The sequence below is a fragment of the Miscanthus floridulus genome, chromosome 11 (genome assembly GCF_019320115.1).
Source record: "Miscanthus floridulus cultivar M001 chromosome 11, ASM1932011v1, whole genome shotgun sequence".
Taxonomy (NCBI): Eukaryota; Viridiplantae; Streptophyta; class Magnoliopsida; order Poales; family Poaceae; genus Miscanthus; species Miscanthus floridulus.
In genome coordinates, this window is record NC_089590.1 from 88934997 (window position 1) to 89007085 (window position 72089).

A 72089-nucleotide genomic window follows, 5' to 3' on the forward strand; every position below is an offset into this window, starting at 1 on the left:
ATATATAAGTAATCACGTGACCAAAACACACACACACACATATATATATATATATATATATATATATATATATATTAATATTTTTTCTTTAACTTTTATTGAAGACTCTATGGTTGAATGAAAAAGTCATACGACGTGACCAACGGAAAGCAATTCAAGAGATCATAGCAGGATTTCTTAATGACCAGGTCCTAAACCCCGCCGGCGGCGAGTTCTACAATGACGTGAATGAAACATGGAAGCCAAACCAGATGGGGTGAACTTGTTATCCCAAGGATATGATAGAATATACAATGCAAGATTTATTTGTAATATATATATATATATATATATATATATATACATATTATATGTACATAAAATAACGTACAATATATGTATATGCATGTAATATATACGTTAGTTTCATACTTTAGTTTGTACAAAATGTTCGAACATTATAAACATATAGAATACGTATATTATTAGCAGCGTAGAATGCGTATTCGAAAACCTATTCGAAAACTAAAACGATTCATCAATTAAAAATAGAAACAAAAAAAGAAAAAAAAAGAAAAAATACTAACCGGGACTAAAGAACCGATCCATGTGGCCAGGCCGGGAGGCCTCTTTAGCTCCGGTTGGTATTACCAACCGGGACTAAAGGTGGACCTTTGGTCCCGGGCGTAAAACCAGGATTAAAGGAGGGCCCTTTAGTCCTGGATTCGTGCTCCCGGTTCCAAAACCGGGACTGAAGGGGTTGAGAACCAGGAGTACAGCCCGTTTCTGTACTAGTGACTTGTCAGTATTGGATCTAGTTAGCACTGCAGGGTCAATATATAACTATTGGTGTATATGTCAGTGAAAATTTGACAAGACCCAGAGAAGGGATGTGGACAAGATTTTAATACACTTCTGGTGAAATATATAAAAAGAGAGAAATAGAAGGATCTTCCAACAGAAACATCTCAACCTAAGACAAGTGGCTTTTATTTGCAAAGATGAGATCATGCAGTATCGACTTGCAATGGCACCGATGCATCAAGGGTCTCAAGCTATTTAAAGGTCTAGGTGCCCTAGGTAGTATTGCTTCAGTGGTCGTCGTGGTCAGATATAGGCCTTCCCACTTGGGTGGTAGGCTTTTGTTCTCAAAATTATCGGTGTTAAGTTCAGTCGTTTCTCTGTTGTTAGTTGCTTGGGGGAGGAGCTGTCAGGCAGGCAATTGCACGTCTGCATTCTTGTAATTTCATGTACAGTTTTTTTCCTCTTTATCATCTAATAAAATTAACGGCAAAACTTTTTCCATTCTTTCAAAAAAAAAATGTTGCATGCATGGATTGGCAGTTGGAGAGGTCAAGCTTCTTCCGAGACTTGGTCATCTCGCAGTAATATATGGGAGCTGTTAGATTTTATGTGCTGAGTTTTCAAGTAATAATTTTATACAACCAACCAACAACTAATGCAATTAAAAGGATAACTAACGATAGATAATTTACAATTTTTCTATAACTAAACAATTACAAAATTACATGTTGAACAGTAAAAAAATTAGTCACCTCACATATAGAAGTGGTAATATAATTATAGCAGAAGGGATCCACAGCTAAGTCTGCAACAGGCCAACAACAACAATGTTCGACGCCAATTGTGTACGCAGAGCTGGTGAGCTACTGGTAGTCAAGTACTGTCTAATCATTGGCACTTACCCCATTTGTTGACCCGAACAGGCTAACAGCCAATCTGAACAGTTATATCCTAGAACTTCTTGTCGCCACTGTAGCCTGAGTAGGATTTTTTTCCCACGATCGGGCCATTCACCCGTATTTCATTAGGGACAATTGTCTGTTAGATATCCAAAATGATGGTCATTTGTTGATGGACACCTATTTTGGAGCATTTTGCCAGAAGACACTATGGTTCGGTGAAATTAGGCCATAGGACACCGCGGACCGGTTGCAGCCGGTTGAGGAGAGAGAAAATTTCGTTTTGACATCCGGCGCCCCTGAGCCACAGTTGGGTCCACCCTCTCCCTCTCACTGACGCACGGGCCCCACCTGTCATCTTCTTCCTCCTTTTCTCCTCTTGTCGGGTTCATAAACCCAGGGTCCGCAATGAGCCTGCTTCCCAGCAAAAAGCCCAGCCCAGCAGACGACATTGCGACAATGCGCGACTCCTGGGTCGGCCCAGATACCTAACGACAGGCCAGAAGAGCGATCTAGTCTCCGACCGGAAAGCCTAGCCAAGGAGGGGACGACGCTCGCTTCCGACTCTGACCCGCTTTTCCGACCAGGAATACGCCGAATCTCAGCTTATGGCTTCCGACTCCGATCGACACGGTCAGAGCCGACTGGGAACGACCGACCGAGGATGCCCGCTCGGTGAGAACCCAAGAATCAGGCGGAGCAGATAAGGCAAGGCGCTCAAGTCAACCGCAATACCGAGGACCGTACCCTGCACGCCTGCAGGACAGTACCGCCAGGACATGTCAGAAGGATGCTCTGCAACCTTCTAGGTATGTCAGAACCCAAACAGTATTGTGAGCACCGACATTTGCCCTACAGTGTTGTGGGCGTCGTCATTTTTCATACCAGGCGAACACAGTAAAGCCTATCACATGCGTCTGACATAAACAATATTGTGGGCGCTGACGACTGGCTTGTACCTGACAGCGTGGGCAACAAGACTTAGTATCACACGTGCACACACACACTCTCTCTCTTTTACTTGTAAGGCCATCCCCTTCACCTATAAAAGAGGATGCGCTATCTTCCAGAGGACAACGATTCATTCCAACTCTCTCTCTCTGCTAGGCTTTAGAACTCTAAAGCTACACAGAGCATACGTTCTAATATTTAGCGCACGTTGGAGCTCCTGTCACTCTTGGCCCTTCGGTCCAGAGCCCGACCGGACCTTTAACACTCCCCTTTTTATTCCCACTCGTTTGTAACCCCACAGCAAACTTCGAGCACCTAGGCTCAGGAATAAAATCACCGACCAACTAGAATTGGATGTAGGGCATATTGCCTGAACCAGTATAAACCATGTGTCATTGAGTGTTAGGCCACATCCGATCACAACGCACGACAAAACTACAAATATTTACTTGTTGGTCACTTTTCGCACCAACAGTTGGCGCCGTCCATGGGGAGGACGCCGTGCGTTCACGCTTTTTGGTCATCGGATAGCCCACCTTTCCACCATCTTTGGCATGACGAGCTCAAGTGATACGATTCGCTTCGGCTCCCTGGAGTTTCCCATGTTCCCACCTATTGGGATGTGGGTTCCTCCCGTCTTTGAGCCGTTCCAGACCTTCCTCTTCGGAAGCCTAGACTTCATCGCCAACTAGCTCGGCGTGCTTCGCCTCCACGAGGAGGCACTTGACCCGGCGCCCATTGGAGGAGGAGCGCCCTCTGTCGACTCCGGACCACCCGACAACCTCAACGACGAGACGCCTGCGCTTCGCTCCGAGCCCACGCTGGGCTCAAACCCCACTGTGAGTAACGTACATATTATCCTTTACTCACTATTTATTATCTTCCGCCAACTCTCTAGAGGGACCCCATCGTCCCCACCGCAACCGCCATGCGACCGGTTCCCCTATGGCCTCGCGTCCCCTGTGGACGCGGACGCGTGGGGGCTCCGAAAGATGCTGACGCCGCCCCCTCTCACATCTGAATTCATGGGGATGGAGGGCTACGCTCCCGCCTCCTTCCACGACCTTGTGGATGACGACGTTGAAAGCGATGACTCTAGCATCGGTGACGTTGTGGCACCTAGCCACCCTCTATCCTAGGAGTGCACTATGGCGGATGCTCCAGGACAGTCGTAGGTGGTAGTGGAGTCTCTACAGACTCACACCCCTCCGGACCCTCGTGCGGAGGCCCTCGATCGTGCATAGGAGCACGGCGAAGAGTTGCGGCAAAGGTGGCAGAGCCAACTGCCACCTACGCTGGCATGCTCGGCGCAACACGCTGAGCCTACACAGGCAAGCGGCGCCCAAGGTTGCGCCTATCAGGTCCAGCGCAACATCCTGGATGGAGGAAATGATCCCCCATAGTTTGCTCGGGCTGGCCAAAACATCGCTGCTGCGGCGATGCTTCTGCGTGGCCTTTTCAAGCCTATCAACCCCTAGGAGCAGGCGGTCCACCGGAAGCTCTAGGCGCTGGTGGAAACCACCACCGTTCAATAGGCGGAGAGCTCCGCGTCACGACACCAGCTCGTGGCCACTTTCCCCACCAGGGGAATGGGGGTGCACTAGTCGAATCGCTCCATCCGTTCACCACTATAGTCGTCGGCGCGTGGAACTGGAGGCCACAACTGCATCACGTCCTAACCTGGCGCCCGCTCCACACCGACCACCTGTGCGCGAATGGCTCGGACCAAACCGTGACGCTCACAGCGTCATCAACAATCGGCATCAAGTCCGACATGATGATGACATCCCCTAGGCATGGCGCCACGGGCCCTGGCCGGACCATCGAGGGGAGCGGGGACACGCACCCCAGGCATGGTCGCTGACCAAACGACCAGAGTCCCAGCCTAGACAGCCCAGGACCATGGGCCTTTGGCTATTGCATCTAGAAAGCGTCGTTCCCATAGCGCTTCCGACCACCCACCAACATCACCAAATACACCGAGGAAATGAATCCCGGTATATGGCTTGAAGACTTCCGGCTCGCCTACCGAGCCAGAGGAGTGGATGATGACCACTTCATCATTCAATACCTCCCCATTTGCGCGGGGGAGCATGTTCGAGCATGGCTCGAATTCCTCCCGCCTGACAGCATCCGTGACTAGGCGGATCTCAAGAGGATCTTCATCAGAAATTTCCAGGGGATGTATGTCTATCCTAGGAATTCCTAGGACCTCAAGAGCTGCCAGTAGGAGCCCAATGAGTCCCTGCAGTATTACATCCATAGGTTCTCAAAATGATGCAACTCCCTTCCTGATGTCATTGATGCAGACGTCATCAGCGCATTCCTCTCTGGGACAACCTGTGAGTCCTTGATCCACAAGCTTGGCTGTCTGAAGCCCCGTACCACACGTGACCTACTTGACATCGCCATAAACCACGCCTCTGGCGAGGAGGCGATCAGAGCGGTCTTTAATGGAGGCCGGGACAAGGGCAAGGCCAAGCGCAAGGACCAAGGTGAGGGCCCCTCCACACAATGTGGCAAAAAGAACAAGAAGGATCGCCGCCGACCGGCCAACTCCGCTTTGGTCGTCGTGGCCAATCGTGCGGGCAAACAGCCCTAGCAGGGCCAGCCCGACCACTTCGACAAGCTCATGGAGAGCCCATGCATCAACCACGCCTACCCCATCAAGCACCTCTACAAGGACTACGAACTCCTCAAGCGCTTTCTACGATAGGCCGGTGGGCCAAAGGAAGGAAAGGGCAAGGAGGCAGCAGCCAAGAAAGGAGGCACGGTAGGCAAGGATGATGATGGCTTTCCTAACCCCAAGGAATGCCTCATGATCTTTGGGGGATCTGATGCCATCTACTCCAAGCGCCAGCACAAGGTGCGCTACAGAGAGGCATGTGTCGCTGAAATAGCTGTCCCCTCTTTTCTTAGCTTGTCAGAATCTCCGGTCACTTTTGATCAGAGGGACCATCCGTCCCACGTCGCTAGACCGAGTCGCTACCCGATCATCGTCGACCCCATTGTCCGCAAGAAGCACCTCACCAAGGTGCTAATGGACGATGGAGGCAGCAGCCTCAACATTCTCTACGTCGACACCCTCGACGCCATGTGCATCCCCCAGTCGAAGCTCCACCTAGGGAGCTCTCCCTTCCACGATGTGATCCCGGGGACGTAGGCATACCCGCTCGGGCATATCGACCTACCCGTCATGTTTGGAAACCGAACCAACCTCCTCTCGGAGGTCCTCACCTTCGAGGTGGTGGACTTCCCAGGGTCCTACCATGCCATCTTGGAGCGGCCATGTTATGCCAAGTTCATGGCAATCCCCAACTACACCTACCTCAAGTTGAAGATGCCAGGACCGAACGGCGTCATCACTGTGGGTAGCACCTTTTCGAACACCTACATGTGCAACCACGAGCATTTTGAGCTCGCCACTGCCATCATCAACTCAGCCAAGCTCCCTCAGCTCGAAAACTCATTGACTCCAGTAGTCTCGGACTGCAGCAAACTAACCTCCTCGACTGCCTTCCACCCAATTGAGGAAACTAAGGTGGTGGGAATCGACCCAACCAAGATGGTGCGGATCGGGACCAAGCTCTCGACCAAATAGGAATGCAAGCTCGCCGACTTTCTATGCGCCAATCGTGATGTCTTCGTATGGAAACCTTCTAACATGCCGGGCATACCGCAGGAGGTCACCGAGCATGCATTACGCCTCGTCCCAGACTCAAAGACTGCCAAGCAACGCCTGCATCGCTTTGACGATGAGAGGCGTAGGGCCATAGGCGAGGAGATCGCCAAACTCCTGACAGCTGGATTCATCAAGGAGGTATATCACTCTGACTGGCTATCCAATCCCGTTCTTGTTAAAAAGAAAACCGGGAAATGGAGAATGTGCGTTGATTATACTGGCCTCAACAAGGCATGTCCAAAGGACCATTTTCCTTTGCCACGCATAGACCAGATAGTCGACTCCACCTTAAGATGCGAAATCCTTTCCTTTCTGGATGCCTACTCAGGCTACCACTAGATTGCGATGAAAGAGTCCAACTAGCTCGTGACTTCATTCATCACCCCATATGGTTCGTACTGCTATATAACCATGCCTTTCGGTCTGAAGAACGCTGGCACCACCTATCAACGGTGCATGCAGCAATGCTTCGCCAACCAAATTGACCCGCTCGACCAGCCTGATCAAGTCAAGCAGCCAAAACCAATAATCATCGTCTATGTGGATGACATAGTGGTCAAAATAGCTCAAGCTTGCGACCTGATCGTGAACTTAGCTGCAACATTCACAAACCTTCGAAGGTTCAACATCAAATTGAATCCCGAAAAATATGTTTTCGGGGTTCCGAAGGGGAAGCTGCTTGAATACATTGTGTCCGAACATGGCATCGAGGCCAACCCCGAAAAAATCATGGCCATCTCCAATATGGGCCCTATACGCAACGTCAAGGGCATACAGAGGCTCACCGGCTGTTTGGTCGCCCTGAGCCGGTTCATCTCCCGGCTAGGCGAGCGGGGGATGCCTCTCTACAAACTTCTCAAAAAGACAGACGTGTTTCTCTGGACTATGGAGGCACAGCAGGCTCTGGAAAGCCTCAAAACATCACTGACATCGGCCCCAATCCTCATCGCTCTCGAACAGGGAGAACCCCTCCTCCTCTATATCGTGGCAAGCAACCACACGGTGAGCGCCGCCCTAGTCATCAAAAGGGAGGAGCCAGGACAACCCCTGAAGGTCCAACGACCCGTATACTTCGTCGGTGAGGTACTTCCAATGCCAAGGTTCAGTACCCACAGGTGTAGAAACTTCTATACGTCATGCTGATGGTGACCTAGAAGCTCCTGCACTACTTCACCGACCACGAAGTCATGGTCGTCACTTCATACTCGCTGGGAGACATCATCCGCAACCGCGATGCCACGGGGCGAATCTCCAAGTAGGCACTCGAGCTAATGGGCCACGACATCAGGTATATCCCCCGCACTGCTATTAAATCTCAGGCTCTCACGGACTTTATCGCTGAATGGATGGAAATCTAGCTCCCGACACCAGACGTCACCCACGAGTATTGGACGATGTACTTCGACGGGTCGGTGATGGCGCCCGGCTCAGAGGCTGGAGTGGTCCTGATCTCCCTAGATGGGAGCAGCCTTCGCTACGTGATCCACCTCCATTTCTCGACCTCAAACAACATCGTGGAATACGAGGCCCTCATCAACAGACTGTGCATCGCCATCGAGCTCGGCGCTATGCGGCTATATGTCCGTAGCAACTCGGAGTTGGTCGTCGACCAAGTCATAAAGGAATCGTCTTGAAAAAGCCCCCTCATGGCAGCATACTGCCTAGAGGTATGCAAGCTTGAGGACAAATTCTAGAGGATCGAACTACATTATGTCCCCCAAAAGGACAATGATGCCGTCGATTTTCTCACAAAATTGGCTGCCAGACGGATTCCGTCTCTAGATGGGGTCTTCATCAACGACCTTCATGAGCCGTTTGCCTGCATCCTAGAAGGTCCGATCCAGACACACTCCGACACCAATCCAGCACTCGGGGGCTCTGACTTTGGTGCCTCCATGATGATGTCGCCCACCGACGTCGCTGTGGTGGCACTCGATCACGCTGACTGGATAGCACCGCTACTCACCTACCTCCTCGAGGAGATTCTCCCACCAGAAAGGACCAAAGCATGATGAATCGCTCAACGCGCCAAGACGTGCATCACATTCGGTGATGAACTTTACAAGCAAAGTCCGTTGGGAGTACTCATGAAGTGCATCCCTACTGACCAAGGGAAACAACTCCTCCTCGAGGTCCATGCCAGAATCTATGGACATCACATGGCCCCGAGGTCGCTAGTTGGAAAAGCCTTTCGCCAAGGTTTTTACTGGCCCATTGCGCTGCGAGATGCAGAGGAGGTCGTCCGCAGGTGTGAGGGATGCCAGTTCTATGCTCGGGAAACTCATTTGCCGGCGTAGGAGCTTCAACCATCCTCATCACCTAGCCATTTGCGGTCTGGGGCCTCGACATGGTCGGACCCCTCAAAAAGGGCTCGGGTGGCTTCACTCACCTACTCATAGAGATGGACAAATTCACCAAGTGGATAGAGGCAAAGCCCATCACCAACATTCGCTCAGAAGAGGAGGTCAAGTTCTTCCTTGACATCATCTATCATTTTGGTGTTCCTAACTATATCATCACTGACCATGGAACTAACTTCACTAGAAAGAAGTTCCTAGACTTCTGTGATGGATATGGTATCAGGATTGATTGAGCCTTGGTTGGATATCCGCATACTAATGGTCAGGTCAAGCGGACCAATGGCATGGTCCTCCAAGGACTCAAGCCGCATATCTTCGACTGACTCAATAAGTATGCTGGGCGATGGGTTGTAGAGGTCCTAGCGATCCTCTAGAGCATGAGAATGACCCTGAACCAATCCATAGGGTTTACACCTTTCTTCTTGGCCTATGAAGCTAAAACAGTGTTGCCCTCCGACCTCAACCACAGCGCCCCAAGAGTGAAGGCCTTCGACCGAGACTGAGCCGCGGAGGCTCAGCAGGACACGGTTGACCTACTCAAGGAGGCCCGTGAGACAACTGTCATCTGCTCCGCTCGCTATCAGCAAACTCTCCGCAGGTATCACGAAAGAAAAATCAGGGGGAGGATCCTCGAGGTCAGAGATCTTGTGCTCCGAAGAATCCAATCAACCAAGGAGAAACATAAACTCTCTCCACCATGGGAAGGACCCTATACGGTGACCGAGGAGATCTGACCGGGCACCTACCGACTGAAGGATGACAACGGTGACATTCTCACCAACACATGGAACATCGAACAGTTACGTCGTTTCTTCCCCTAAAGCTCGGTCTTACTATTTTCTTTCATTCAACGTTTGCTCCTACAAGCACCCCAGCCCGAGCACTATCGGTCTAGGTCGCTCGGGGGCTCCACGAGGGTGCGATACCACATCTCTTTTTTTACTATCATATAGTAATACTTTTCATCCAAACGAAAGGGCATCGCCTGAGTGAAAGGGTATTCCGTTCCTTTGATTACCCTACGTGACTTATGTTTTAAAGTCCCAACTGATCACACCCCTCCATGACCTACGGTTATGAGTAGCTGAGCCTCGCGGGCCATGCCCGGGTTCTTAAGGTTGCAGCCTATGGGTCAAACAGGCAGCTACGAAAAAGAAAGGATAAAAAACAAAGCTATGCTAGGGTAAAAACAAGAACGGGTGGGACAAGCTTCCCCTTACGAGTGATTCCATCACAAAAAATAAATTGTAGTATTCACGAATGTAAACAACTGTTCACACGGGACTCCCCCATGAACTTATATTTTATATATACTGACTGTTTCTACTCTAAATTCTATTGTGGTCGCCCGGCGGCATCGGCTGACGGCACGGTCGATGAGGATAAGGGCTGCTCGCTTTCTGACAGGACAACGTTTGGCTCGGTCAGAGGTGGGACGACGCTCGCTTCCGACCCGGTCTCCACTCCGTCTGTAGGCTGGATGACATCTTCTTGGCGCAGGCCTTCAGCCATGCTCGAACGGCGAGCCTCCATCACCCACCGCGCGGAGACTTGCTCGGCAACCATCTGTGCGTATGGCACCAAGCTCTCCCCAAGCGCATGGATTGCATCAGCGCTCCACCCATCGACGTACCCTCTACAAATGGCGGCAAAGTCTAGATTTGGGTGGTGCGTCGCCACTGAGGTCAGCACCCCCGACGTCCCATAGAACATGCCGTCGGAGATGAACGCCCGAACTTTATTCTGGACCTCCGCCAGCTGAACGGCGGGGATACTAGTGCTTGTCCCTGACCCGAACACCTTGGAAACAACCACCTGGGCGACGTTGCAAATCTAGTCGAGCTCCCCCTCGAGAGCACGTCGCTCTTTAGGGGACTTGGCTAGCGCCTCCGCGCTCTGATCGATTGCCGCCTTGGCTATCTCCAACTCTCGCTCCAGATAGCCAATTTTTCCACCCAGTTCTAAAAAAGGACGACAAGTTCAAAAGCAAAGGAAAGGAAAACCAAGGCATCAACCGAAGGTGGAACAGATACATACCAAGGCGGGTGCCTTAGAGGATGGAGAGTCCTTCCTCTTGCTAGGTCACCTTCTCAAGCAGACGAGAGTTTGACTCCACCACACCAAGTACTTGCCCCTGGAGCGTGACCACCTCCTTTTTAGCCTCTGACCGGGCCTTTTGCTCTGTCTCTAGAGCCTCCAAGGACTTCTGAAGTGCCGCCTTGGTCCCCGCCAAGTGGACCTTCACCGCGTCAAGCTCCCGCTCAGCAGCAGTCACCCGTTCTACCGCAAGCAGTTCCGCAGCCCGCGCTCCCGACGCCTCAGCTGCCCGGTCTTGGGACTCACGGCGGGTGGATTCCAGCTGGCACTGAAGCTCGTCAACCCGCTGTGACATTACGGCTTCCCACCCCATCCGACCATGTTTCTCCCAGAGGAAACGGGACTTTTGGATCGACATCACCTCCAAATCCTGTAAAATGAGAAGCAAACATGCTGAAACAATTAGTGAAAGACCAAGGAGTCAAGGACAAACGCTAAAGACACAGAGAACTTACCTCTGCGACACGTGGCAGGTCGACTGTAACCGCCTGGTGGACAAGCTCCAACCGCTCCAAGGCCTCCTTGAGCCTCTCCTTGGTTTAGGCGAGGTCGGACTCCATCGACAGTCCTCTCTCCCCAAGCAAGTGCTAGAGCCCCACCTCCTCCTCATCGCGAAGGATGAACCGAGTCTTCCTTAGGTCACCGAGGCAGGGCCACACCAGCTTGCAGGACACCCCCGACCCGCTGGAGGATCCAGCCATCACAGTATCATGCGACAGCTGGATCATCACCAACTCCTGCGACGGCGGGATGGCCGGCGGCTCCACCCCAGTGCCTGCCTCGTCGGACCAGGGGATCTCCACTATCTAGACTCCATGGCCTACCGGCAGATGTTCTAACTCTAGCCTGGCCACGTCTCCTCCCGACCCCTCCAGCTCTGACTAGGAGGGTGACCAGGCAGGGAACCCAGATTCCCTCCTATCTTTGGCCACAGTTGTTGGGGGAGGGACCACAAGGGTCACCTCCGACCCAACCCCCACCAGCACCATGGGGATCGCCGCCATCACCATCGCCACTGCTGCCGTCATACTCACGACTGGCCGAGAGGACGCAACCCCTAGAAGGGAAGGTCGCACCGCCGCCAATATGCTTTCCTCACCTCTCGTCGCAACTCGCTGCAAGCTGGGTCTCCACTCCTCCCACACAGGAGGAGGGGCGATGCCCAGTCCCGTCAGCCCCTGGCCGCTATCAACAAAGTACAGGTCAGTCGCGCTCAAAGAACTCAGCCGTGAGATCGAAAAGAAACATAGACACATACCTAGATGAAAGCGGCAGAGCCCTGAAGCCCCGACCCGCTGGCGACGAGCCCACCGGATGAGGACCACTCATAGGTCATGAACCATGCCCCCTCGTATCGACCGAGGGAGGAGCCAACCTGGCCGGTTCCCGATCGGCCCACGAATGGACGTGACTACCGGCGCATGGCGCACCCACCGGAGTAACTGACGGGGCATCCCTCCATTATGGGTCGCACACACGTGTTGACCCCAAAGATGCGGGGTACGAGCATGCTCCTCCTACCGGCCGATGTGCCCCACCATGCTTGGAGCAGGGGGTGCGAAGCCAACGATGCCTCCGAAGAGCGCGGCGACCGCGCCCGCTTCGCCTCTCGCTCGATGGCGACGTCTTCGCTCGTGGCGCACTTCCTCGACTGGGGAACATCGCCGTGCCTCTCCGCATCCTGCCCACCACTGACGGACGCGGCCGTAGGCTCACGACGCTCTACCAAGGTCACAATGACGCCCTGATCTTCTTCATCCTCGGAGGTGCTCGCATCACCACCCATCTCTGTGGGCTCCTCTGACTCGAGCTCTGCCTCCTCGTCGCTCTGGCTTTCACCTGCCCGGACCCGCTGGGCGATCTCCTTCTCCTTCTCATGCCTCCTCCGGGCCTTCTTAGCTCTCTTCTTCTTGGCAACTGCTGCCTCCTTTAGGGAAGCTTGCCGAGCTACGCCCTCTGCCCTCCTCGAAAGATACGGCCGAGATCTGTAACCCATAAGTCCCTACGAAACGGACAACTCGAAGTCAAAATATAGGAGAGCAAGAGAAAAAAGACCACAGAATAAGAAGAGGAGAGCATACCAGATTGGATAGCAACGCGCCGTGAAGAGGTCCGAGCGTTCCTTCAAGGGAGTCTTTGTCCCTCAGTTGTAGCACCCGGTCGAGTCGACTCTAGACCTCGTCCTTCGCTAACTCCTCCGGCGACGCACGGTCGGGATCCGTTGGGCTGGAGTACGCCCACATCGGCCACCTCCTCTCCGCCAGCGGGGCGACTCGACGGTGGAAGGTGTGGAACACCCACAGCCCATCAAGGCCATGCTACACCAGCTTCTGAAGCTCCGCCTCGATGACCTCCAGCTTGTTCTGCCGACTGATGGGACCCCACGACCAGTTCTCCTGCCTCTTCGACCTTCTTCCGGTGAACGGTGGGAAAGGCGCCTCCGCTGGGTTCCTAATGTAGAACCACTCACCATGCCACCCCTGATTGGAGTCACAGGGGGAGTACGCGGGGTAGGAGCCCGACGGCCTCGGCTTCTTCTATAGGGTGAAACCCCCAACCCGCACGGTTCTGGGTGGCTTCCCCTCAGACAAGGCTTGCCCAGTGAAGATTCATCGGAAGAGGTCCACATGTGGCTCCATCCCGAGGAAGGCCTCGTAGACGGTTACGAAACCGGCGATGTGCAGCACCCCAGTCGGATTGAGGTGCTGCAGCTCCAGGCCCCACTCATTGAGGAGCCTGCGTAGTTACCAGTGCACGGGATATCTAAGCCCGTACTCGTGGAAGGCGAGAAAGGTGACAACCCCGTCAGCCTGTGGACGCGGAATGGCTTCCCCGATGCAGGAGCCCTCCAATGCGCCACCTCCTTCGACGGGAGCAGCCCCATCTTGGTGAAGGCAGCCAGCACCTCCTCGTCCACGTTGGATGGTCTTCAGCTCGACATCCCACCCCGGATTCACGAATGAATCTATGAGTTCTCCTCTACCTCGCTCTACCCTCTCTCCTAGAAACCGCCATGGCGCACGAACGAGCTTGGCGAAAAGGAAGAAGGAGAAGAGGCAGCAGTTGGAGAAAGGTGAAAGAATGGGAGGAAAACCCTCTCCCTTCTCCTATTTAATGCGGACAGGCGTGCGGTGGGATGCATCCTGACTGATGGGACTCGCTCTGCCCAACGAAATGACAGCTGGTTAAACGGGACGTGGCCTGGGCATGGCCCACCACTACCACAACCCGGGCGTAGGAAACAAGGCACAACCACATGCAAACGGCCCTCCGCCTTCCCAGGCAGAGCTTGGAAGGGCCCAACAATGGGATCTCCATTAAGGAGAGACCAACGGACTACCTGAGTCGATCGGATGGCTTAGGCGATTGCTGAGAGATAGGTAAGGAGCAGAGGGATGCCCCACCCAGGCTGTGCCGTCTCCCTCATGAACGATGGACATGGACCCCGCTCGGACATATCCGATAGGAACTCCCCAAACCCGTCACTCTAGTTATCAAGGTAACTTTACCAAACCTTTTATTTTATTTATTTGCAAGAGCATTCATTCATCCTTGTCTCGCTTCTCTCTCCCTCTCTCCCTTCTCTCTCTCCCTCTCGCTTCCCCTCTGTCTCGCTTCTCTTTGTGCCGCGGCGGCGAAGGCCAGGGACAGGAAGGGTTGTGGCGCGTCGGCGAGCGGGCCGAAGAAGGGCGCGACGGGGAGGCGCTCGTGGCGGGCCGAGTTGATGTCATCATCATAGGCAAAGCAGAGCGTGGCGGCGTCGGCACGGCAGCTGATGGTGGTAGGGGCGTGGCAGCCGGGGCACAGGAATGCGCCATCCTCGCGACAGTGCAGCCGCGTCGGCTCCGCGGCGCATGCGTTGCAGGGGCGCGCGCCCATCACGCTCTAGTACCCCACCACTGGCTTCTGCTCCAACTCCACCGTGGTGTCCATGCCTCTGTTGTCTGCTCCGGGCGTCACGAGAGAGATGCTCCATGCCTCTGCTGTCTGCTCCAGATGAGCGCTCTCAGCAGGAAAGCGGCGGCGGTGGTGGCGCGAGCAACCAAGCTAGGTTGGCGGCGGCATGTGGTAGCGGTCTACAGCGGCGCACGCGTAGCAGCAGCAGCACCGCCCAGAGAAAGGGAGAGAGGAAGAAGAAAGCGGCAGGGGCAAGGATATCATTTCACCGCTATTCTCTCTCCTCAACCGGCTGCAACCGATCCACGGTGCCCTGTGGCCTAATTTCAACGAACCAGAGTGTCTTCTGGCAAAATGCTCCAAAGTGGGTGCCCGTCAGTAAAGGACCATCACTTTGGATGTCCAATAGACAATTGTCCCATTTCATTAAGAGAGAAAGTTTCAGACAACAACTTGAGACAGGTTCGATGGCGAGTGGCCATCAAGGCTGACCAAGGAACCACTTCCCTAGCTACTGGATACACACAAAGTGATTACATGACGACAGAGTTTTGTGACCAAAATGGACAGACTACGGAGAGCGTCTTGAACCCTGCCTGCACCCAACTAGGCGGCGCGAACGGACCCCAAGGCCCGCTGCTTCCTACCTGGGAACAAAACCTGCATCGCCTCCCTAGTGGACTCAGACAGAGGTTTGCTGAAGGCTATTTGGAACTCATCAAACGAGGCCTCGTCGGGGAGCTCCGTGTCAACATGGACGCCGCTTCATCATCACCTTGCGGGCCTGAGCTTCCGGCTTGGGTTCCCTGTGTTTGCTGTTCGCCGCAAGTCTTGCGGTCCTCTTTGGGATCTGCTGCTCATCGCTTGGTTCCTGAGCCGCCGCCCTGGTCGATCTAGTCTGCCGTAGTTGCGGTGTCAACAACATGACCGGCGGCTCCAGCGGCTTCTTGAAGGAGGAGACGAAGTCATCAGTCGTCATGGGCCGCGGTGTAGCAACATCACCACGGGTGGTAGCATCGACACACAACCAGAGGTGGTCGACGGCCAGGAGTGGTTCCCCGGAGAGGGTCACGCTCGGCCCCACAGTGAGCTCCTGGTACAACAACGGTGTAGGCGACATCGCAGGGCCGTGAACAGCCGCAACGTCGTCGAACGACGTCGGCTAAGTAGGCCCTGGCCTGGCCGGTCTGCCCTGGCCCAGGCGAGGAAGGGCCAGGCGCACCGTCTTCCGGGCCCAAGAGGCAGATATCCACCTCCAGCTCCTCCAGCGAAAGCGGCTAGGCCGTTGGCCCAATATCACAGGTGCCACCGAACAACAGGTCAGGCCCATCATCCGACCAGGACGGCCCGCGAAGCATGCGAGTGTTGAGTAGATCCCCATCGGCCACTAGGGCGGACCCCATGATGCCACGGTGTGGGGCGCAGGAAGAGCGTGCACGACGCGGGCAAATGTCGATGGAGTCGCGTGCGTCACTGTCGCAGTCCTTGACGAGCTGCCGCGGCGTGCAAAACGTGACTTCATCCACCATTGGGTCAACCGCTGCGACCCTGACAGCAGAAGGTGAGCCCGGGCACATGGCAGCGAAGTCCACCTCCCATCCAGGGGCTCCTTGACACGCGTCGTAGGCGTGGCGGGAACCGCGCCGCCAGCCCCGCAGCAGGGCATGGCGCCGCGCAGCGACTTGACAGGGCAGCTGACACCACCAATTAAGACAGCATCCCTCATTTCCCGTGCCCACAAAGCTGGCCCGGAGCCCCGCCTGAGACGCGGCTCGTCCGGACCGGCGAACCGAGTCGTCCACGGCCGCGCACCGCCGCCGTCGCCACCACCGCCGAAGCCCGAATGGAAGCCATTGTAGTTGCTGTCGTCGCTATCTTCATCCTCGCCGGCGCCGTAGAACTCATCGTCCGAAGAAGGCGGCGGCGTATGCAAGTTCGAAACTCCACAATCCCCTGGTCGGAAGTGAGGTACGTACATGTTGAATTCTTGACTTCTCACAACTGACATCAGCCTAAATTATTTAGATTGGAGATACAGTTGGCTAGCACAATCATCTTAAGAGCTAAGACTCACAGCACATATTTTTACTGGTTCAAATCCGGGAAAACTGCATCAGAAAATCTAAACAATAGCTCATGCAACGTATGATTGGTGGGTTCTTAAACATCTGAATTGGACTCCGCATATATATAAGTTAAACATTCAAACTCTGTCTTCTGATTTTTTATAGGAGGCATACAAGTTAATATATCTAGCTATATCTATATCTAATATAAAAAAAAATCTCTGTTTTTCATCCGCCAACCCATCCTACTGTACCTCACACTTCTCGCCATATCTGACCCCTACCGTACCATCCATATGTTTTCAATCCAAATTCAACCAGAGAATGTTTTCAATCCAAAGACAGCACAATCCAATCCAACACAGAACCATGTTTCAAACAACCTGCATCTAGCCATTGTATGGAGTTGGATTCCAAGAGGTGGTACTAAGATAGATGACGCGATAGTTGCATAAACGGAAGGGCTAGCGCTCGTATGTCTAGCCGCAGGACGTGTCCAGACGCTGCTCCTGCGCCCGTGCCCGCATCGCATCCCACGCCATCGCGCCCTGTGTCCCGTCCTGTGACAGTACCTGCGTCCGGACGCATCACCCTCGACAATCCCCACCCCAACACCAATGCCAACGCCGCAGGGATGACCAACGGCCGGCGCCGGAAGTAGCACGAAGCAGACAACTACGGAGCAGCTGAGAAAGAGGAGGATGGTCCATCAAGAAGCTGCTCACCTCGCTGGCGGCACTGGAGGCGGAGGAGCACGCCAACCGCGCGGGCGCCGCAAACACGTCCAAGCGGGAGCTCGCATTGCTGGAGTCCAACGCCAACACCAGGTCGTAGGCCATGATGGACTACTACGCCAACATGGAGAACAGCTTCGACGCCACCGCGCAGTCCGAGGCTGTCGCCAGATCCAAGCGCTCCAGGCTCCCGTCTTATCTCATCTGCTCTGCAACATCGCTCCACCCTTGCAACATATAGAGTATACATTTGAAACATAACAGTATAGTCATTGGATTGCAACTTATGCAACATCCAGATGAAACACTTACAACATTTGGATAAAACACTTACAACATGCATCTGAAACTGCTAAAACATTTAGAAAACATACATTTGCAGCATACGTCTGAGAACTGCTGAAACATTTAGAACATAGACTTGCAACATACGTGTATAGCCATGGCAACATGTGCAACATCCCGATCTACTTTTGCAACATCCAGATGAAACACATGCAATATCCAAATGAAACATCTAAAACACTTCAAACATACACTTGCGACATTCGCTTTCAGCGCAATGTCACCTTGTAGCTTGGAGGAATGGAGGCTCGTCGTTGCGGAGCTCGACGCCGGCGCAGAGGTCGGCAGCGGCGCATGGAGCTCACTGGTGTAGCAGCGACGCGGAAAACTCAAGCTCCTCCATCGTCCGGCTCGATCGAGGCGGCCGCTTCGAGAGAGCAGCGTGGTGGAGGCGGCCGCTGCGAGTGAGTAGCTCGGTGGAGGCGGCCATGGCAAGCGGATGACACGGTGCAGGCGAGCGGCACGATGGAGCGCGGAGTAGGGAAGGCGGACAGCGCGGTGGAGGCGGAGCGCATTAGAGAGATTTTTTTTTGAAAGGGACGCCAGGAGCAAGCGACGGCACGGTAGCGAGTGAGGAAGTTGCGTCCGTTCGTCCGGACGTCCTCATGAGAGCATTACCGTTGCATAAATCTCCAAGTTACAAATCATGGTTCAACAAATTACAACGTTTAGGCATGTTTGTTAGTTAGGGAAAGTATTAAACTAGAGATGAAACTTCCAAGGATTAGTGTATGTATGTTTGTTTATCTCCATTGGAAATGACGCAAGTGGATACGATTGGAATACACACCAGGAATCATAAGCTTATAAAATTTGATTGAGAAGGAAGACTTCTGGAGTCAAGTCAACTAAGAAAACCGGGTTGACAGGTGACACCGAATTGGTGTCAATTGAGAAAGTGTGCCGAACCTATATTATAGCGTGACAAAAAACAAGTTTGTGAAGATCCTGATTGAGGTTGGTATAGTAGTTGCTTTGCAATTGTGGTTCAAATCAATCTAATATTTATGTCTTATCTCAAAAAGAATAAAACTCCTTGTTGAAGTCCTTCATGGTAGGCTTTTCTAAATCTGAGAAGTTTCTCTTTTCATGGCATAGATAGTTTGATCGCTTCCTTAATCACTACTTGTGGCTGTGCACCTAAAGGATACAAACACAAATTCATAAACAAAAAAGAAAATCCATAGATACTTGTTCTTATCACATAAAAAAGGCCTTTACGCGATACCAATAGAGGTTGGGTACCTACTCTAGTTTTCTATCTGAACCTCGTTATACAAACTCTATACTACTGTTAAGCATATAATGTTGTCAACAGAGAATTTTCTTGGTTTAGCCGCCTTCTCCGAGAACTACTCAGACTGAAATCTTGTTTGGCTTTTCTATCTTTGTAGTCTCATTCCTAAGGTTGACGTTGTGATCTTGGCGAGAGACAAAATAGAGGCTCAGTTTAACTATTAGGATGTAGTCTATATGTATCACTCGTCTGTTTGATGAGAAAAGAAAATAAGATTTCGATTCACCCCTAATCGCATTTTTGGTCCTTCAATTTCATATTCATAAGAGTAAGTCTAATTTTCTCCCTTGAACTTGTTCTTAATTTTAAAATATCCTTGTCCTTAAATACGAGACAACCTACCATCTTAACTTCAAAAACTGGATAAACTAAATGTCAACATCCAATGTCGTTTGACAAAAAAAATAAAAAAAAACAAATTTCAAAATCTGATAACTTAAAAATAAATATGTGGGCCTCTAAATAATCTTAGATAAAAAAAATGTCAACAACAGAGTTACATATCATATTAAGAGCTACAACTTTGGTATATACTATCTCAATATCCTACGTCATTTGAAAATTTCAAATTTTGAATTTTAAATTCTAATAATTTAGAACAAATATTTGATCCTATAAAAGATCTCAAATAAAAATGTTTTTAACTATAAAGTTGTAGATTGCATCAAGCTCTACAATGTTTACATAAAATTTGTATTCATCTGGCTTAATACACAAAAACAACTTGAAATTAGCTATATGGACCCCACTGCCACGCCAGCAAAACTACCAAGGAAATCACTTTAAAATGGTCAAGGGAGGTATTTTACTCGATTTTAAAAGTTAAAGGGATAAGTGGTCTGATATTTAATTTTGAGGAAAATTTTAAAATTCTACGATAAGTTTATGGAGACAACAGGACATTACTCTAGTAATAATCACCGGTGATGGTGAGCTTCTTCGTGGATAGGTCACCACGTCTCTCAAAAACAACTAGAAAATATGAAAAATAAGAAATACCAACCACGGAAGTTGACTTTCATCCAATTCATCCTATTTATCTCAATCACTGATCTAGTTTATGTTATTTTGAACGGGCGTATAGCATACAAATGCAGAATATAAACAAACAGGTTACCTACAAAGAACTGCAAGTAGGCCGGCAGCGAAAATGTAAGTGTCATTTATAAATTGTAATATAAAAAAATGCAGGGTCTTCTTCTCTTACGCAATATGCTAGAAATCAAACATGACAAAGTCAAACTTTGACCTAGCTGATGTCTTCCGGATTGAGTAAAGTGCGTACTTACTTTCTGTAATTCTGTTCGTACAAACATTAACAAAATTGAAAAAAAAATTGAAAACATGCATGCATGTTTCGAGGTCTCCTCCCTTATCAACGCTGGACGCGCAAGGGCTAAACCCAAATCCCCAATCATGGTCATGGATACAATATTCATCCACCTTCTCCTCCTCTCGTTTATGCTACTTTGTCCCATAGCCATCGCCGCCGCCGTGTCTGACACGCTCGGCAAGGGCCGCAACATCACCGACGGCGAGACGCTCGTCTCAGCCGACGGGACATTCACCTTGGGATTCTTCTCTCCCGGGCCGGGGCGTCAACCAAGAGATACCTCGGCATCTGGTTCTTGGCGTCCAGTGTCGCCGTCTGCTGGGTGGCAAACGGCGACCGCCCTGTGAACGACAACTCCGGCGTTCTGGTCGTCAGAGACACGGGAAGCCTTGTGCTGCTAGATGGCTCTGGCCAGGTCACATGGTCGTCGAACTCCACCAGCTCATCGTCATCGGCCGAGGCGCAGCTCCTCAACTCCGGCAACCTCGTCGTCCGCGACGGAGGCAGCAGCAGCAGCAGCGCCATCCTGTGGCAGTCGTTCGATCACCCGTCGAACACCTTGCTGTCCGGCATGAAGCTGGGCAAGAACAAGTGGACCGGCGCCGAGTGGTACCTCACGTCGTGGCGCTCAGCCGACGACCCGTCGCCGGGTGCCTACCGCCGCGCGCTAGACACCAGCGGGCTGCCCGAGCTTGTCGTGTGGCAGGGCAACGTCAGGACCTACCGCACTGGCCCGTGGAACGGCCGTTGGTTCAGCGGCGTCCCGGAGGCGTCGGCGTACAGGAATTTGATCTGGTACCAGGTGACGACAAGCCCGGCGGAGATATCCTACGGCTACACCTCCAACCCCGGCGCCGCATTGACTCGTGTCGTGCTCACCGACACCGGCATGGCCAAGCGCCTGGTGTGGGACGCGGGCGCCCGGACGTGGCAGACCTTCCAGGGGCCAAGAGACCCAACTTTTTTTTTATTTTTTTAGTTCTTTTTTTGAAAAAATTTCACAAGTATGCCCCTGAAGGTATGATTTTAAAATATGTACCTTTATCTCGACGCCATCGTTGCTGGCGCCGAGCTTATACTTCTCGACGCCATCATTGCTGACGTCGAGATCTTGGGCTCGACGCAGACGTGGCGGTGACTTGATAGGCAGCTCGGCGCCGTAGATCCTGGCGCCGAGCTTAGCGTCAATATCTATGGCGCCGATGTGGTGTTTTAACCCAGCCCCCAACCTTCCTGCCCAAGTCTTCTTCCTCTTCTTTCTCCTCCCTCTCGGGTTTTTTCTCTTCCTACTTCACCCTACCTCACAAATCGGCACGTTGGACCTTGGAAACTTTGATTTGGTCCGTAGATCTTCGAGAGCAAGGTATCCTCGCTCCCCTCCTAGTTTTTTTTTTCGCATCGATTTGGTATATATTAGTCGAATTTTTCAACCTAAGAATCGTCATTACTTAGGGTTTCATGCAATTTTTAATATTTGTATTATACAACTGTAGGATGCCAAGACGTGGAAAAGCTAGCAAACCAAGGTAACCTCAGTGTATGTTGTTATGTTATGGGTTCATTGTTGTGCATCAAATGAGAAACCCTAGGTTTATGGTTTAATGTTAATTGCTTTCGGTTTTTAGGACGAAATTGGTTGAATTGTAGTTATGGCCGGATGACTGGAAATACCTTCGACCCATTGCCTCTGCCTAGTGGTGTTCCAGTGCCCATGTGCTTTTGCGGCGATCCTTGCAAGGTAGCCAAGTCCGATGAAGAGAACACATATAGGCAGAGGTATTGGATGTGTTCCAATTTTGCGTTTGAGCCTACACTTCGTCAGCGCCGCATTAACAAGATGGTGAGGAATTGATATTTGTGTCATATGACATCTTGCATGATTTTTTTGTTTTGTAATAATTGCATTTTTTGCAGACCCCTCTACCGCTCTGATTTTGAGCAGTGGATCGACACTGAGATCAAGCCTGAAGACAAGGAATTGATGCAGAAGTTGTTGTGGTGAAAGGTAGAGGACAAGGAGATGATGGAGAAGAGACGCGGAGAAAAGGCTGCAAAAAAGGAGCACAAGGAAGAGGAGGAAAGGAGGTGTGTTGCTGCGTACTGGGAGGAGAGGGAGAAGAAGCTTGAGCGTGGACGCCGAGCGAAAGCAGTGATAGAGGAGAATCCCGATGCCCCGAGGAAGGAAAAGTGGCCTCGTTGCACTCAGTAGTCTCGATGACTTGCTAGTTCTATGGTTTATTCATGAACAATGTTGTCTACTGTCGGCACGTACTTCTAGTATTATTGTATTGTTTAATATGACATAGTATTGGACTTTTCATTATGTGGTTGTTTTCATTATTTGTGGTCATAATATTCAGCTTAATATTGTGGACGTAGTAAAATATGATCACGTGCTGCAAACACAACCTAACGAAGTAGGACATTATATAATTCAACACACAAAACACATGAAATGGCATATGAGAACATATATCGAACTAGGGTACAGAGTTCCTTAGACTAAACCTAACATGCCTTGGGTAATTAAACCAAACAACAAATACATGGATATGCCAAGTGAATAAGATAGGGTCGTTCTAGTAGTGTGGCCACATAGCAAATTATGTTGCACCTTCTCCATAGTAGCCTTCCATTGTTGGTGGTGGTGGTGGCGGGGGTGACGGCGGAGGCCCTTGTTCTTGTGGTTAGGGTAGGTGCAATATGGATCATTGCAGAGTGCCTCCTGTGAATCGGCACCATTGTTGTTGTCGTCATGTTCGTCGTCCTTGTAACCGCTGCTAACTTCCCTTTCTAGATCGAAGATACGGTCCTACAGGTAGTAGATGTACTCCGCATGCAGATAAATAGATCGAGGATCGATCCACCTAGTGAACCCACAATTTTCTTCGACCAAGAAAGACTGCAATAAGTATGTCATGTAAGTTGTATAGAAGAGGAATATATTGAAGAAACAAATAGTAATAGCAATTATCATGCTCGCAGGCATTTGAAGAAACGACGACCTCCATCTATTCCCTCGGTGAACATCTGCACTAGGCAGTCCTCACTATGCATGCATTTTGGCCACTCTTCTTTCCATTCGTCGTATCCTCTCAGTGGTGTCTCTTTGGTGAAATCACTTTTGCTCTCAACTGAAAACCTCTCATAAAGAGCTTCCTCAAAGAAATCGGGACCAAGAGAACCCTCCCACACAATGGTAGTTTCCTTCCCCTTTCCTCTTTCTCTGGACGACCCTCCAGACATTGGTACTGCAACGAAAGAAAATACTAAGGAGTGCTCTTCTTCCTTGTTGTGTGTGTGAATGAGAGAGAGTGAGGGGTTATTTATAGGTTGAGAGTAGGAATGGAGGCCTCTCAATGTGCCATGTCAGTGATCCGTGTGCCTCTTCACCTCAGCCCTTGGATCAAACAGTCATAAGATGGATGGTGGAGATGGAGTGGAGTTGTGCTTCCTTGCATGCCTTCCTATCTTGAGCAAACCGCCATTCCTCTGTACAATTCTTCCAGAATACACATGCCACGGAGGTTGGAGAGGCGGTAAGAAGCACCTAGTCAAGGTTGGGCCCAAGGCGAGCCTGTATGGGGGTGAGCGACCCCAGGGGTCGGTCGACCCTAGAGACACCATCCTATAGGTGTACTATGTAAGTGAAGTGATATATCACTGCTGTCATCGTACTCCTCGTCCTTATAACTAAAAAGTTTATTTTCATTGTCTGAAAAGCCTAGATTCGTTCGCTGTTACTGAAAAGCCTAGATACTATAGGTGTACTATGTAAGTGAAGTGATAAATCACTGTTGTCATTGTACTCCTCGTCGTTGTAACTGAAAAGTCTATTTTCATTGTCTGAAAAGCCTAGATTCGTTCACTGCTACTGAAAAGCCTAGATTCATCTACAAAGCATCAGTACAATACGATTGGACTATACACATTCTAATGAATTTACATTTAATCTGTGTACTACATTTGTGCCTTTTTAGCAGTGCAGTATAATTAATGATTCACGGAAAAAATTCGCAAGAGTTTCCCTTATTTTAGGAGCGTCCTAGAGCTGAGAGGGGCCAAGCTCCTCGTGCCATTGGTCCACGTCGACGTCGTCCTCGTCCTCGTCCTCGTCCTCATTCCCCTGTAGCTGCTTGGCTAGAGGAACCTAATCCTCCTCTGTCTATGGAAGGAACGTACACATCTTGTGTCGTGTCTGTCCTGTAACCACAACGAGCAGCCGCACGGTGTAGCCGACGTGACAGCCTATGTTGTATAAAATTATGTTAACTGAAAGAATTTAACATATTAATAATATGTTTGAAAGAATATTTTGAATCTTACGTCTAGGAAGCTACGCATGTCGTCGTCCCTGACTCTCGGACGAAAGCACTCAATGTCTTCAATGGAGCATTTGAGGGTATTTTTGTGCAACAAAGTTCTCAGTAATAATACTTTTGAACAAATAGGAACATGTTTTGTTTTCTTTTGTACAAGAATCTAACATATTATAAGGATGCTACGGCTCGAAGGTGGCACTAACTAAAATAGATATCTCTAACACATAATGTATTGGTATGCAACTTAACGTAGAAAATAAGGCAATTGACTTACCACTCTGTCCAAGATTGGTCCTGCCTCCACCTGCCTTCCTGCACGAGTAGATTGCTCGTACGCCGTGTCTTCATCGTCGGAGGACTCGATGTCGACGTAGTCATCTTCTGTCCATTGTAGCCTTAGCCTACAACATGTCGCACGTTGGTACCAAGCTTGGTACCGCCTGAACTCACGGTTCGTGTGCGGCTCGTTGTTCTCATCCACGTTGTCGTGCATCTCCTCCCATTGCTCAATGTAGTACTGGTGGTGCTTCTCCTAGTCAAAAATCTTTCTGTTTTTCTGACGATCCAACTTGCACGTATGTCATCGTTACTTGAATCCATGTACATGTCATCATATTAATGGAAATAGACCATCACGAGACATTTGAAATAGCAAAACACTTACTTGTGTAAGTCAACGCCAGTCGAGAACGGAGCCATTGGCCAAAGCTGTCTCACTCCAAATTGGTGTGCAACTCTATCTGGCAGGTGGAACTCGACAGCATAGAAATATATTATAGGGCACCTCATCCTATAGAAGTCATCGTCGAACCCACACATGTTGCTCAAATGAAAAGGAAGTGCCCCCTCTCCATCGTATGGCTCCCACGACACCTGCAACATGTTCAAACAAGATGTTAGATGGTATACTAAACCATTTTAAACCAGCATGGGAAATAAAATTTACTTACACTAGACGCCGTGAGCCTGTCTAGCTCATTCATGTACTCAATGTACGCCCGTTGTAACCTTGCGTGCGGAACCCTAACCTGGTCCCAAAGGTACGCCCACGTCAGCTACCGACGTGGAGGCTGACCTAGGAACCACTCACGAGGAGCCAGAACCTCGGGACGGCCAACTGGTAGACGAGCCCACATCCGCAACTGAAGCAGGTACACGCATCCACCAAGTGACGCTGTGGACGAAGTCCGATGACACCCCTCGCACAACTACCGGTAAAGAAAACCCAAGACTATAGAGCCCCGGCTGTACTGACCCGCCTGGTCCCAGTCACTGAGGCAGTGGACCCACATCCACGACGCAGTGTCACCCGGGGCGTCGAGGAAGAGAACGTAGGCAAACAGGTGTAGGATCCACATCCTACAGTAGTACCCAACTGTCTCCTCATCTGCCTCCTCGGGGCACTATGCGAACTCTTGCTGAAGCCAGGAGATTAGAACTCTAGAAGTGCGAGCCCCTTGCTCGCCAACCTCATGCCCAAGGAAGGCCTCTACTCGTGCTCTCCAGTCTTCAGACCTGCACTGCTCGGTGACTGCGTTGCCGTGAATCATTAGGCCTAGCATCTTCTGACAGTCCTGGAGCGTGACTATCATCTCTCCGAAAGGTAGGTGGAAGCTGTGAGTCTCTGGCCGCCACCTACATTTTAGACAAAGCAAGATTACATGTCAAAAAGGAAAGCGCATGAACAAATGGCCATGAATGGAGGCAATGATTGAAGATAATACATGTCAACCAACACAATTATGGCCGCTAGGTTGAACTTGGGCAACCCACGATGAACCTGAAAAGAGATGACATCCAGGCCAGCTCTTTGTAGGAAAGGTGTGTACCTATCATCATACTGCATGTCCAAGAACCCATTATGGGTTCTAGGACGAAGGAGCGAAAGGTCCTGCATGGAATAAAGCATAGTCTCCTGTTACTTCATGGACACATGTACGCTCACAAAAATTTGAACAAAACATATAGATTATTACCTGCCCCTCCGCCATGAGACGTCCTTGGTGGGTCGCCTCGTACGTCGGGTCGAGCAGGTGGAATTGCGCCATCCTACAAAAAAGTCAATGAATTAGAAATTCAATATACAATGAAATATGAACTTAGAAATGTACAAGTAATTGACACAATTACATGCATAAATTGAGACATGCATAATTAATTAAATGAATACGATAAATATGAAATAATGAAAACAACCAATAGTCGCACCTCACTAATCTGACAATGGCAACTGCGTGAATTGTGGCCAAGTCTACCACACTTGCCGCACTCGTACTTCTCGGGGTCAGTAAGAAATGGGGTTCCTCTCCCACGCCTCGTTCTTCCGGGTATCTGATCCATAACCATCATGTGCCTCGTCTTCTTCCTTGATCCACGCTTGTTCCAACGGTAAGCTGGATCCGCAATGTACTTTGGCCCATCATATGGAGGCCACTCTCCAGGGTCCCGAAAAGGCACGAAGCGGGGGCTCCATGTGTGCACAAGCATGTCAACACTAAACTCGTGAGGTATCCTGCTCTCGATATTATAGTTGTGATGCCTAGCTGCTGCCACCAAATAAGAACATAGAAAGTCGTACTGCCTTGGTTTACCATAAGTGCATTTGAAATTTTGGAGGATAACCACATGCATCCTCGACTCTCGGACCTCACCGTCGGACGTTGTACCGCCCCTATGCTCGACCTAATAAGTCCCTATGGCGTGGTCAAAGCATGTAACCTCATGTGTGCCAGCCCTTTCATTTGCCTTCTCTAGGTGTGCCTTTGGTTTCAGAGCCCATATCTCTCCATCACTCTGCAACTTCAATGCATGGGCGTGTCTATCGTTGAACTAGGCAACAAGCTTGTAGAAGGTGAATTGAACGATTGCATTCATGGGCATACCACGTATCCCCAATAGCAACTTATTGAATGACTCCACCATGTTGCTGCACTAAAACTCGTACCTCCATCCACCGGCGTTGTGAGCTCTTGTCCATTTCTCCAAATCCCTCATCAAACAAGTGAGCCATTGTCTACCTTCTACATTTGATGCGATACTGACCTGCTCCAACTTTTTCTAAAAGTACTTGTCCTCAAGCTATTGAGCAGCCTCCTGGAACAGATCAAAGTTATCCTTCACACCATCCTTCCAGAGTAGATTCTCGGTAAGGTGCCGAGTACACCAACAATGGTGCAAAAGTGCATACCCCTCTATCTGCTCTCCTATGGCATTAAGTATGCCCTGGTGCCTATTAGATATGATGCCAACCTCCCTGCCAGACCCAACCACATGTATCCAGACTAGCCTCAAGAACCATCCCAAACTATCATTGTTCTCCTTCTCAACCAAAGCAAATGCCAGAGGAACCAACTTGTTGTTCGCGTCATAGGATATGGCTATAAGAAGTGTGCCTTAGTATTTGCCAATCAAGAATGTACCATCAATGGAGAAGACGGGATGACAGTGCCTAAAGGCCTCGACACACTGAGGGAAGCACCAGAAAGCACGGAAGAATATCTGCCTCCTATCCTTCCATGCATTTGGTTTTGGGATATACTCATAATGCGTGTCTGGATTCACCGCTTTGATTGCATTGAAAAGTACTGGCAGCTGCTCATACCCATCATCTCAGTCCCCATATATCATCTTCCACGCTCGCTGCTTAGCCCTCCAAGCTTTACCATAAGTTATCACATAACCTCCATACAACGCCTCAACGGTCCTGATAATTGTCCTAACCTTCATGTTAGGTTCTCCCTGTAATATTCCCATCAACCGCTTGGCAATAAGGGTAGATGTCAACTGCTAATGCTTCAGTGTCATCTCATGGTTAGCATAATTGTGTGGCCCGACAACTTTTGTGATCTTCCACTTTCCGGTGACCTTTTGCTTCCTTGCACAAACACTCCATGGGCAGCGTTCCTTGTCACACACAACTGTGTAGCGGCGCTCCGCATATGAATGCAAGACCTTGTAAGGTCTCTTTCGTATCACTACAAATGCCTGCGACCACCTCTTCAATGTAGGGAGGTCCTTGAATACCCTCCCATTCTCAATTACCATGTTAGGGCCGGTCTCAGGAGCTTCTAGGAGCTCATCATCATGTCCTTCTACACACGCCTGATCGGAATGAGCAAGATTGCTGAACTCGTGAACTCTTAGATCACGGCGATCGGGAAAGATACGCCTCAGCATCTCAACATCACTCTATGTCAGCTCTCCAACAGGGCGATCATCATCAGAATCAAGAGCCCTTGCCATTTCATATGGCTCCGAATCATTCATAATTTCAACACTATTGGAGTCACGGAATCCATCTCCACAGTGCACTTGCGCAGCAACAGGGGGCACATCCACATTTTTAGAAATGTCTCCTGCAACATAAGTAGAGAAATGAGGAAAGAATGAAAAAATGAATGTAAGAAAGGGGATAAGCTTCCAATAACCATGCGGTTAAGACACTTACTCGGATGATTCTGTGTCAAAGGGATCTCAGGAGGAGGATCTACCACAACAACATGAGTCTGACAAGCATCTCCAACTACCTCATTGGGGGTAGATTGAGCATCGGGAACCGTAGGTGCAACCTCCACATCTATATCAGGTTCCGGGACAGGAGGGTCAAAGTGTGCCTGCTAACCCGTTGGCGGGGAAAACCCACGAGGGATGGGATCAACTAACACACAACGCACAACCACGTCCAAACATTGCAGCTGACTCTTCATAGCCGATCTCACATAGTTCTCCCACTGATCCGCACACCCAATTGGGATCATTCGCCTGAGGATGTTGGGAGGAGAACCTAGGTGCTGTACACCCTCAACTGCAATGCCATCATCATCTCCAAGGCAATGCAGCTCCTCCTGAGCCCTTGCAACCATCTCACTAAATGAAGGCCTATCATTGAATAGCACAGGCACACTTTGCATGTCAACAAACTCAACATATCCATAGCGATCGTATTCAACGGTGCCTCCATGATATATGGTCACTAGGTTGTCCATCTAGTTCAAACACATAACGAAACACATGTCCTTTAGTCCAAATTAGATGATAGATAGTACCTAACAAGTACTTTCTAACTACAAACTAAGTAAATAAGATAATAACTACATATATAGATACAGTGTACTCACTAAATTGCTAGATCCTATTTAGTTAACTAAATATATAACTATCTATCTAAGTAGCTATCTAACTATATGTATATACCTATGTATCTATGTTTCTATTCATCTACATATCTATCTCACAAGATCACTAACTAAATCAACTAGCTGAGTCATTACATTAACTAGTAAATAACAAATGTCAAAACTACTACACTACAATCAAAGCTAACTAAGTACGTACATTGCAAATTCACAATTTTTACCAGTCCGATGACGGAGTCGCGGACGTCGACGGAGTCGCAGCGGACGTCGGGCGTGGGTGAGGCCGACGAGCCGGGCCGACGGTGGCGCGCGGCGGGCGCAGGCGGCACGTCTGGCGAGGCGAGGGCGCGGCGTGGAGACCGGCACGTCACGGGCGCGGGCGCGGTGTCCGCCGCGGCCGCGGCCGAGGGCACGGGGAAGGGCGCGGCCGCGGCCAAGGGCGCGGGGAAGGGCGCAGGCGGCCGGGGACGGGAGAGGGCGCGGGCGGCGGCGACCGTGCGCTGCTCGGGCGGGAGCTGACGGTGCGAGAGAAAGGGACAGGAAAAGAGAAAGGATTGGGGCCATACGTAAGTTAGGCTTGGCGCCAGTAACCACGACGCCGAGCTCTCCGCCAAGATCTACGGCGTCGAGCTGCCTGCCAAATCACCGCCATGTCAGCGTCGAGCCCAAGAGCTTGGCGCCAGGGACGCTGGCGCCGAGACGTGTAAGCCGAGCTAAGGATTCAGATTTTGAAATTTTACCTCTAGGGACATATTTGTGAAAAAAATCAAAAAATGGCTAAAAAATAAAAAATCAGGGGATGGCGCTCCGCGCAACGAGCCCGGCACAGCGGGCGAGGCCGGGCGCGGGCGCGGGCGCGGGCGCGGGCGCGGTGGCCGCCGAGGGCGCGGGCAGCCGGGGGCGGGCGGGCGAGGGCACGGGCGGCGGCGGCGCGCTGATTCGGGGGGCGAGAGAGAGAGGAAGAGGGAAAGAAAGGGAGGGCCCCGAAGATAGGCTTGGCGCCAATAACCACAGCGCCAAGTTCGGCGCCAAGATCTACGGCGCCGAGCTGCCTGTCAAGTCACCGTCATGTCTGCGTCGAGCCCAAGACCTCGGCGCCAGCAACGATGACGCCGAGCTAAGGGTCTAGATTTTGAAATCATACCTCCAGAGGCATATTTGTGAAATTTTTTAAAAAAAGGGCTAAAATATAAAAAAATCAGCCAAGAGACGTGTGCGACGCCTACGGCAATTGGCAAGTGCGGGGCGTTCGGGCTGTGCGACGCCGGCGCGGCGTCGACGTCGTTCTGCAGCTGCCTCACGGGGCTCAGCCCCGCGTCGCCGCCGGCGTGGTCCTTGAGGGATACCTCGGGCGGATGCAAGCGGAACGTGAAGCTGGACTGTACCAGTAATGGGAGTGGCACGACGACGACGACGACGGACGGTTTCCTGTTGGTGCACGGAGTGAAGCTACCAGACACGCACAACGCGACGGTGGACATGAGCATCACGGTGGAGGATTGCATGGCGAGGTGCCTCGCCAACTGCTCGTGCTTGGCCTACGCCGCCGCAGATATCCGCGATGGCGACGTCCTCAGCGGCTGCGTGATGTGGACGGATGATATCATCGACCTTCGATACGTGGACAAAGGGCAAGATCTCTACCTGAGGCTGGCCAAGTCTGAGCTCCCGCCGGCGCCCTCGCCACGGCGGCGGCCATTTCCTACTGCACCAGTTGTCGGTGCATCCGCAGCCGCCGTCCCTGCCGTGATTCTTACTGTTTTGTTGGTCTTAACTGTGCTTAGGAGGCGCCGGCAACCTATAATCCCAGGTAAAATTACTGACCCAATTGTTTGTTTTAACTTTGAACATTTTAAAATTACCAAAAGAGGGCGACACACCATGCTAACATATGTGTTGACTGTTGAGTTTTCCAGCTGTTCAGAGTGTCCCTTCTACTGAACTACGCAGACCTCCGTCAGTCGCTTCCGCTGGACAGCCTAGTCCTGTTCTCAACGTGTCTTCTGCTGAATTGTCTGCTTTGAGGAGGGCTACAAATGATTTCTCTGTAGACAATGTCATTGGCCGTGGAGGATTCAGCGCCGTATTTGAGGTCCGTGTTAGTATATGTTATCAAGCGCTATAATGACATATAGTAGAATACTTAGTAGTATGTAGTATATAGTTATATACTAGTATCGTTACTGAAGTGATAAATTAAGATAAATAATCGAAGCATAGGCATAGTTACGGTTTTCATCTTGAAGGAACTCTAAAAAGGTTTTCATCTTGACTGCATGTAGGTGTATTTCATAGTCACATCTCATTTGGACTAGAATTAGTATATTTTACCGTTCAACGTGCACAGCTAACATAATTGTGCAATTGCCAGGGGATTTTAACTGATGGTAGAAAGGTTGCAGTAAAGAGCCTCACACGATCTTATCTTACCGATGAAGGTGGTGAGACTTTCATGAGACAAGTGGAAGTGATGTCAAAGCTCAAGCATGACAATCTTGCTCGTCTCCTTGCTTATTGCAAGGATGGAAATGAGCGGATACTAGTCTATGAGTACATGGAGAACAGGAGCTTGAACATATACATATTCGGTACTTGCATGATTTATAATGCACAGATTATTGATATCTGTATAAATGCATGATCACAATGTTCTGATACTTCAAAGTGCTGATCTGCTCTCTGCATCACTGACAGCAAGAGATCCCAAGCACCGTGCTTTGTTGAATTGGAAGCGAAGGCTGGAGATAATTGTAGGGGTCGCCAAAGGCGTTGCTTATCTGCATGGACAGGAAGTGATACACAGGGATCTGAAACCATCCAATATACTTTTGGATGAAAGTTGGAGAGCTAAGATTGCAGATTTTGACACCGCAAAAGTGTTCGTCGACGACCAGACAAATCCGACACTAGTACAGACAGAGTATGACGACGGAAACTTGACCCCCTCGTCTACCTGTTTCAATTCAAGTGCAGTAGAATCAATAGGTAACATAACATGCATATAACATCAGTTAACTTGCTAGAATCAGTAGTTGCTTCCTAAGCATTTCGTTTTTTTTTCAAGTAGTTCAAATTTTCATACTAAACTGCAAGATAGGATTGATCCTAGCATAGTAAACGGAGACACGGCGTCCTGGAACCAGGCTACCTTGGCCAACGCCTCCATCCATCTCACGTAGACGACGAAGCAAGCCCAGGTGGGACCTGGCGCAGAAAGCGCGCCAAACAGCAACCCCTGCACGCGGTTGCCAATTTCTGATCTCAGACTTGGATCCCATCACCGTATTGGTTAGTCATTACTGCTACACGATTGGTAGCATTGCACAGTTGCAGTTGCAGTTAGAAAACGATAGGCAATATAAATGACGAAAAACACTTGATTAAACACATGGGACATAAGATTTTAACATGAAAAACCCATCAGCCAGCAAATCTTTACTATATCGGGTGAGGTTACAAACGTCGGAGATTTAAAACTTTTCTTATCCCAAGACGACGACTTACAGGAAGTATATATAGAGATGGAAAAACCCTAATAGGCGACGGATTCTACGTGCACGCGTCGCCAGCTACGCCAGGGACTCCTCGGTGCTCGCATTCTACGTGCACGCGTCGCCAGCTACGCCGGGGACTCCTCGGTGCTCGGATTCTACTTCGCTTCGGCCCAAGCCTCCCGGCGACGGGCCTCGCTTCGCTCGGAGCTCAACAGTTGCAACAGCAAATCAGCGGTTCTTTTCCGTTTACATGCATGTCAGTCAATCATCGACTTGTTTGCAAGTCTGCAGCGATTTCAAAAAAAAACGTTCCATTTGCACTCTCTTGTGTCAGTGTGATGGATGGAAGTCAAGAAAGCAAATCAGTGACTGACTTATGGCCACATGCAAATAAGCCCAAAAGAAGTGTCGGCTATACGTGCCAAGGCACGGTCGGTCATGAAAAACAAAAGAAGTGTTGGCCGGGCCACGGTTTACCCACCACTCCACCAGCATCCATTTTTACTACCGGACAAGAGTAGCCGCAATGTTACGGTCCATCGACATCCATTTAAGTTTGCTCAAAACAAAAACTACCGTACAAGTGCATCCGAAGTGTGGTAAAAATGTTGCTGGATATTAAAGAGAAATTTACAGCACCGATTTTGCCACTACTACACTCCAACAAATGTTCATATTACATGGATGTTCAAGGTATAAAATATTATTCAACCTAGCTAAGTTAGATAACGCCATACGCCACTGAATATATGTTCCGTTTAAACTAAGTCACGCTTTAATATTCTTCTAAATATTCTCCGATCTTCATATATCACCATGATGTTTCTCCGAGCTGTTTTCTCCATGTTTGTTCTCCAAACGATTTTCTTTCATGTATACCATCTTAAAAGATGGCATACGACTAAGTCTAAGGCAAATCCTCGAACAGTCATGTTGACGCTCGGATGTCACCAGAGACGGCCCTGTCTCCGGCTTCTCCCTACATGTGCACGAGCGTCTGCCCTCTGTGTTACGGGTGGTCGGCAGCGGCTCCTTGACGACACTTTGTTCTTCCTACACGCAAACGGGCCCCACGCTCCACGTTATGGTTAACATGCTAGTTATGACTGGAGACTCAGCTACACAATAATTGGTCGGACGATTTATATTAAATATAAACACATCTTCAGAATAACACTAATTATTCACACCAACTGATCGCCGAGGTGCATACGCTATTTCGTCACCATTGCTGATTCGTCTCCGGAGTTCATATATTTTATTTTACATCATGTAATACTCGTTCTACATATTTGTATTGTAGGATCATCGTTCAGGTGGTCAGACCACCTGGTGCTCGGACTTCTCCGCCGATCAACTGGTCGGACCGCTAGGTTTATGGACTTCGTCGCCGACCAGTTGATCAAACTATTCGCCGGTCACTTCTACTCAATGCTCACTTTGCCGCCGACCAGTTGGTTGGACTGCTCATCGCATGGGCTTCATCGCCAGCTACGCCGGAGACTCCTCGGTGCTCGGATTCTACGTGCATGCGTCGCCAGCTACGCCGGGGACTCCTTGGTGCTCGGATTCTACTTCGCTTCGGCCCAAGCCTCCCGGCGACGGGTCTCGCTTCGCTCCGTCAAAAGTTAGCCTTTATCTTGTACATAACTGAATTTTAATCACAACTCAACAGTTGCAACAGCAAATCAGCCGTTCTTTTCCCGTTTACATGCATGTCAGTCAATCATCGACTTGTTTGCAAGTCTGCAGCGATGTCAATACAAAAAAAAAAAAAAAACGTTCCATTTGCACTCTCTTGTGTCAGTGTGATGGATGGAAGTCAAGAAAGCAAATCAGTGACTGACTTATGGCCACATGCAAATAAGCCCAAAAGATGTGTCGGCTATACGTGCCAAGGCACGGTCGGTCATGAAAAACAAAAGAAGTGTTGGCCAGGCCACGGTTTACCCACCCACTCCACCAGCATCCATTTTTACTACCGGACAAGAGTAGCCGCAATGTTACGGTCCATCGACATCCATTTAAGTTTGCTCAAAACAAAAACTACCGTACAAGTGCATCCGAAGTGTGGTAAAAATGTTGCTGGATATTAAAGAGAAATTTACAGCACCGATTTTGCCACTACTACACTCCAACAAATGTTCATATTACAAGAATGTTCAAGGTATAAAATATTATTCAACCTAGCTAAGTTAGATAACGCCATACGCCACTGAATATATGTTCCGTTTAAAGCTAAGTCACGCTTTAATATTCTTCTAAATATTCTTCAATCTTCATATATTGCCATGATGTTTCTCCGAGCTGTTTTCTCCATGTTTGTTCTCCAAACAATTTTCTTTCATGTATACCATCTTAAAGATGGCATACAACTAAGTTTAAGGCAAATCCCCAAACAGTTATGTTGACGCTCGGATGTCCCCAGAGACGGGCCTGTCTCCGGCTTCTCCCTACACGTGCACGAACGTCTGCCCTCTGCGTTACGGGTGGTCGGCAGCGGCTCCTTGGCGATGCTTTGTTCTTCCTACACGCAAACGGGCCCCACGCTCCGCGTTATGGTTAACAGGCTATTTAGGGCTTGAGACTCAGCTACACACTAACTGGTCGGGCGATTTATATTAAATATAAACACATCTTCATAATAACACTAAGTGTTCACACCAACTGATCGTCGAGCTGTATACGCTATTTCGTCACCATTGTTGATTCGTCTCCGGAGTTCATATATTTTATTTTACATCATGTACTACATGTTCTACATATTTGTATTGTAGGATTATTTGTCCAGGTGGTCGTACCACCTGGTGCTCGGACTTCTTCGCCGATCAACTGGTCGGACCGCTAGGTTTATGACTTCGTCGCCGACCAGTTGATCGAACTATTCGCCGGTCACTTCTACTCAATGCTCACTTCGCCGCCGACCAGTTGGTTGGACTGCTCATGCATGGGCTTCATCGCCAGCTACGTCGGGGACTCCTCGGTGCTCGGATTCTACGTGCACGCGTCGCCAGCTACGCCGGGGACTCCTCGGTGCTCGGATTCTACTTCGCTTCGGCCCAAGCCTCCCGGCGACGAGCCTCGCTTCGCTCCGTCAGAAGTTAGCCTTTATCTTGTACATAACTGAATTTGGATCACAGCTCAACAGATGCAAACAGCAAATCGGCGGTTCTTTTCCCGTTTACATGCATGTCAGTCAATCATCGACTTGTTTGCAAGTCTGCAGCGATGTCAATACAAAAAAACGTTCCATTTGCACTCTCTTGTGTCAGTGTGATGGATGGAAGTCAAGAAAGCAAATCAGTGACTGACTTGTGGCCACATGCAAATAAGCCCAAAAGATGTGTCGGCTATACGTGCCAAGGCACGGTCGGTCATGAAAAACAAAAGAAGTGTTGGCCGGGCCACGGTTTACCCACCACTCCACCAGCATCCATTTTTACTACCGGACAAGAGTAGCCGCAATGTTACGGTCCATCGACATCCATTTAGGTTTGCTCAAAACAAAAACTACCGTACAAGTGCATCCGAAGTGTGGTAAAAATGTTGCTTGGATATTAAAGAGAAATTTACAGCACCGATTTTGCCACTACTACACTCCAACAAATGTTCATATTACATGGATGTTCAAGGTATAAAATATTATTCAACCTAGCTAAGTTAGATAACCATAGGGGTAATTTGTGGCATCCGGTTCAACTAAGTTGCTGCATTTTAATGTCTTGCCTTTGAATTTTGCCATCCGTCGTGTCCCCTTACCTCTAACCGCTTTCCAAACATATGTAACCTAAAGTTGCTTTCTAGAAGCAGTTGTTTTTACATAGTACTCCCTCCATCCATTAAAAAAAAGTCGATATGTGAATCGTGCTGGTCAAACTTTCTTAATTTTGACTAAATTTATAAAAAATATGTGCAATATTTATATCTCCAAATAAGTTTATTATGGAAGTATATTCAACGATATATCTATTGGTACTAATTATGTACCATAAGTATTAATATTTTGTTAAATATATTTGATCAAAGTTAAAAGCTGTTGATTTTTTTGGGAAGCGAGAATGACTCTTTTTTAAGGTACATAGGGAGTAGTTACAATTTTCGCAACGCCTTAGATCCAAATTTTGTCTTTTTGCTTTCTGCTTTTGAAATAGATGGAACTTAAGAGATGCTTCATAGTTATTTTAAGACTTTTTACATGTAGCGATGTATCTGCCCTGAGATGCAGCCCTTTGTTCATGCACCAGATATCCACAAGGCACGCACAAACAATTGCTTCACTGAGGCGCCTTGCCCGGCCTGTGCACTCCTCTCCTCTAGCCCAATGCCCCGCACCACCAGGAACCACGTCCGTCGTCGTTCCCTTACCCGCTGACCGCATTCCAACAGCAACGCATGTGTCAGCAGCTCTGCATCGTCATCACACCGTGGCGCAAGTGTGAACGACGTCGCCCAAGGTGGTGTGCACGACGTCAGCCCACGGCGCGGCTCGCGGGAGCGAAGGCCCAGCTCAAGAGTCCAGGGCCCAGAGTGGGATTGACCCATTCCAGCTGGAGAAACGTGGTGTGTACGAGAGCTATATGTAGCCCTAAGAGAAGGAGATGAGGATTATCATGAGCAACCAGTTGTAAGCACTCCTTTGTTCTAAAGCTATTCTTCCGAACTATCCTATCCTGCATTCTTCTCGTTCTTCTGCATCTATCTGACTATCTATTGCTTGTGCTTACAGTTACAGCATGACGCATCCCTCATGCGCCAGCCCCGACGGCGACGCCCCTTGCTTGGCGCAGCGCCGCAGCTGCAGAACAACGTGGACGCCGAGTTGACGTTGCACACGCGTCGTGCACGTCCCCTGGGCGCGCCCTAGAACGTCTTCCACGCCCGGCTGCTGGATCTGGTCCCAGACCAGGCGCGGCATCGATCGATCGCGCCGTTCTCGGTCACCACGACACGCGACAATCTAAGGACGCCCCGGCCTTGGCAATTGGCATGGTTGCTTGCCATAACCCATATGTGATCTCGCCTGCCGGGGTTAACCGCCAGCTGAGCCTGAGCGCCTGAGCTGGTACGCGAGCATGTCCGCGTACGAGACATCTCCGGGACGCCGTTGAACTAGTGGCCGTTCCACGGCCCCGTGCGATACATTTTCAGGTCGCCGTGCCACACCCACAGTTCTCTGGCAGAATCGCTCGTCTCTATCTCTGCGTCGAGACTCGATAGGGCCCGGTGGCCGGGCCGCCGCCGGCCGATCGCCACTACGTGAGGTACCGCCGTCCACAGGTTCTTGCCGGCCTTCATGTCCGGTAGCAAGGCGTTCGACAGATGGTAAAATTCAAAGGCAAGACATCGCCTGCCATGCTACTTGATTCGAGAAAGATGAGGACGAGCAGTTCTTAGCAGGACCAGGGCCCGAGCATCACATTTGATCCGCGATCCACACAACAGCAGGATACCAATTTTCACAAGAATCTCATATGTCATAGTGTACACATATACACACATGCACTCAGGATTCTCAAATACGAATACAGTTCACGAGATACAACTTACAAGTAAATCTATACCCAAATACAGTACTATATTTTGAACTAAGGATTCCGTACAAACTTTTTTTTGAGGGATCAGCTGGAGTTGCCCCCTGCTGCTTATAAATATACTCTCTGTACATACTTGGTAATAGGAAGACGATAATGCAGTGTGAAACTTGGGCAGCCTGAGACAGTGAGACTATCTGCCCTGAAGATCCGTGTACGTTAATTGATTCCCTGATTCGGTATTGTTGTCATCCGCAGGAACACGAGGAGACCTTCCAACAAAAAATGCAGCTTGCTTCGGAGACGGAATCGTAACGTCACCACTCAACATCCTGAGCACCAGGGACATGGTTGGCCTCTCAGCTGGTAACTCCTGCACGCACAGGAGACCCACCTGAATGCATCTGCAGACTTCATCGTAAGTGTATGTTGTTCCCATAAGCGGATCGATAAGCTCTGAGACACTGCCTTCCTTCCACAGGGTCCATGCCTGGAACATACGTTGTGAATTAGATAAGGCAATTGGCAAGCAAAAAGTTCATGGATATTCTCTAGTTTTGATTTGACAACAAGTATGGTGAGTGGGGGAGACAGCGTTATCTTACATAGCCCAAGAGGTTCATTGACCATTCATCGACAAAAGAGCTGTTCCTGCGTCCACTCACAATCTCTAGGACCAGAACACCGAAACTGAAGACGTCAGATTTATCAGAGAATTTACCCTCCATTGCATACTCCGGGGAGATGTAGCCACTGCGTTCCACAGATTTTATCAGATTAGCTTGTTGCCAGGTGATGCTATGTAGAATTGGAATTAATTTGTCTATTATCCGAATAAAGCAGTAAGATTAGAAAGGTTACTTTAAAGAAGATGCAATTACTGAGCAGCACTAAAACAACCATTACAGAAGCAGATGAATGCAATGGAATGGAACTCCCTGTTCAGCCATATGCTGTAGCGAGAAAAAGAGAAAAGCAGCCTTACTAGGTGCCGACAATTCGACGAGTAAGGTCTTGAAGCTGGTGTTCACCGAAAATTCTAGCCATGCCAAAGTCTGATATCTTGGGGTTGAAATCATCATCTAGTAAAATATTGCTTGCTTTGAGATCCCTATGGATAATTTTCAGCCTGGAATCCTGATGAAGGTACAGTAACCCTCTTTCAATTCCCTGAATAATCTTGTATCGCAATTTCCAGCCTAATACAAGTCTCTTACTTTCATCTGAAAATTTTATAGTAAGTATTAAAGGTCAATACAAAAATTCATTTACTGTATAAAGTATTCGTATAAAATCAGAAATGCGAGTAACTGAAACTTACTGAAAATAAATGAGTCAAGACTCTTGTTGGGCATGTATTCATACAACATCATCTTCTCTTCTCCATGAATACAACAACCAAAAAGCCTCACTAAGTTCCTGTGTTGCAGCTTGGATAGAACCGTCACCTCATTCTTGAACTCTTCCAATCCCTGCCCGGAGCTTTTAGATAGCCTCTTAATAGCAATCTCTTGGCCATCTGGTAGTATCCCCTGGAGATAACATCAAGTATCCACTATGCTTATCCAGATGAAAAGAATTAATTAAACAAACTCAACCATATCATAACAGTTGGAGGAAGTATATGAAGTTTCCAATACTCCACCTTGAAAACTGGACCAAATCCACCTTCACCAAGCTTTTCACTGAAATTGTTCGTTGCTGAATAAACAGTGCTGAATTCAACTAATGGTGAGCTCAAAATTGATCTTTTCACCGAATCATCTTCGTATATGTTATCATCTGCAGCTGATGTTGATCTATCTTCTCTAGCAATCTGAAATAATGGTTTCCGTGTTCTCCGTGCGCCTGCAATTTAGTGAAAAGTTAACAAAGTCACAAACATACTCCTTTTTGTTTGGAGCATTCAACAAACCTACATAACAATCCATGTAAATAAAACAATGACAGTTACTTCTAAAATGTGCTGCCATGGAAATTACACTGATACTAAATCAAATATCAACGTGCAAGTTCCATAATCTGAGCGACAGCAGGATTTGGAAAGTTACAGCGTTAGAATGGATTGAAAAATATGCTGATAAAAAAGAAGAAAGCATCTTTATCAAGTGCGTATGAGGCTATTCGTTTGTCAATTTTGGACATAACTTCATAAAAAAAACAAATAAAAAGAAAAGAAAGAAAGAAGAAGAGAACAAGAAGACTGAAGACCATAGAAGCTCAGATGTATGTAAGAATAAGGCAGAAAGCATCATATCACCTATTTGCTTGATGATGTGCCTCTTCAGGAAACCAAACACGCAGAAATGCATGATGTTAATCAGGAAGCTAGTACCTTACTACCAACACACACAATACATCAGGCTTTTATGCTTGGCACATATGAATGCAGGTCAAACAGGTAATTGCGTGCCTTTTGCAAGCCAGGAATCCCTAATGCTCCTCTTTTCAACAGAGCCATTTGGTCAACTAGGTAATGTCGTGTGATGATAGAAAAACAAAACTGTTAGTTTGATATGATGATGGAACATGATGCTATTAAATAGGGTTTATCTTGTTTGACATCTTGGCTTAGAAGACAATACTGAAGAGTTCAGTACTTGTTTACGTGATTGAATTTGACTATTGCGAGATGCCACTATCTGTAGATGCCACGCCAGAACGCGTAGCTTGCTATAGAAGTAAATAATATTTTAATTTGTAAAAAAATGTCATTAGCAGGTTAGGACAAAAGAGTTTGATAGGTACATGCACGACAAAACAACAAGCAAGAACTAAGCTGGGATGACTCCCCAATAGCCAGTTCTGGATGACCGATTCTGAAACTTCAGACGCGGAATGTGCATACCTTGACCATCAGAGTCACTCCTTGGCTCATTGCTGATAAGACGGTCCTGATCCCTAACACCTGAATATTGTACTGTATTATCTGCGTAAAATTAGAGCTGGATGGAGCTGACACCATATTTCGACAAACTATCCCTACATTGCCTTCACTCTTCGTACCGGCAGATCGAGGGAGAAAATCAGAATTTTGTCCCTATGGGAAGTGGGCTTCGCCCAAATGCCATCAATTTTGTGGGCTTCGCTGAAATGCCTTTATGAAACGAGTCCAACACGCTATAATGCCATTTTGAGTTTTAAGTCTACTTTAAAAAAATTTCAGCCAAAATTTTAGCCTTCAGTGACCATTTTGCCCATGAGCTTGTTGAATCGATGGGGAAAGCGAGCAGAGAGAGAAGTGCGGGCGGTGGTGCTCCTCGCCGCCGGGCACAGAGAGAGACGGTGGGAGACAGAGAGGGGCTTGAGCGGTGGAGCTGCTCACCGTTGAGCAGAGCACCTGGGCAAGCGGCCGGTCGCTGGACCTGGGCGCTTGGGCGAGTGCCCACCTGGACCGAGCGCTGCTCTGGCGCTGGGAGCACGCGGCTCTTATTGCTCGGCCTCCCACGACGAACAAGCAGGAAGAAACGAAGAACTGAGAATCTAGAACAGGAAACCGGCGGCCACAAAATCGATGAAAAACTAGACTAAATCAAAACAAATCGTGACCAAACTTTTCATAGGCCATCACAAGGGAGTTGGTGAGCATACTCTAAGAGATTATCGCCCAATTTCAACCCAAACTCCGGGAAAATTAGATCATGGCCAAGAACACGAAAAACTCCCCAAAAACAAAATTCGTTCAATTTCTTCGTGCTCGACTCGATTTGATCAAATTCACTTAAGGGGTAGCATCAACTCATGTCATAGCACGAATCTGAGCAAAAAAGAACGAACTAAATCGGTCTCAAAATGAAGAATCCAAGCAAGAACGGGGGAGGGAAAAACTGAGAAAAAAAGCTACAAAAATAAAATCACAGACACAATCCCTAGAACACAAATTGGTAGTGTCATTGCCAATTGGTGCCGTCCTTTCACAGATAAACACAGAGAAGGCAAACATTGAAACAGCAAGCATTCAAGGCCAAACCCTAGAACATGAATCAAAGTCATCGAAGGGACGAATCAGAGAGGCAAAAGCAAAATCCCAAAATAAAGAGGAAACGGGAGCACCTGAGACTGCTCTGTGCCAACCGCGGCACCGCCGAGACCCATGGGCACCGGGCACGAGCACCATGAGCGACCACAGCAGGAGAGAGGGAGAGGGGCAAATATGAGGACAACTAGCCTGCAAGGCCATGCCTCTGCCCTGCCCTACGCCGGCCGCGCCACGGCCCGGTGGTAGATCGAGACGGAGGGAGAGGGGAGGGGGCCGCCCGCGCTGCGCCACCTCGGGAGAGAGAGGGAGAGGGAGAGAGGAAGGGGAGGCGACGGGAGCGAGAGAACGAGAGGGGGAGAGATGAGAGGGCAAGGGGGTCAACGAGCTCAGGGGCAAAATGGTCACTGAATGCTAAAATTTTGGCTAAAATTTTTTTAAAGTAGACTTAAAACTCAAAATGGCATTATAGCGTGTTGGACTCGTTTCATAAGGGCATTTCAGTGAAGCCCATAAAATTGATGGCATTTGGGCGAAGCCCACTCCCCATAAGAGCAAAATTCCGATTTTCTCAGATCGAGGATGACATAAAGTGTCAAACGCAACACAATTTGAGAAATCAAATTTTGCGCAAATGGTGGGAGAGGAAGAGGCCGTCAGGACACTTATGATGGGGTGGTCGTCGCAAATCTTCAAAGTAGATTGAGGATTTGAGCGGCTACGTGGTGGCGCTTGGGGTCGGCGGCCTTCGCCCTCAACATCGCCGCCCAAGTCTCCGGCGGGCCGGCGGGTTCGGCTCCGAAGCCGTTGACCTGGTGTTAAAGAACGTGGGGTGGCCTAGCCTGTCAATCGGACATTGGGCCCCGATTCTTCCAATAGGCCATGTCGATTTGGATCTTAATGGGCCATATATAGTAGTTTTGGTGCGGAAATCTGCTTTGCCGAATAAGGAAAAAGTCAACGTTACCTTCCTTAACTTTTACAAAAATATGTTTTCCTCCCTAAATTCTAAAACCGGATAAACCACCTCCTGAACTTTTAAAACCGTTCGTTTTACCTCTCTGACCGGTTATAAGCGGTTTTCAAAGACAGTTTTGTCTTTTTCTTTTTTATTTATTTTGACTGAATCTTTGAAAAATCATAGTAAACATAAAATGAAAAATCTAGTTTTGTTGGACTAAACATGAGTAGATCTACACAGTGAACATATAATATAGTATGCTTTAGTACAATTTTTTTAAGCTTTAGATCTATAATTTCTATAATTAATTCATAGCCGCAGTTTCTATGGTCCAATTGTGGTGAAATTTTTATGGTGAACTAATTATTGTATGCTTGAACTATAGTAAAAATTTCATACTCATTAAATCATGTATAACTTAGTTATAGATTGGACCATAGAAACTGCAGCTATGAATTAATTACAGAAAAGATCTAAAGCTACAACAAAAAATTTATACTAAAATATACCATATTATATATTCACTATGTAGATCTACACACGTGGAGTCCAACAAAATTAAATTTTCTATTTTATAATTTTTCTATAATTTACTCTGATTTTTCAAAGATTCAGCAGAAATTAATAAAAAAGAAAAAAAATAAAAACCGCCTATAACCGGTCAGGGAGGTAAAATATAACACCCTCGGTGTTACACTGTAATCTATTGCTAAAACATTGCATGGGTATCATGTTTATGTGATGGTGTATGTAAAATAGTGTGTAAATCAATTCCTATAACTCGAGACGATCATTGGAAACGCGAAACAAAAGTTACATTCCATGTCGCGTTATATCACTTAGGGTTTTAAATGAATTTTTATTAAACAAAAACACTATAGAACGCATATCCAGAACTTTAATAGGGTTTGTAGTACAACCTTCGTAGGTGGCGGTGAAATACTTGCGGTCGAGAACGGGATTCACTAGCTAGCATAATTAAAAGCTTGGAAATCGAATTCGACACGAAACCGATCAAGACGTAGCCAATTTTCTTAAGTTAGAAAATGGTTTGACGAGGCTAAGTTTGGGAATTTTTTTAGGAGAATCAGGTTAAGGAGTGATGGGGTATTAGGGTTTGTTTTAGTAGCCTAACATGCCTTCTTGAGTATGGAATAGGTGATTTAGCAATTGAAGCATTGAGTTGGATTTTTGGAACGCTTTAAAAAGCGTGTATAACACGTTTTCGGGCGGTTGCGGCTTCTGGGCGCGGTCACCGTGACTCGGCCGGCGTCGCCGCTCGCCCGCGCGTGCACCCGTATGCACTGTCGTAGGGCTTCGCCCCACCACTGTCGCACTCACGCAAGCACGCACGCACTCACGTGCACGCCACGCTCGATGGGGCGCTGGGCCTGGCGAGCCTGGCCGCTCTGCCATCGTCGTCGCGTCCGCCTAAGCCGCTCTGCCACCTTGTGCTCGCCTACGTAGGACCGTGCACGTGTGGCTATCCTTGGTCTAGCCATGGCTAGCCTGTGGCTTGGCCAGTCTGGGCTATTGTCGCGTGGTGCCGCTGGTGCTCGCTGTCGCGTCGTGCTGCGCCCCTGGTCACGCCGCGCTCCGACCACCGCTGTCGCACAGCCTCTGCTGCTGCTGATCCTTTGTGGCTGCATGCGCGTGGGCTTGCCCAGCCTGCCTATGCCATCACATCTATGCTCGATGTGACGCTGCGTTGCTGCCTCTCCCAGACCGACGCCAGCCTCTGCGACGCACAGGGCCGAGCCGCCGTCGATTTGCGATTTATGGCCATGCGGCCAATCGTTCCTGAGCATGTTTCGCTAACCCCCCATCACCTTGTAGCATGTGTGCGCTTGTGCTACAAGTTGACAGCCATGTCCTGCCACAACAGCAACGAGCCAAGCCATGCCGGCTCTTCCCCTGTTCCTCTGTCGCCATGGTTGTCGAACCCACGCCTTCAATTCAGCTTGGTGGAATCACCTTGATCCAATTAGCTTTGCCTGTGGCTTCGTCGTGTAGTTAGCCAGCAACCCGACCCCATCATGCAGTGATCCTTGCCGTGCCATACTCCAATTTGGAGCTTTCTTCTCGCCGGGTCGTTAAGACCATCTCGGCACGCGTCGACGGCAAGGCCTCCACTCCAGAGCTGCTTGCGTTCGTTCCATTGCACCGCCAGCTTCGCCTCCACCTACCCATCACCTGGCGTACCCTTGCCAGGTTGCTACCACCCTCTAGATGCCCTTGACGTGGTCTTGCCACCACGATGCACCACCGCACCGTCCATGCGCACGCGGCCAGTTTGGCTCGGGCCACCTCCAAACGAACTACCACCTCAACTAGGTCTGTGGTGAGTGCCTGGAGCTCACTCGCTACCCTATTTACTCCGGCATTGTTGTAACTCACTAGAACGCCACCGCTTTGTTGCAGGAGCTCCGCCACCGTGGTTCGGCTTTACTGCGGCGTCCCGGCTCGCGTTTTCTTCGCCCCGCGTCTTGTGTTCGTGCCTAGGCTGGTACCAGCTCCTTAGATAGGGCGGGGAGGGTCTCGGGTGCCCGGCGGGGGCCGTCGGTGCCACTGGTTGCTGTGCCGGCGTGTGCAGCCAGGTCAAGGACCTCTTTGATGTGAAGATAGGATGTTGCAGGGGCTGTTTTGCGTAATCACAGACTGAAGGAATAGTGCACTTAGGGTTCACGTTATTACTGTGTAGTCCAAGGGCATTTTCGCAAGATGACCGGCACGCGCGGGCCTCCCCATCGCAGGCCGTCATCGCGCGGCTGGGCCGCATCCGCGTGAGCCACGCTGGTGGGTCGCGTGCGCACGTGTGCGATGCGAGGGAGTGGGCCACGCTGCTTGCTTGTGGGCCACGCGGTGGATTTAGTTTTCCTTTTTCCAGTGAATTAATAAATGTTTATTCAATTTAGTTTGGAGCTAAACTTTGAAAATTTATAGTAAATTCTATAGATGTCCAAAAATAGTGAAAGAAAATTTGTTAGGTTCACAAAAATGCTATCTATCTATTGGTGTAGTTAGTTTACAGTTAGCTGTGATAATGATAGATTCATACATTCACTTTAGAAAGCTTAGTATGATTTAGCTTAATATTTGTAGGAATTTTTGTGGTAAATTGGTGATAGCTTTAGCCATGAAATTTTTATAGTAGGCTCATTAGATTATTATGTGCTCACTGTAATTTTTATAGCCCTAGAGTAGTTTGATAAATAGAATAGCTAGTACTTCTTGTTTCATCATATATAGAGTAAATCGATATTAAGAATTGGGATTCCTTTAGTTGCTAAGTTAATACATGAAACGTTTCATACCTGTTTAATGGGAATGATGAGTAACATAGCATCTTAGTCGATAGAGCTAGTTTAGTAGCTTGACAGGTGTATTCGTATTTTAAGAGTTGTTGTCGTATTACTAAGTGTTGCATTATCATTTCATGCATGTAGATAATGAGTTGGTAGAGTTTGTGCCTGTAGATGAACAGGACTATGAGGAGATTATTGAGGAGTACGAGGAGGAGATTCTTGTACAGGAGCAAGCCCCAGAGCCATTCGTTGCTGACTTTGTTGACACGCCGCCTACCCAAGGCAAGCCCCGATGCATAACTCTTATTTTGAATGATCACTGGATATATATATATATATGATGTGCATTTACATTATAGATATTTTATGGAAACTACATGCACAGATATATCTACCTATGAGTCCTACTAGTATAGGTCGAGTAGCTGCTATGCTCAGGAGTTCGGTAGCATGAGTAACCCGCCGTTACTCATAATAGGTGATTACTAAAGATCACTCATGATAAAATGGTGGAAATAAAAATGGAGACTGGGCAGGGATATGGTCTCGGTATTGGTGGGTGTAAGAGGTTGTGTCCTATGGCCAATAAGGCATAGCTTGGTTACACTTTTTCTCTATCTGTGTCGGTTAAGGACCGGCCGTTGCATTGGGTTCTAGGCAAGTCACGGACTTATTATCCCGAGCACATACTTAGGTATGGGCGCAGGGAAGACTTGTTGCTCTCTTGTCATGGGTTTCGGCTCTTTCCGAACCGACTGATTAGAGGCGGGGATGGTGGAGGTCTAAGCACTGCACTGAGTCTGGGACTTAGGAGCAGGGGCTTGGAGTCCAAGTTTGGATGGAGGCCTGGACCCCATGATAGGAGAGTGATGGGTTGGTCCTGCTTATGTCTGGGGTACAAGCGGGGCGTGTGTTTCAGGGTACCCAGCTAGGCACATTGATTCATGAATCGCTGGCGTTCCAGTACGGCTTGTCTACACTCTAGCACCATAGTAAGAACTGAAAGATGAAAGGTGATGAAATAAAAATGTTTGCTCAACTCTTGCTTGAAAGTAGAATAGTGCTTACATAGAATGGCTAGATAATGAATTAATCATGACTGCTAATAATAACACAAATAAGGATTTACTGTTAGTATTGCTTTCTGTAAAAAAAGGAAACTAGCAAACCATAAAGCTTATCATATCCTTTGGAGTTGGGAAATTATTTCCACTAGTCGGATAAGTCTGACGAGTACACTGTGTACTCAGGGTTTATTTACCCATGTTGTAGGTTAAACTTGAGGAGTACTATTGTGTGAAGGATTCTTCTGGTGGGCACAGACGGATCCTTATTCATAATCGATAGATGTTTATTATCATTCCGCTGTTTAATATTCCGCACTCTGAATTTGGTAATGTAATAATGTATTTCTAAGAACACTGGATGTATGAAATAAACTAAATATTGTAACTCTTTCTCATTATTGGATCATTGGGGAAAAATGTGGATCATTTGGGCTCTCCCTTGGGGTGTGCTCGACGCAACCCACCCGATGTAGCTCGCTCTCGGGGCGCTTAGTGTCAGTGGAAGACAAGCGCCTTCGAAGGTGTGTTATCTCGGGCGGTTCTGCCACAGTTGGTACCAGAGCCAATAATGAGTCTACGAGTTTTATCACTTTTTTTAAAACTTAAAATTTGACCAACAAAAGTTTTATGAAAAGTAGGATGCGATAAAATTATCTAAATAAGTGTAAGCCCTAGCAATATGGTCTATCTAGGATAGCGGCACTGGTTTTATCTAATCAGTTTTCTATAGGTACACTGACTTACGTTGCGTAAGAAATCACTTTGCATATGGAAAGTGAGTGTGCGATGTGCCAAACATTTGCAAAAGCTACTATATTCCGGCTTCGGTGAGCGTATAGGCCGATGCATGCATCATGATAAGAGAATCTTGCTAAAACTAAATTCCCCCTACATGTATAAATTGGATTAGTAAATTAATAGGATAAATTAAAAGAATGCTTTAATAAATGTCTTATCATTTCTCTAATCCCTTGTTTCTAATCTGGAGGGTTGTCCTAAGTGGTTGGTTCCTGTCTATTATAGATGAACCTAAGGTCCGGTCGTGGGAGCACCAGTGCCAGGGCGGGCCACGGTCTTGGCGAAGGCCAAGGTGAAAGTGGCCGGGCAATGAGCACGGCAACAGGGAGAGCCATGAGGCCCCACTTCTGTCTCCTCCTCCACCACTGCTGCCTCCGATGACTCACGCGAAGATGATGTAAAAAATGTTGGCTGCGCGTCGTGAGTCAGCCCGTGCCATGGAGTTGCTGGCATAGGCTATCGGTGGCTTCGCCCATGGAGGCCATGGGGGCAATGGTAGGAACGGGGGTGGTGCCCACGGTCCTGAGGGACCTTGCTCTTATCAAGATTTCTTAAAGATGCACCCACCTACGTTCACGCCGACGACTGAGGCTCTGGATGCGGAGCATTGGCTTTGCATTATGGAGCAAAAGTTTCTGCTGCTGACCATAACTGATGAGTAGAGGGTGTGCTTCATGGCGCAACAGTTGTTGGGATTTGCTAGTGCATGGTGGGATACATTTAATGCCATGCAGCCAGCACATCATTGGGTGACCTGGCAGGAGTTCACTGTGGCCTTCAGAGAGTATTATATTCCTACTGGTGTTCTCAATAGAAAGTTGACCGAGTTTCTGGACCTTCGGTAAGAGAGTATGTCCATGATGGACTACGTCAACAAGTTCAATCACTTGTCATAGTATGCTAGGACTCATGTTGATACAGATGAGAAGGAGACCATTTTTACCATGACCTCTCTTGCATCTTGCAGAAGGAGTTATATACAGGAAACTATCAGACCTTTGGGGCGATGATGAATGCTGCTATTGCCATGGAGGGCTTGTAGCATGACTCTCAGGCAGAATGGAAGTGCAAGCGGGTGGCTATTGGGTCTTCTAGTCACCCCAGGTGCAGAAAGTACAAGTTGTTAGGCGGGTGCCCTATCAATCTTTGGGCTAGCATTAGTTTCGACAGCCTCAGCCGACTTTTAAGGCACCTTCCACTCAGTATCATGCACCTACTCAGTAGGTGCAACATCAGCAGCCCTAGGGACAACAGGTTCCACCTTGTCAAGGACTAGGGAATAAGCCTGGTTCTTGTTTCAAGTGTGGCAAGGAAGGCCACTATGCCCAGGAGTGTCCGCAAAACCAGCCAGCCCAGTCTGCTCAGCCTTCAACTCACTCTAGGCTAATCAAGTAGACAGTTATCAAGAAGAAGGTGCCAGTCAGCCGATCTGGACAAGTTAATTTCACGGAGGCTGAGGAAATATTGCAAAATGAACCGGTAATGGTTGGTATGTTCACCATTGATTCCTATCCAGCTTATGTGTTGTTTGATTTTGGTGCATCACATTCATTCATGAACATGGGATTTGCACACCGGCACAATATACCTCTTATGGCTATACCTTTTGCCTATAGAATCAGTACTCTGGGTGCGCAGATGTGCATTAATACTTGGACAGACACAGTGGGCTTAGTATTAGCCACTCACACTTACCGTCTCTAGTTCATGGTGCTGCCTGGGCAAGGCATTGATGCAATTCTAGGAATGAACTAGTTGCGTTTATATAGGGTAGTCTTGGATCTGAAGCAGAGAGTTGTGGAGTTACAACTTCCTTCTTCTGAGGATAGGATGTCTCTTCTTATGCCCTTAGATCTAGTCTTACCTGTTGCTGCTTATGCTAAAGCTTCTCCTGATCTTGCCTCTATTCCTGTGGTATGTGAGTTCTAGAATGTTTTTCCTGAAGATCTACTTGGGTTGCCACCAGATAGAGATGTGGAATTCTCCATTAAGTTAGAGCCTAGCATTGCTCCTATCTCTCGACGCCCGTACTGCATGACCCCAAAGGAATTGGTTGAAATAAAGAAGCAGTTGGAAGAGTTGTTGGAAAAGGTATTCATTCGTCCTAGCTCTTCACCATGGGGTTGTCCAACCATTTTTGTGAAGAAGGATGTCACTCTATGGATGTGTGTGGATTACCACCCTCTCAATGCAGTAATCATTAAGAACAAGTATCCTTTACCTTATATTGATACTTTGTTCGACCAACTAGGTGGTGCCAAGGTGTTCTTCAAGATTGATCTCAGTTCAGGCTATCATCAAATCAAGATTAGACCACAAGATATACCAAAGATAACTTTTTCTACTAGGTATGGACTATATGAATACCTAGTCATGTCTTTTGATCTTACCAATGCTCCTGCATTCTTCATGTACCTGATGAACTCAGTTTTCATGCCGAAGTTGGACAAGTTTGTAGTGGTATTCATTGATGATATCCTGATATATTCTAAGAACAAGGAAGAGCATGCCCAACACCTTCGAATAGTATTGGCTCGATTGAGGAAACACAAGTTGTATGCTAAATTCAGCAAGTGTGAGTTTTGCTTGGATCAAGTTTAGTTTTTAGGGCATATTTTGACACCTGACGGTATTTCTGTAGACCCCAGCAAGGTGCAAGATGTGCTAAATTGGAAGTCCCCCAAGTCAGTGCACCAGATTCATCAGTTCCTTGGTCTTGCTGGATACTATCAGCGTTTCATTCCTGACTTCTCCAAGATAGCTCAGCCGATGACCAAGCTACTCCAAAAAGAAGCCAAGTTCGATTGGAGCCCGGCCTGTGAAGAAGCCTTCCAAGCTTTGAAGAACTTTCTTACCACTGCTCCTGTCTTGGCCCAACCAGATATTGACAGACCTTTTGATGTATATTGTGATGCCTCGAAGAAGGGGTTGGGATGTGTGCTAATGCAGGAGGGGAGTGTGATAGCTTATGCTTCACGCCAACTGAAAAAGCACAAAGTAAATTACCCCACCCATGATTTAGAGTTGGCTGCTGTGGTCCACGCTCTAAAAATTTAAAGGCATTATTTGTTGGGCAACAAAGTACACATTTTTATAGATCATAAGAGCCTCAAATATATTTTTTACTCAGTCTGAGTTAAATATGAGGCAAAGGAGATGGTTGGAATTGATCAAGGATTATAACTTGGAGGTACATTACCACCTAGGAAAGGCCAATGTGGTAGATGACGCCTTGAGCCGGAAGTCATATCAGGTTGACGAATCACCTGTCTCTCAACCATGCTGAGGTGCTAGCTCATATTGCCCTAGTCTCAGACTTGAGCAGATTATTATGGAGAAAAGGCAAAACACCTTAAAATTTTTTCATGTCAAGAAATTAATTCCTGAAGGGCGTGGTCCTCAGTTTAGTATTGATGAGCAAGGTGTAGTGAGATACAAGGACAGATTGGTGGTCCCATCAAATGAGGCGCTGAGAAGGAAGATTTTGAATGAAGCTCACCATTCCAAGTTGTCTATCCATCCTGGCAGCAACAAGATATACCATGATTTGCGCCACTTGTATTGATGGTCCAACATGAAGTAGGACATCACCAAGTACGTCGCGGTGTGCGACACTTGTGGGAGAGTTAAAGCAGATCATATGCGTACCCTAGGATATTTGCAGCCCTTGCCCATTCTTGTTTGGAAATGGGAAGATATCTCCATGGACTTTGTGGTGGGTTTGCCCCCACACATCCAAGGGCTATGATTCTATCTGAGTCATCGTGGACCGTCTCACTAAGTCTGCTTATTTTTTCCTTGTGGACACTAGATATTCAGCCAGGAAGTATGCCTAGATATATTTTGACCGGGTTGTGACCCTACACGGAGTTCCCCTTACTATCATCTCTGATAGAGGGTCAGTTTTTGTCTCTCGTTTCTAGGAGCAACTACAACAATGTCTTGGTACTCGTCTCCTCAGAATCTCTGCTTATCATCCATAAACTGATGGCCAAACAGAAAGGGTGAACCAGGTACTCGAGGACATGTTGAGAGCTTGTGCCATTTCTTTTCCTAAGAAGTGGGATGAATGCCTGAAGTTAGCTGAGTTCTCTTACAACAATAGCTATCAAGAGAGCATTCGTACGGTACCATTTGAAGCTCTGTATCGAAAGAAATGTAGGACACCACTTAACTGGGTTGAAGTGGGAGACCATGGATATTTTGGGCTGGATTTCATCAAAGAAGCTTGAGAGCAAGTCAACATTATTCAAAGTCACTTGAAGGCAGCTCAGAGCCGATAGAAAGTTTATGCGGATAAGCGAAGAAGGCCTTTACAGTTTACAGTGGGGGGTTATGTGTACCTCAAGGTGTCTCCTATGAGAGGGGTGCATTGGTTTGGTGTCCATGGCAAGCTAGCCCCTTGATATGTGGGTCCTTACAAGATTTTGTAGCAGTGTGGCCTAGTTGTTTATCATCTCCAGCTCCCAGATATTTTATCAGTGGTACACAATGTGTTTCACGTATCTCAGTTGAAGAAATGTTTATGGGTCCCTGATGAAGCTGTGGAAATTGAAGGGCTTCCCCTCCAGCCTGAGTTGACGTATATTGAGCATCTCGTCAAGATCTTGGATGAAAAGGAAAGAGTGATAAGGAACAATGTGGTGAAGTTCTACAAGGTTGTCGATACAGGACTCACAGGATACCCCGCAAGGAGGGGAGAAGATCTAGTCTAACTAGGGTTCTTCCCATGTAATCCTAGTAGTAATACTACCCTGTAATCCTACTAGGAGTCTACATTGTAAACTGACTAGGACTCTGACCTCCTGACTATATAAAGGAGGGCAGGGCTCCTTAGATCAGGGGTTCAGTGGAATAGAGCAATTGTACGACACAATACTTGACAATCAATCCAACATAAAGGCTAAACGCCGACTGGACGTAGGGCTATTACTCGATCTGCGATCGAGGGCCTGAACTAGGATAAATCGGCTATCTCTTACGTTAACCATCGAGTTCCGCATACGCTGAAACCCGAACATACTGCCCTGGGTACCCCCATGGTAGGCTATCGGTGATCAAACATCGACAGCTGGCGCGCCAGGTAGGGGATTTCGGTGACTTTGTATCTGAGAGCTTGATGGACCTCGACAACATGATCTTCTCGAAGGGATTGACCTTCGTCTTCGGTTCATGGATCTGCAAGGCAGACGACAATGGTAAGCTCCAAGGTCGTCTCCTTGAAGAATCAGATCATCATCAAGATCATCCTATTTCGACGATAACGACAGATCAGCTTGCAGGAAGATTCGCACAGCTCAATCCGACTTAGTTCTCGCAAGTTCATGCTTCCGACTCAAACTCAAGTTCCACTCCCGAAACAAAGTCTTATCCGAGTTCTTTCGGGAAACTGAGTTCTTTCCTAACAAAGCTCCAGGACATGACGTCAACCTGTCAAGAATACTACTCGAAATACACCCAGAATACTTCAAAGAAGTCGGATCTTTTTCCGTTTGGACTCCACAACATGGCAACATCCTATCAGATATGGCATGAAGGATCCACTTATCCCATGCTTAGAATGCCACTGAAGGGAGCCCAGGAAGGTCTCGTTTTAACCATAATGTCTCAGGACTGCATCATTCACTGGCTAGATACCGTTCCTGAGGATGACGACGCCCAACTAGTCGATGACACAACAACAGCAATTCTACCCTACCAAGAAGGAGATTCCATCTATGACTTTGAAACCTCTACTGAAGTCATCAACAGCTCTGCTAGTACAGAAATCAACAATGATGACAGAACAACTCACGCTAGGGAAGTGCTCATGATTCGCCGTCCTCGATCACCATTGATCCCCCAGAAGCACCCAACGTAAGGTCTTTAGATGAATCCGAGTCCAATATATCACCATTTATCCAGGGATACGATGGTGAGACTAAGAGCTAGAGGCAAGCAAGAGAAAGAAAGAACAAATTGAAACAGGGACGACAACGCCGTGCAAAATAGCAGAAAGACACTTGGAACAAATATGAATCAGACCTAGCCAAGTACAATAGAAGAAAATCAGAATGAGAAATCGAAGAAGGACGAGCAGCGAGTACTCCCTACGATAAGATCCGGGAAGCACTAGAAGAACTCAGGGCGACCTCACACCCCAATGAGAAACAAGAACAGCTTCAAGATTTCCTCCGATCAACAATCTTTAAAACAAACGACGGAAGGGCAACATCTCATGAACAGGAAGACCAAAATCAAAGGAAATCTGCTTTCGAAAGACTAGGACCAAGTGGAAGTCACAACGGAGGAAGCTGAAGAAATCACAGTCAAAATAACCGAGTCGAGCAACCAAGAAAGGACAGGAGCAGAGCACCTACTCAGACGGCCACACAAAACTACTCTTACCAAGACGACAGCTGGCAAGAAGGGGGCATAGAATCAGAATATACAGAAGCCAGAACACACGATAGATTTCCCTATTTTGCAAACAGACTTGCATTGATTTGACTACCTCACAAATTCAAGCCGTCCAACCACTCCAAATACGATGGCAAGACCGAACCAAAGCAATGGCTTAGGATTTACTCACAATCGATTGAACTAGCCGGAGGAGACGATGACATCAAAACCTTGTTCTTCCCCATGGCCCTAGAAACCATGCCGCTTCAATGGTTTGACAAATTAAATCACGGATCAATCAGAAGTTGGGAAGACTTACAAAGAGCTTTCTGTGAAAATTTTGCGGGAATTATTACACATCCAATCACCCACGCAGAATTAAAAGGACTCAAGCAGAAAGGAGGTGAAAGTCTCAGAAATTACTATCGATGATTTGGTGAACTACGAGCTCAAGTACATGACATCACACAACGAGAAGTAATTGAAGCTTTCTCTCATGGAATCGTGGCTAGGTGGCAATTCTAAGACTTCTGTAAAGAAAACCCAAGAAATAATGAAGAATTCAGAAGAACAGTAGAAAAGATGATTACTGCGGAAGAAAAAACAAAAGAAAGATTCCTAGAAAGGAACAACAGAGACAACCCGGACAGGCAAAATCCTCGAAACAACAGACATCAGGAGAGAAAGCGAGGTCCAGACAACACGGTAGCAATGGCTGACAAATCAAAGAAATTTACCAAGCCCAGAAGATATGATGACATTGAGAATATGCGTTGCCCTTTGCACCCCAACGGGAGGCACACCATCGGAAATTGCTACACCTTCAACGAAAGGTACACTAAAAAAGATAGCAAGGGAAACAATAAAGAAGACAATCAGAAAAAAGAAGGAGACAACAATGATGACAAGGGATTCCAAAAATCTAGAGGGACAGTAGCAGTAATCTTTGTCGGGATTCTAGACTCCAGAAGCAAACATCAAGAAAAGTTAGCGCTACGAACAATTATGGCCGCAGAACCCGCTACACCAAGATATCTCAACTGGTCAGAGTACACAATCCAATTCTCAAGAGAAGACCAGTGGACCAGTGTAGGAAACGCAGGCCATTACTGTAACAGAACCGCCCAATTTATACAAGATCAAGTACGGCTGTCCCCGCTAACATGTTGACACACACATACTTTCACTCATATAAACCCAGTAGTCCGCCGAGTGTCCCGAAAGACCTTGGTAAATCAATATCACAACCAAGATCACGTGATTAAGCAAATACATATCACATACGCAGGGTTGCAGCGGAAAATAATATTACAATTGGATTCGCCAATAATAGTACAAGTTTGGGTTTCAAAACCGATTAGTGAAAACAACATAGCTTTCAAAAGATTACATTAATATATGTTCTAAATACATTGCTAGCATAAGTGACATCATCTGACAAAAGCATATAGATGAGAAGTAACTATAGAATCACCGAGCCCATCGGCGGTTAGCCACCATCTTCAATAGGCCGAGAACTTCACCTGCAACATGGTGGGATAAACCCTGAGTACGAGAAGGTACTTAGCTAGACTTACCCGTCAAAACCAGAAATAAAGGACACCAAGGGTCATGCAAGGCTTATGAGGTGGGCTAGCTTGACACAGTTGCATAAAAGAGCTTATGAATATAGTGACCAATATAAACTTAGCATCAAGTTTATCATCATTTACCTGTCCACTAGATTAGCACCTGTACTAGAGCACTCACTTATTAGGAGCAAACAATATTAACCATAGCAGGTATAATAAGGCTGCCATCATCAAATCATCATTTCTGAACCATTATGTTATTTAGTGTATCTACTTTGGAGATAAGCCCGTCAAGTTCTCACTAATCGGGAGAGACGGCGACTCGAATCGAATTACAACTCAGCTGAGGGGGTATTCCTAACTCTCACCCAGGCATACTTTGCAAGGGTAGCCGTGGGTCACCTTTGGGACAACTCAGGAACCAAATTCGCGGGTTCGATCAGCGCCAGCACTCTCAGGGATTACCCTTCTGCCAGGACGATCAGGACTTTTAAATCACCTGCCCTTGGACTCACGCCTACGGCTCCCTTCCGAGGTGTACTTTATACTTATCGACTCTCGGCCTGAGGTTAGCTACTCGGCTTCGTGGTCGGTCTTCGGACATGGCCAACTAAGAGAGAGGCATGCGTTCAACATGAACAGGAAAGGCTCCAAGATTCAGTCCTTAAGCGACACAGACGGAGTCACTACAAACCGGCAAGCCTCCGCCCGATCTTCATTTCAAATTAAGACAGGTTCTTTTCCACGATAGCAAATATAGCCAACCATGCCATATGTATTCCCTATATCTCGCAGGTGACAGGAAATCACCTGACTTCTACCGCGTTAAAGCAGGGCTAAGCACTACACGAGCCTGAGCTACATAGGATTCAGGGTATCAATATCTGGACAAGGATTGGATAACCAATGCAGCAAGTGTTTGCATCCAACACCAAAACTTAATGCAACAATATATATATGTAACAATAATACTTTAACTGCATTTCGAAAATTAGGAGGCTTAATGTGCTTCGGGGCTTGCCTGGGATCCCACACTAGGTTAGTGTTTGTTAGACGACACTCACTAGGTGAGCATCTCCCATCATAACACTTGCTCAGCCCTTCCATCTTCGGGATAGGTCCACCAAACACCGTCTTCGGGTTTGGCTCCAACATCACATCCTTTCCGTGATGCATCTAGCGTACCTAAATGAGGTGCAAGATGCAAGTGTATGAATACATGGAAGTGCAATAGACAATGCATCGCATGCAAAGACAAGCACAAGGTTACATTAACATGCACAAGCACTTCGTATTGCTTACTTTAAATATTGCACAATTTATCATGCCATGATAGCAAAGAAGACGACAACACCAAGCATGACACAAGTTTCCCAAGATCTCAAGTACTCTAACTCAACCATCATCAAAGGTATGAGCCACACTTAGCAATATACAAGCAAACAACTATAATTGGAATCTGTCAATTTATGGACATGCAAACAGCAGCTACAAGATTTAGCTATAACTGGAGTTACACAAGTCCAAATGACTTGCAAGAAGACATTCTGGAAAGCTTATGAAATTATCTACATTTCATCTATAACCATCATAGCATGATTCACAAGTTAAGTAGGTAGAAATTATACATTTACCAAAACTGGTCTAAACAAGACAGAGAGCAATCAATTGTATAACCCAACTTTAAACAACTGTAACTCTTAAACTACTTGGCCAAATGACACCAAATTTTAACAGCACCTAGATACATGAATAATCTACAACTTTTGTATAAACAAGTTTCACAGCAAAGCACATTATCATAAAGAACTTTGCTAAGTTCCCAGATCTGTCCATAAACCACACCGACAAGAAAATAATTATTAACTTATGTTGCAAACACATAATTGGGCACAACCAACTTTACCAACATTTCACACATGACTAAAGAACACCAGAAAGCATGGTGCTCACCTCTAAATAAATTTTCTTAAAGCATTTCTTAATTTATTTAGACATCAAGGTGTATTTATGAACATATACAAAAATGTACAATAAATTCTACAAAAATTACAGTAGCTCACATATCCTCTCAATAGTCTACTGTACAAATTTCACTCCATTTGAATAAGTATAACTGCCTCTACAAAAAAGACAATTTGCTATTGCAAGAAATCATGTGAGAGCGAGATAAACCAATAACTCACTCATACTTCATCCAATACTTATGAAATTTTTACCACACATCAAATATCACATGAGTAGCATGCCACAAAAATTTTACTTCATCTGGAGCCCTAGATTTGTAGTTATCGAAAATAACAAATTCAACTAGCATTACAACCTTACTACACAAATCTATTTTTACCGCAAAATATTGAAACTAAAACATGCCATATTATAGATCTAATGCATAGAGAATTTCACAAGGATTCCAAAAAGTCCTCATTTGCTATTTTACGAATTTCCTATGAATTACTATGAATTTCCAAAGATTCAGCAAATTTACTGCAAATAGGTCCTTATCCGCACTATTCATTTGAGTCCCTGACTTCGCAGTTAGACCCCTCCCTTTCATCAAATTCTGGCGCAAGGTCCTTGGTCGCAGTTGAGAACAGAGGAGGCCGGGGAATCGGCCGGTGGCGGCCGGAGAAGGGCCGGCGGCGGCGGTGGAGTGGCGGGGAGGACCAGAGGTCCCGCGCGCGCCCGCTGGTGGTCTCGGATGGCCGAGAGGCGGCCCGAGGTGGACCGGCCATGTGCACTGGCGGTCGGAGGTGATGGCGGCCGGCGACTGCAGTGCTCCCAGCGTGGTTTTGGACGGCGAGCACGAGCACGGCGTGCAGGAGAGGGAGGCGAAGCTGATGGCGTTGCTCGTGAGGAGCGAGGGGGCTGAGAGGGGGAAAACAGTCACGGCAATGGGGCTTCGCTCGGCTGCCATGGTAGGCGAGACAGCGAGAGGGAGCGAAGGGCGAGAGGGAGGCCGAGCGAGTGAGCCAGAGAGAGAGCTGAGGGCGCCAGGTCTCCGTTTTCACGAGCACGGTCGCGAGGTGGCGAGCGGCGGGCGCACCAGAGAGCCACGCGGCAGCGGCGCGCGGCCATGGTGGGGCGCGAGCTCTGCATGGCTGCCACGCGCTCCCCCTTTGGGCAATTTCCCAGAACACCTGGCAGGCGACGACGTGGCCACATTAGAACCAAGTTTTGGGCATCTTCGGGGCATATTCGGTTCTAGGCGCCTTAAGCAAAGTGGCACATCTCTAAGTCCTCTCCAACATTCGTTAAGGGTAATTGGCCATTAGGGCTGCAGGTTAGGGGCTAATTAAGCCCCAAAATGGCAGTGTCAGTGCCTTGATAGCGGTTAAGTAAACGCAAAATTGAGGACCAAAATGGAGTCAAACTTAGTGCAACTTTTTGTATGCTCTTCTACAATATATAACCTTCAACTTTTATTTTTGGACCAACTCAAGTTACTTAACGAATTTCGGAGAACGCGGAATGCCAATGGCGACGACGATGAATTCCAGACTTAGAAAAATTCTAAGTCTGAAAACAGCCGCATATTCAATTTTCGAGCCTCTGTTTGACTTAGTTCCAAGCTGATCTGGCTCTTGTTCCAAAAACAAAGTTTGTTCTACTCTACTCAATCTTCAACTTTTATTTAAGGTGCAACTCCATGCAAGCACTGTAAGTGGTTGGTCAACATAGGTCAAAGTATCGTCACTGTAAAGCTTAAATTAGAGTTATTGACCGATTGAGGCATTTTCTTGACTTCTGCTCAACATGAACCTTTTATAACTTTTGTTGTAGAGTTCATCTAGAGTTATTTGGGCATGGTTGCAAGGTTTGATTGATGACCTACAATTCCATTCACTTAATAGTGCAATTCACGCACTTAGTAAAATCATTCCAATAAGGATATAACTTATCATTTCATGTGACTTTTTTATTCCAAACTTCATGAAACTTTTCCAGTGATCAATATAGATGGATATTGATGTGAGACACATGAAAGAAGTGCATCCAACATTACTCAAGCATACTTTTTGAAAAGGCAACATGTAAGCAATGGTGCATGGTCCAAGTTTAAGTGGTGGCTCATTTTCATATGTTTGACTTAACGTCTCCATCACCACTTAACATGCCATGGTTAAGTTTAAACCCATTGCTTAACTGGTGACAAACACCTGGGGTGTTACAGCCCTCCCCCCTTAAAGGAATCGCGTCCCGAGATTCGATGCGAAAGACTTTTAAGGGAAGAGAAACATGTCATCCATTTTCCAACATCAGTGATAGCATTAGGCCACTTAACTTCGGAGTATCAGAGAGGCTAATTTGGTCACGACACTTTCTAATACTTGCTCTTTGTCGTAAGTTGTTGTCTGAAGAATTTCCTTCGTTGGCGTCCCTAAAGCATTGTTACATTGGAAGGAATCCAAGATAGCATTGTCCTACGTACTTCGTCCTCGATGTACGAAGAGTGATACAAGCGTAGACTAAATACTTGTAACATCTACTTCCCTAGTGGATAAAGCACAGAACTTATGGACTTTGCACTAGATTGCAGTCAGTTGACAGACATTCCTTACAACGGTGTTATATTTGCTCCCAAGGTTTAAAAAGCAGTTCTCTACTAAAGTGGCTTGAGCACAACTTCTCATAAAGAATGTGATCATAGATGGGGTAAACATCCTTTGAGGGTATGAGAAGCTAGTTAACCAATATCCAAACTGGTTGTAGCGGTGCAATCACTCAGATGTCAACTGATGGAAAGCTACATAATGTTCTATATGTGTAGTGCTCTTTCTCTGATAACAACACTATATTATCTGAGTTTGTTGAGCGAGTGGTAAACGTAATAGCTGACTCAGTCGGCTCAACGTTCTCGATGATCATTCCTGAGGGAGCCTTTGGATCCAAGTTGCAACAGTGATCTGGGTTGAATCTGATGCAACCTATTGGGTAAAAACACATATATGGTACCAAAGGCATGTCAGCATTGGAGAACCATTGATGCAGAAGGATGTTAGCGAGGCTTGGAGGACAACATAAGTTGCAAATAATCACAAAACTAGGGACTAGTTCACTACCAAGCAGGTTAAGTAAAATTTGCCTTCGTGGTGCAGTTGCACAGCAAGTTGGTTGACTTGCATCGTAGCAAAACCAGCTTTCTTAAACTATATTTGACGTCGAGGCTTCCATTCTTAGGCCAATCGATATCTCAAAAACCATAATCCAAAAATCTATGGTTTGACACCTTTCCAATTACTTTCGAATTGCAAGGGCACAATATGACTTCTAGAACACCTGGACTGCTCACGCATTGCTGATCTAAGAGGGCAAAAGCAAGGCACATAGGGGTGCAATTAATCTTCTCAAGGGTATGGAGGGTTGTCTAACAGCAATACACCTACAAGTTGTAATTTCTTGGCATGAATTACAACACAACCGTCTGATGCAAAGGATGATCGCAGTCACAGCAAAATTGCAGATTCTGTACCCTTTTGTTTTCTATTCATATCTCACAAACTAATGCTCCAATATGCACAAATTTTTGTGGGCATGTAGATCCATGGGTCTTCTAACTACTCACCAAAATTCAACTCAACCGGACACCGTTTGACCATCCAAACAATTCATCTACCAAAACTGCTGTGTTCTGAAATGGCAGCAAACTGAGCCGACAAGATATCTCTCAAATCTGATGTTTTACTCAACCAATACTCAAACCAACTTAAGACATTGAAGGGTCCTAAGCAAGGAATGAGATCACCAAGTTTGGGGTCAATCCAACTTCGTTTGAGTCACTAATCGTTGGCTTGAAGATGTTCGGTTCTGTACCTTAAAATCTAGACAGATTTCTCGTTCTTCTCTTTCTTTGCTTCATACGTTGTGGTGTGTGTTCTATACTCTCAATCTCTTTGTATAGCAGCAGCAGCCTTTCCCTAGCTGAGGATGGAGGCTAGAGTTTTCCTCACATGCTTCTCTTGTAACACTTCAACCATCGTTCTAGACAGTAATCTTGACTATACACAAGCATTGGACTTATGGCTATGTTTTCGGGACACAAAGCATACTCTTCATGGAGGGACTGTCCTACAGAGATAAGGAACCATTCCTATATATCCTTCGGCACTTCGTCCAATACAGTCCGGACACATGTGTTAGTGGCACATAGGGGCACAAAGATGCTGACTGAAACTAGGGACGTGCTTTCGCTAGCTCCTACATAGCCGATACAACATCTTGTACTATCTGTGTGATTGTCCAAGATGGAATTGACTTGATAGCACAGGTTTTGGAAAACAAAGCAGTAGCTGCATTGCTAAACGGCTTGCTATTACATTGCTTAACATTACTCTGCGAGACATAACCTTCATAATTAGCAAAAAGTTGTCACCTAGCTGGAGGTTAAGCTTCCGACTAGTAACTAATCAGTTGTCTCTCAACACTAAAAGTTCTAAATTTGCACTCTTGCCAATAATAGTTGTGATTGACGCATAACAGATGGTCACCATCGAAGTCAGCAGACAAGGGGTCACACTAGAGATTGTTGATCTCGACTGTGCGATCAGCATGCACATAATAATCAAGACTTGGATAGCCAGGTCATAATCATAATGTGACGTTCGATTCTTATCTGACTAACAACTTGTCCAACATTAATTGTTGTGTGCCTTTCTGATCCAACAGTGATGACATAAGTTGTTCACTAGGTGACGGACATCAATACTGGGACAACCAAGTGGAGTCACTTGTCTACCACCTCTTGTAGTCGGTTAATGTTTATGTTGGTGACCAGTTCTTCAAAGGTTATCCTTTTTGTGACTTCAACAAGAAGCTCTACTACTTTCGGTCTGATATAGGGATCTTCGATAAGATATGCAGAGATAACCAAGGAAGAGCTCACGTGAAAATAACACATCGGTACGGTTCGGCAATGGATCATGACTAGAAACTTCGATACCAGCGCGCACCCAGCCACACAACCATGCGTCAGCCGCCCACAAGGAGGACCTAGGTTCCATTGCGGCACCATAGATCGCTAATCATGGCACCATTACTGAACATACAACCCACTAGAATTCTCACATGGCACAAATTTGGTTGCATAGGAGCAAGCACAATGAGAAGGAGGGATAGCAAACAAAGGTAGTCACAAGGTTAGGACTCAACAAGGAGGTGATCAGAAGATCAAAACACAGCGCAAAAGAACATAGCCTAATTGCCGAAGGCAACTAAGCAGGAGACTCTTGCTTAATTTCCATTTATGCCTCGTGTCCACCAAAGTGATTACCAGATAAAGATTAACATGAGATTTGGTCTTGTCGAGCAGCAACATGAGATCAAGACTGATAAACATCCAGAGACTTGAAAGAGTTGGAGACAAAATACACGAGATTCGTGGGACAGAGCCATTGCACTGACTAGGGACTCAGTTGATAAAGCAATGACATGATCTGCGAGGAAAAGGTTCCAAAGCTAGGGCAGATAGCGATTAGCGTTGCACTATCTCATCCGTAGGAGAAAGAGCAATAAGGTCCAACAAGGATTTTTGAGCAGGGTCCTCCCACACAGGAGCGGGACAACCACAAAACATGCAAGCATTCAAGGGAACTAAGCTTGGACCTAAGGTCAAGAAAAGGCATAGATAAAGTCTTCGTAGCACAACGTTCAAGGCTAGCAACCACGTGTACAGGCTCAGGCTCCCAAGAGAGAACCTAATTGGAGACAACAACTGTGCGATTACGTAACTTGAGCGTTGTTTTAGGATAAAGCTATTTGACACTCGTATGCTTACCGAGGACAAAAGGGTGACAACTACGGCACTACCTAGATACGAGCATCCACGCCTACATCATGGTCTTAAGCGAGCATTTCGAAACACTCAATCCAATTAGCTTAAATGGCTATTACGAAGCACAAAGCTCGTACATAACAAGCAGTCACCTACAACAACACCACTACACATATCATGCAAAACATGGTGGTAAGGCACTGTTACCTTTTGTTTCCTTTTTACTGAGTAGGTGGATATCTCTACAAAACAAGTTTTACTTACATTTAGCAATTTAGTTTTCAAAGGGGTGAACTTTTTGTTAACTATTAACTCATCATCTATTTCCTTTGGAAGCCAACATACGAGGCAAAGCTAATCACACACTAACTTCAAGCATAGCTATTCAAGCAGCATGGGACAAGGCATTTTGGCTAGCTTCACACAGGGAAAATAGTGACATCAAATTGATCACAAGTTACTTAGCATTAGAACAAGGTGAGGGAAGCATATTTATGCACAAGCACAATCATGATGCATGCTCGTCCTATTCGTCCTCATGAAATTACCAGCCTAAGGTGGCAATCACGTTCTATGTCGGTGGCATAACACGTACTCTCTCGATATATAGCTAGTCGTCAGCTATATTCAATCTACGCATTCATGGTCAGCGTACCTGCAGGCAAATTCATTACAGCCCATCCCCACAAGAGATAAATAAGCACACAATGAAAGAAGTAAACTAAGATACTCTCCATATATACATCCCCAGATGTATATACTTCGATATCCATAGCTACCCGATAAATATACCCGCAATTAAGTACCTTCATATATACATGGGTGTAACATGTAAATATTCCAGTAACCATAGCTAACTTTCCCCTAGACCGACAGTTGGACGGTCATGCTCTCACAACTCACACTTACCTAGACGTAGAGACAATTGATCCATACATTACCATTCAAACGAATGACATCCATACAATAGCACGCCGTATGGACGACGAAAGTAAAAACCCCCATGTTAGTACTTAGATAGCCACCTAATAGTCCTTAACTGGGCATAAAGGATGATGCCGCTAGCATAGTTTTGCAAATTAGTTTTGACAAATTTGCCTGTAGCTAAAGTTTTAGTTAAAATAGGCTTTTTAAAACCAAAACTTTGTTTTTAAAACAATGTACATGACAGTATTATGCTTAATCTTGCTCTGATGCCAGCTGTAACAGAACCGCCCAATTTATACAAGATCAAGTATGGCTGTCCCCGCTAACATGTTGACACACACATACTTTCACTCATATAAACCCGGTAGTCCGCCGAGTGTCCCAAAAGACCTCGGTAAATCAACATCACAACCAAGATCGCGTGATTAAGCAAATACATATCACATACGCAGGGTTGCAGCGGAAAATAATATTACAATTGGATTCGCCAATAATAGTACAAGTTTGGGTTTCAAAACCGATTAGTGAAAACAACATAGCTTTCAAAAGATTACATTAATATATGTTCTAAATACATTGCTAGCATAAGTGACATCATCCGACAAAAGCATATAGATGAGAAGTAACTATAGAATCACCGAGCCCATCGGCGGTTAGCCACCATCTTCAATAGGCCGAGAACTTCACCTGCAATATGGTGGGATAAACCCTGAGTACGAGAAGGTACTCAGCTAGACTTACTCGTCAAAACCAGAAATAAAGGACACCAAGGGTCATGCAAGGCTTATGAGGTGGGCTAGCTTGACACAGTTGCATAAAAGAGCTTATGAATATAGTGACCAATATAAACTTAGCATCAAGTTTATCATCATTTACCTGTCCACTAGATTAGCACCTGTACTAGAGCACTCACTTATTAGGAGCAAACAATATTAACCATAGCAGGTATAATAAGGCTGTCATCATCAAATCATCATTTCTGAACCATTATGTTATTTAGTGTATCCACTTTGGAGATAAGCCCATCAAGTTCTCACTAACCTAGAGAGATGGCGACTCGAATCGAATTACAACTCAGCTGAGGGGGTATTCCTAACTCTCACCCTAGCATACTTTGCAAGGGTAGCCGTGGGTCACCTTTGGGACAACTCAGGAACCAAATTCGCGGGTTCGATCAGCGCCAGCACTCTCAGGGATTACCCTTCTGCTAGGACGATTAGGACTTTTAAATCACCTGCCCTTGGACTCAAGCCTACGGCTCCCTTCCGAGGCGTACTTTATACTTATCTACTCCCGGCCTGAGGTGAGCTACTCGGCTTCGTGGTCGGTCTTTGAACACAGCCAACTAAGAGAGAGGCATGCGTTCAACATGAATAGGAAAGGCTCCAAGATTCAGTCCTTAAGCAACACAGACGGAGTCACTACAAACCAGCAAGCCTCCGCCCGGTCTTCATTTCAAATTAAGACAGGTTCTTTTCCACGATAGCAAATGTAACAACCCGGGTTTTTTGAGAAGCCAAAAATACGAACTTTTTAGAATTTTTCCTGCAATATGTGGAGCATGTAGATGCTAGGTCAAACAAAGAACAATTTATAAATAAATTGTTGCATACGTATAGTGTTGTTTGAAGGAGCTTGCCGGAGTTTTTGATCTGGATTTGGGTTTCGTGTCGGAGTGCACGATCCGTAGCAACCCCTCTTAATTTCCTTTTGGAATATCTCATAAATCTCCGTCGCATTTCTTTTGAACTCATTTGATCCGAAATCATAAAAATCACACCTCTCCAATTATTTTTGAACTCCTCTTGAAATTCATTGTATTGTACTTCAACTTCTCTTTATATTCCACGTAACCTCTCTTAAAAACTCATTCAAATTCCTTGAAACAATAAAAGGAAAAATCCTTTTCCTTTTATACCTCCAAGCCCACCATCCCCTTTCCCTTGGCCCAACTGGCGCAGTAGCCTAGCCTGGCCTGGCTCCTCCCCTTCGGCCCGTCCGCTCGCCCTTGGCCTCGACCCAGCTTGCCCTGCCAGCGCCTTGGCCCAACCGGCGCAGACAGCCGGCCGGCCCAGCAAGCCGCGGCCCAGCCTGGCCAGCAGCCAAAACCGGTGCCCCCTTGCCAACCCTAGGGCAGCGCCCTGGCCTCCAGGCGCTCCTAGCCGCTCCCAGTCGCCGCTGCTCGCTCGGACACGCGCGCATGCGCCCTGCACGCGCACCGCATGCCCCTTCTAGAACCCTAGGCCAAGCGCGCCGTGACCCGCTCCCACGCCGCCACCGCTCGGGTGGCAAAGCACACGCCTGCGCTTCACCAGCTCTGCACCCCCCGCTCGATGCGCGCCACATGGGTAGGAAGCGCAGACCCCAAGGATCGCCGCCATCCATGACCCCTGGCAGCCCTAGCCTACGGGCATAAGTAGCCGAGCCACCGCCGCCCCATCTCCATCCTGTCCGCCACCACAGCAGCCGGCGCCTCTCCCAAACTCCCTCCTCTAGCCGCCGCTCTTCCTCGCTGGCTTCACCTCCTCGCCGTGATGCGCTAGTGCGTGGCAACAGTGCCCGCTGTCCAGAGCCGCCCACGCCGCACTCGTGCAACCCCGTCGACGCCACCACCTAGAGCCCCCTCGTCCCCGTCAGGCCGCCGCACCGTCGACTTCACTCGCAAGCCCGCGGTGGTCTCGTCACCCAGCAGCGTCCGATCGACATGCCCCTTTGCCGCCTTCATCACCTAGCCACGACCGCGACACGACGCCTGACCAGAGCTGCTTCTCCACCACTCCGTCGCTGCGTCGAGCCGCCTCGCCACCGCGACGCCGACGGGCCACCGATGCCCCGCCAGCCGCCCGTCCTCCGTCTTCTCGCGCTCAGCCTCGGCAAGCGGCCACTCCGCCCCGACCGCACCACGCCGCCGCAGCAAGCTGTGTGAGGCACGACATCGCATTCGATGGCGTCCCCGTCCTCGCCAATTCCACCGATGAGCCCCTTTTTCCATGGCAAGTCTCCACCTTTCGCCTTAGCTCCCTAGACCGCACCCTACACCAGCTCAAGCCGCCGCCTTGGGTGCAAGAACAATCTCCCGGAGCCACCTCGCTGTACCGATGCTGCCACGGAGCCCAGGACCACATCGAGCCTTGGCCCCTATGGATCGCGACGCCCGAGCCCCGGTGCCGCACCGACCATGTTGCCACTCGAGCTCTCCCAAAGGAAGATGATGCGGTGGCCATCTTCCTCCATCACGCGGACACACGCCGACGAGCCATCGGTGAGCACTGGTTTCCCAAGCCCCCACCTTTGTTCACGCCTGGTGGTCTGCCTATCCTGGCCTTCCACGCCGGCTTTGTCCCCGCGCCGACGTGGCCTTCCGGGGCGCCGCAGAGCATTTTGTGCCGCTCACGCACTTGCACGGCCATGCTCAAGGACTCGCCCCTCCCTTCGAGCCGGCATATTTTCCTACAGGGGGCACGATGCCGCACCGGTAGCCACCCACGGCCAGGCGAAATCACACGTGTGTGTCATGCACAGCGACATAAGACAGGCACCAAGCTATGGCCTTCCATCCTCCTCTCTGCTCCCTCATCCATACCAGTCGCAGGCGCCGAGGGTTGAGGCAACCGCACTCGCACAGCACGCGCACACCTCGCGGACACGCCGCGCCGAACCCTTCTGAGCCCCGACCAACCATGTCAACGCTGCTGGTCGGCACGGCACTGCACCGATTCATCACGGCCATGACTCTCCTCTGTGCCACTATCCTACCACCCCAAGCCCCATAGTGAGCTTCCCCTGCCTTATCCCATACTCATCGTCGTGGACTCGCCATGAACGCCGACACATTCTCCCAACCTGGGAGGACCAGAAGCCAAGCCCTGGGCTCCACTGCACACTACGCTCGCACACAGACCTTCAAGATCCCACGCACGGCCTTGCCGAGCCCTGGAGGCTCGAGAACGCCGATGCCGCCAAGTTCCCCGATCACACACGGACCTAGAGCCTCGCAGCCATGAACGCTTACCCTCACCTTGCCAGACGAAGACCAAGATAGAGCCTTTTATGGCCGCTCGCCGCACGGGCACATGTGCACTCACACACAAGCACCGGCCTAGGACCTTGCCTTGTTGCCACTGCCTGGACGAATGCACAACACGTGCGCGGGTACCGTCGGGCGAACGCCTCCGCCCTCGCAAGCCAAGCCCTTTTGGGCCTTCCACTGAGCACCGATGAGCGTCCTGCGGCCTTGCTCTTCTTGCTATGGAACACAGCCTCACGACGTAGCGCCGTGCACGCAGCCAGCTGACCACCACGGCCATGCATGGCTGCCTCGCGGCCTTGACGCCGTGGCATGCGCACGCATCGGTCAAGCCCACACCTTTTGGCCTTGGTCGTCGTTCCGTCCTGTCCTGCTGTCATGCGGCTTGTAGCAACACACACGCGCGCAACCACTAGCACGTAGTGCCTTGACGCCCATGGCCACGCCGAGCGGCTAGACGCCAGTGAGCGCACGCACACCACCGCACGGCCTTGCACGAGCCCTGTGCCCTGCCCCATCCTTGCTGTGGCGCACACGCATGGCAATGGACTGGACACTGCCGAGACCACCGTTGCCGAGACCACCACTGCTGAGACCACCATGACTCTGCCTCGATGCTGAGACCACCACTGCCGAGACCACCATGACTCCACCTCGATTGTCGAGACCACCACTGCCGAGACCACCGTGACTCCGCCTCGATGCCGAGACCACCACTGCCGAGACCACCATGACTCCGCCTCGCTTGCCAAGACCACTATGGCCTCGCTTGCTAAGACCACCATGACCCCGTCTACTGCGAGCCGTTACCTCTGGATCTTTGAGTTATCGAACCTTAGTCGATGCCTTACCATGACGATGGAAAGCCCCGTCTATTATCTTCCCGTATATGCACATCTACCTTGTCGGACCCCAATCTCACGTCCAATCTGTTTATGCCTGTCTTACAGGACCCTTCATCTCCCAGCTATGGAATGTGCTACTCCGCAGTCATGTCGAGTCGTGTTTCCTTTTTGGTCGTGTTTGGATCTTATCGTGGTTGTTTGAGTTGTTGCCTGTGTGCCGTGCTTCGAGCCGGCTGAGGGATCATACCTCATTCGGACGTTACGATCGTGGGATTTGTCTCGCCATGGCCGTGACGCCGAGTGTAACTCGACCCCTCACTTTTTAGTTGACTTCATTGCACTGTGAGTGTTAACTCCTACCTTCGGCCCTAGGACGTGTCGTGATGGATTCAATATCGATGGCGATATCGATGCGGATATTACCCGCACATTTTGAGCCCTTTGTGACCAAGTTCTATGGGAGATAACCTGGGAGTAAACAATCGTGGAACGATGGATGCCAGCTCGTTGGCATAGCTTGTGGCCGCGAGTTCACCTCGCCATAACCATGGGGCTACGCCTCTCTTTTGCTTTTGTTGCTTCTTCGTGCTCAAGCCCTTGTATGCTTGTACCCCATTTGACCATCATGTTTCTCTGATTCTCACGGTGACAATCGCACCGCTTTGAATCCAAGAGGTATCTTAGTGCTAGCACACCTAGGTCGGGTACCCTACGAGTGGCTTACGCACTTGGTTGTTCTTGCTCTTATTGCCCTGATAGCCCGCTCTGTTCGATTCCGTCTTGCCCGTGACGATTGGATCAGAGATCGGACCATTCCCTTTTGTTAGCAAAGCTATAGTCTATGTCGTACCTCGGACCCATGCGTGTTGACCCGATCGACCGTCTAAAACCATCTTCCCTGAAGATGTGTCTAGGAACATAACATGGATGTGCCTAGCTAACCCCGCTGCTTTTGCCGTGTTGAACGACTGTCTCCTCGGCTCCCAACGTTGATGTGTCGTGCGGATCGAGAGGACCCGTCGCTGTCCAACCTCTTCGCGCTACCGCTTCCTACCATAGCGGGTGAGCCAAAGTACATTGGAGCCAAGTCACGATAATGTTATTCGTTCTTGTTTGCTTCCCGTGTCCAGTTGTGACTTGTGGGATAAGGCTATAAAAGCTGAACCCTGTCGTTCTTCCTTCGTTGGGCCTGTCTTCCGATTCTCGTCATCCCCATGATGCCCGGAAGGAAAGACAGCGAGCCGTGATGTTTGCTATGAATGAGCTCTAGCTTAAACCATTTATCGTAAAGCCGTACTGGCTTGGCCATGGCATAAGCTTGTGCATAAGCAAACCATCACTTGTGTTTCTTGGCCCAAGGAAATCGGACAACCACCGAGAGGGCTAAGCTGTGAATCTTTTAGTGTGCCATTGGTGTTATTGGATCTTCCTACGTCTTGTCATCTTTTCGAGTGTTGTGTGTTCTCTAGCTTTGCGTGTCGCTTCGCGGAGTAGCTAGCGATCGGATCAAGAGAACGGAAACAACGACAAGGAC

At 48.1% G+C, this 72089-nt stretch overlaps 1 protein-coding gene and 1 pseudogene across 1 annotated transcript; one reads left to right on the forward strand and one right to left on the reverse strand.

Annotated features, from left to right (window-relative positions):
• Positions 1–20533: 20533 nt before the first annotated feature.
• On the forward strand, positions 20534–33080 carry LOC136492411 (receptor-like serine/threonine-protein kinase SD1-8; annotated as a pseudogene).
• A 5668-nt stretch (positions 33081–38748) lies between these two features.
• On the reverse strand, positions 38749–41319 carry LOC136491543 (G-type lectin S-receptor-like serine/threonine-protein kinase At1g11410). Its single transcript, XM_066487862.1, has 6 exons — positions 41187–41319; positions 40572–40774; positions 40248–40458; positions 39912–40149; positions 39532–39679; positions 38749–39416 (listed from the first exon to the last, which is right to left on the reverse strand). Exons 1-6 carry the CDS (start codon positions 41236–41238, stop codon positions 39120–39122), a joined length of 1149 nt encoding a protein of 382 aa, XP_066343959.1. The 5' UTR covers positions 41239–41319; the 3' UTR covers positions 38749–39119.
• Between the last annotated feature and the right edge of the window lie 30770 nt (positions 41320–72089).

Bases quoted from the DNA above. Each gene is read 5' to 3' on its own strand.
- LOC136491543 (XM_066487862.1), bottom strand. From the start codon at position 41,238: ATGCATTTCTGCGTGTTTGGTTTCCTGAAGAGGCACATCATCAAGCAA. The intron at 40,775-41,186 runs GTGATATGATGC...ACTAAATTGCAG, and splicing joins GCACATCATCAAGCAAATAG to GCGCACGGAGAACACGGAAA. The intron at 40,150-40,247 runs GTAAGTTTCAGT...TAAAATTTTCAG, and splicing joins TCTTGACTCATTTATTTTCA to ATGAAAGTAAGAGACTTGTA.